The sequence below is a fragment of the Drosophila melanogaster genome, chromosome 2R (assembly GCF_000001215.4).
Source record: "Drosophila melanogaster chromosome 2R".
In the NCBI taxonomy this organism is placed as follows: Eukaryota; Metazoa; Arthropoda; class Insecta; order Diptera; family Drosophilidae; genus Drosophila; species Drosophila melanogaster.
In genome coordinates this window covers 8,533,776-8,585,002 of record NT_033778.4, presented here as the reverse complement: position 1 = coordinate 8,585,002, position 51,227 = coordinate 8,533,776, and the positions used below count along the sequence as shown (strand labels likewise).

At 42.5% G+C, this 51,227-nt stretch overlaps 4 protein-coding genes, 2 long non-coding RNA genes and 1 pseudogene across 8 annotated transcripts, besides 2 other annotated features; 5 read left to right on the top strand and 2 right to left on the bottom strand.

The window, feature by feature from the left end:
- The first annotated feature begins 223 nt into the window (after positions 1–223).
- On the top strand, positions 224–11,635 carry CG42326 (uncharacterized protein). 2 transcript variants are annotated; one of them, NM_001299271.1, is made up of 13 exons: positions 224–410; positions 693–837; positions 905–1,508; positions 2,684–2,819; positions 2,917–3,980; positions 4,093–4,167; positions 7,616–8,818; positions 9,187–9,528; positions 9,618–9,935; positions 9,999–10,146; positions 10,209–10,414; positions 10,743–10,926; positions 11,004–11,635. In NM_001299271.1, the coding sequence occupies exons 3-13, from the start codon at positions 1,379–1,381 to the stop codon at positions 11,326–11,328; spliced, it is 4,131 nt and encodes a 1,376-aa protein (NP_001286200.1). In that variant the 5' UTR covers positions 224–410; positions 693–837; positions 905–1,378; the 3' UTR covers positions 11,329–11,635. The 2 variants fall into 2 exon arrangements, with proteins under 2 accessions (NP_001286200.1, NP_610391.1); NM_136547.2 differs by lacking the exons at positions 224–410; positions 693–837; positions 905–1,508; ... (1 more) ...; positions 2,917–3,980; positions 4,093–4,167 and adding an exon at positions 6,512–6,878.
- Positions 11,636–12,855: 1,220 nt separating this feature from the next.
- Positions 12,856–14,504, bottom strand: Cyp6a13 (Cytochrome P450 6a13). Its single transcript, NM_136546.3, has one exon. It carries the CDS (start codon positions 14,470–14,472, stop codon positions 12,991–12,993), a length of 1,482 nt encoding a protein of 493 aa, NP_610390.1. The 5' UTR covers positions 14,473–14,504; the 3' UTR covers positions 12,856–12,990.
- A 192-nt stretch (positions 14,505–14,696) lies between these two features.
- On the bottom strand, positions 14,697–15,866 carry Cyp6a15Psi (annotated as a pseudogene).
- Positions 15,867–17,800: 1,934 nt separating this feature from the next.
- On the top strand, positions 17,801–20,816 carry Cyp6a14 (Cytochrome P450 6a14). Of its 2 annotated transcripts, none has more exon segments than NM_001299270.1 (2): positions 17,801–20,177; positions 20,235–20,816. In NM_001299270.1, coding segments are annotated over 2 exon segments (1,528 nt in total). In that variant the 5' UTR covers positions 17,801–19,065; the 3' UTR covers positions 20,651–20,816.
- Positions 18,023–18,914: a mobile genetic element.
- A 5,262-nt stretch (positions 20,817–26,078) lies between the features above and the next one.
- lncRNA:CR45308 (long non-coding RNA:CR45308) lies at positions 26,079–26,588 on the top strand. The gene has a single exon (NR_124472.1). It is a non-coding gene; the product is annotated as a long non-coding RNA:CR45308 (long non-coding RNA).
- A 6,124-nt stretch (positions 26,589–32,712) lies between these two features.
- On the top strand, positions 32,713–33,144 carry CG12780 (uncharacterized protein). Its single transcript, NM_136544.3, has one exon. It carries the CDS (start codon positions 32,750–32,752, stop codon positions 33,050–33,052), a length of 303 nt encoding a protein of 100 aa, NP_610388.1. The 5' UTR covers positions 32,713–32,749; the 3' UTR covers positions 33,053–33,144.
- Positions 33,145–40,943: 7,799 nt separating this feature from the next.
- Positions 40,944–40,972: a mobile genetic element.
- Positions 40,973–41,460: 488 nt separating this feature from the next.
- Positions 41,461–42,207, top strand: lncRNA:CR44279 (long non-coding RNA:CR44279). Its single transcript, NR_124471.1, has one exon. It is a non-coding gene; the product is annotated as a long non-coding RNA:CR44279 (long non-coding RNA).
- The last annotated feature ends 9,020 nt before the right edge of the window (positions 42,208–51,227 follow it).

Sequence of the window (51,227 nt, the reverse complement as noted above, 5' to 3'; positions counted from 1 at the left end):
TGTTAAGAACAATTTCATAATTCAAATTCTTATTTGCTTATTTTATTTTAGATATATTTGTTACTTGTTGTTGCACAATTAATCTGAGTGTGGCAACAACAATTCACCGATAGAGATGCTTACCCGCTGCCTCTGCCCGCGGCGCTGCCGCAGCACTGTCGCGTCTGCGCCGCTTTCTGCTCTTCCGATGAGTTTCGAACACAACTAAATCAGAATTTTATTCAGTTTCAATTGTTTAGCGAGTGCGGATCGGCGTCGAGTGCGCGAAGCAGCGAAAACAAGCCAAACCAAACGAGACGAGCCCCACAATAAAATAAAATAAAATAAAATAAAATAATACAAATAGTTGAATTAAATCAAAAAAAAAAAAAAAACGAGGGGCAAGGAACTAAGAAAGTAAATTAAATTAGGTGTGTACTGCTGAGGCTTTCTTGTCATTAGCGAAATTTTGAAATCTTCAAAGTGTCAAAGCGCGACGGAAATGCCGTTATATTCGCTACATTTCCCAACATAATTTACCGCGCCCCAAAAAAAGAAGAAAGTCGCCGGAACAATCTAACAATTTTCACCAACGAAATTGTTTTATTTTGGTTCTGGGAAGAATTCTTCGCTCTTAATTAATCATCAAGATTATTAGCGTAATGGTTTTTTGTTTCTGGCAACTATGAGCAAATAAGTTATTATTATTTTAGGTGATTTTGGCATTCAGATGGCCTATGCTGGATTTACGCATTGATGAGCACTTTGTCATTCGGGTTTTTAATTATCGGCCAACTTCCAAAACTTTTGGTCGAAAGGTCACAGGCACCTGTGCAGTGAACTCTGACGTCATCGCATGTAAGAAGGCTTCGCAACGCTTGGTTAGCCAGGTTATTGACTCTCGCCCTCCCTCTCCCACTTGAAGTTACAGGCCGGACCACCATCATAATTATGTGAGTCGGCTTCTTCCGCAACCGCAGAATCTTAAGCCGCCTCTTGCCCGCGAACCCATAAATAAAGCCGATCTTGGCTCATTTTAACGATCTGCATATTTTGGCAACATAATTAACGGTGAAAAGAATGTGAAAAGTAGCGAATCGTAACGCGAAAGCCCCAATCACAAAACGAGAAGAGAAAGAAATACGCGACTGCAAAGAAAGGCGGAAGAAAGAAGCAGAAGGCTTCCACGCGCCACCAGCGAGTCTCCATCTCTCAGTTCGAAATCTCGCGTCCATCCCAGCGGTGCCTCAAAGCAAATCTTCTGGCCAGAAGCCCAAGTGAAACCGTCGATGATGCAAAAAGGGAAGTGCCAAAAGAGGCGAGTTAAGTGAGAGCAAATCTAAAAGAAAGCATCGTAATATCGAAAAGCGCCGCTGGGGTTATAAACTAATCGGACCCCATGATCGCGATCAGCGATAATTCGCTTGGGCAGCGATTAAAACGCCTCCAGCTGGCATTTCTCCTCATCGCTCTTTGGGATTCTACGAGGGCACTGACGGTCGACAATCAATTGGTATCCGCAAGAAATGGTAAGTGAAATATTGCAAATTAGTGCTCACAGCTACCTATACAAAAACGTATATTTACAAACGGAATAACTGTCTTACAATTTATACAAATTGTATGCTTTATTTTGGTTTTTTGTAGAATACAATTCCTAATTTTAGAACCTTATTTTCATCGTCATTTGATACGTGACACGATTGACTGCTAGATTCATTTTTAAAGCTTAGTAAATCATCTATATACTTTGTATACCACAATTTTGGGGCTTTTTATATATGGCCTACTTAAAGCGTTTATGAACAGCACTTAAACGCTTACAATTGGTTGTTAAAACCGGCTTGATAATTTTTTAAGAACCTTTACGAGCATTATCTTTGGTTATAAAAGAGTGCTTCTATGAGCCTTTGCTCGGGCTATTGAATCATTCCCGTAGTAATGTAAATCATTGGGATATAAAATATACAATTTTTCCATCACTTTAAAGTGGGATTCTAGGATTCTATTTAGAACATACATTTCTCGGTGATTGGGTACACCGTATAATACGAATATGTATAAGGTTCCAATATCATGCAACTCCAGATTAAAATGAAATTTAATTACACCCTTAGTTAATTGGACAACTTAACAATTTTGTTTTTATTATTACAACTATTGTAATCACAAATTCCTGGACATAGTGTGCTCATGTTTAAGCTACTGACTAAAAATTAATTTGAATTTCACTACTTTGGAAACATTCAAATATTCTAAATGAGGTAATTTCTTGGAAAAGAGCATACCAATCTAATAACCATAGGCTGGGGGCCAATCCATCAAGCATGTCAGCCCACAAACACCGCAGAGCAATGTGTTTTGTTTATGGTTTGACCTTTTTGAATTATTCATGCACTGACAAAAATTCTATGGGTCACCACCCAAGTGCGCCCCACCGGCACGCAAAGTTAATAAAATTCAAATTCAAATCCAAATCCGAATGGAGAACAAAGCCAGCGAACAATCGAAAAGAGACAATTGCAGAGTCAATAAAACTAACCTACCGTAGAGTGGACGAAGTGGAGCACCAGCGGTGGCCTTGAAAGTGCAAGTGGGGTGACGCAATTGTTTAGGAGCCAAAAGGAGTAGGGGGTGGAGTTGCTTAACTGCCAGCTGAACCTTTTGTAATTGCGATCTCGCATTTGGCATCTTGCATCGACAGACTGCTTCGAGCGGATTGCACTGGAGGCGATGCTGCCATTTGAGAAGACCTTCCGCACCGAAGACACCAACTCGCTGAAGATGTGCAAGGAGAAGTGCCTGCAGGCGGGCGAGAAGTGTCAGGCCATCTCGTTCGGGTGAGTCGTCTTCCACCTGTCACCCCTTGATTGCCCAATTTCCATCTTATGTATATATGTGTTTTCCTTCTCCTTCTTTTTTTTTGGAATTTTGCAGTGTTCATCGACGCGGAAACGGCACTTGTCAGTTGTCATCGGAGCAGTACGGCTCGGGGGGCGGCGGGCGTCCGGGGGGCGTGATTTTCGATCCCGACTTTGATCTGTACACGCGCAAGACGAACTGCTTCGACTTGAGCGACAACTCGATTGCCGCTGGTCCGCAGCCCGTGCCCGGTCCCAGTCCCATTTCACCCGGACCGACGCCACTGGATCTGCCGAACAGGCCCTTGGATGTGGGCAATACGCCAGTGCTGGTGGTCAACCCCACGCCACACACTTCGGGGAGTCCACCGCCTCCGTTGGGACCGTCCCTACCGCCACCTGGCGTTGGCGATCGGCTGTACTTCTCGCACGATCTGTATCCGCTCTACAAGTATCCCACGCTTTACGAGAGCAACTATCCGTCGCCCAACGAGGAGGCCTACATTCCCGGCGGCTATGCAGCCAATGCCCCCGAGGTGGACGAGCGGTATCGTCCCCACTACGGACCCATAGAACCAGCGGAGGATGAAGGTATTCGGCCCACGCCACATAGCCCTCCAAGACCCATCTTTGGATTGGGCTACGGGAATGGTTATAGCTACGGATCCCCGGAGAGATATACACCGCCGACAGGGAGGCCATCGAGTGGTTCTTCGGAGGAGCGACCCAGCTATGCCGCAAGGCCACCTCGTCCGACAGCCGATCGTCCGGAATATCCGCCCGGACCTCCGCGTCCTACGGCCGATCGTCCGGAGTATCCACCGCGCCCCTACGAAGGCTCCACACCGCCCTCCTATGGACCACGGCCGAGTCCCAGCTACGATCCCGATCGCGAACCACGGCCGGACTACACCAATCGACCGGATCCGCCATCCCTATCGCCGCAAGTAGGTTACGGAATGAATGGCCCATCGGCACGTCCACCACCAACCTCTTACGACGGTCCACCTCCACCACGAGATGAGTACGTTCGGAGGAACGGCAGTGCCATGAGGCCTGGAGACGGATACGGTGGTTACGACGATGACAAAACGATTGCTACATACTTCAATCCGGATGACTATATGCAAGGGAATAACAGTAAGTTTTAGATATAAAAGCTTGTAAAGATTTTGTAGCTTCCTTGCTAAATAATGATCTTGCATTAAGCACTTGCACTTAAAATCAATTAATTATATATTTTTTGTTATAGACCGACCAATGCCCAGCGATAGAGATAGAGACCGGAATAGGGACAGACTTGGTTATCCCATGGATGAAATGAAAGGTGAGTAAACGCGTAGTGGTTAAACTCCTGGATTCCCTACATTCAACTAATTCATGGATTCGCGCTGTCCCCTTGGCTAACCCCTTCACCTTAGAGGCCTGTGCCTATAACCATATAAATAGACAATGACACGGGTCACTTGAGAGTTGCAACAACAATAAAACAACTAAAATTTAGAATTAGCATGGCGCACAACTAAAACCCATTAGCTTTTGGGGCCCACGGCGACCGACTGGTCAAGTGACAGATGACAGACGCCCGCTCGATTGACCCACATTCCCTTGCTTTTATTTGCGTAACAAAACTAAACCCATTAGCCTGGCATAATGCTCATCGGAACTGGGAATGGGGGGTGTGGGGCGGTTGCAGTAAGCATCGGCGGCATTATTCACAATCGCATAAAATACACAGTGGAGCCGAAAGCTCCACTAACTAACCCACCCACAAAAACGGTATAATAAATAACGCTGTGGCCAAAGTTTTGATAAATGGCAAGCGCAATAGAATGGAAATGCAGGAATTGGGGTCACCCAAATGGAATATTAGGCATTTCGATTCTCTTAGATCATTTTGCACAGAAATAAGGTGCAAATGTTTTTTATTTAAAGTTCTAACCAACATTTGTAGTCTGAGTATAAGTTCCAGAGAAAAAGCTTTTATCTCATGGAGTTTTAAATATTGAAAATTGATTATTTATTTAAAGCTTGATATTTTGTATAGAGTTAAAACTACCCCGTCATATTATCTAAAAGCATTTTTATTTATCTACCATTTCTAAAGGTCATCGCATTTAAATAGTATCAGGCTAATTACCACATTTTTGCCAGATGATCCAACGAAAATTAATTCAACCAACTATTTTCCGGTCTCTTCATTTAATATGATCTCATTACTTTACAGAAGAAATTGAGTTGTCAAATGCAGAAGATTTATGACATTTCTGAAACTACCAAGCCAGATCATCAAAGAACGATTTGTGTTTTGATTTCGACGCGACTTCCTTTCGGGTTTCTCAACTGTGACGAAGTGGAGTACATGAACCCAGCGGGTGGCGGTGACATAAGCCTATCGAATATACCATATGCTACATGCCAAGTGCCAAGTGCCAGGTGCCAAGAGAATCCAAGTTCAAATGCCAAACTTGATGACGTTGGCGCAATTAATTGTGTTTCTGAGGTGGCGTGTTCGCTAGTTAGTTAGCTTGCTTTTATTTGGCGTGGGACAGATCGTAATTTACACTTGGAGATTGGGCTACAGCTGGCTGGGAGGCGGAAGCGATCTTCGCCATGGGTATCTCTAGTTTTTGGCGGTTCTATGGTGTTATGCAAGATCGGAATAGAACAGAACGGAGTGGAACTGCACTCAGCATGCACACTCCTCCGGCACTCATTGTATGCAAATGCGAACACCAAGTCGGTGCACAAAAACCACCCACATTCGGGGTTCGAGTTGGCAGCACCACCACTATGCAGTGGTGCTCCGCCTGACAGCAATGACATTGATTCAGAAACGGAAATGCACTGAAGTCGGCTGCTTTGGGTGCTTGACGGGGTGGTATGATCGATGGACTCATATTTGTGGTCAGGCATGATTGGGAAATGCAGTAAAGCACTGATAAATTGGCCAAACACATCTTGACAAAAAACAAAAGACTTAGGAAAGAAACTTGGTGGTACAGGAATAAGTTATCCTTTTCAATATAATACACACTTTAACTATTTGAAGTTAAATATTTTTGATATTACACTATTATTGCAATACTTTTGAATTTTGTCAAGGCAGGCTTAATAACTCCGAGGCCTTATACATAATATATAGCTTTAAATATAGTCCATCCTTGAGCAGAAAATAATTAAATAGCCATAATAGACCCTTATAAGCCCGTAATTTATTGGACTATAATCTAGCGTCTAACTGTTCAGGTATCACTTTTCCTAGTGCCTCATTAAGACCGCTCTTATTGAAACGAAATAATAAGCATCATATCAAGTTGCGGCATCCTTGAGCTGGGTCTGTTAACGGTTGGCTGCCCCCCATCAGCATCGCATCTCGCAGCGATCTGTACCCTCGTATTTTCATCTGAATCATTGGCGAAGATAGGCATCTTCCACCGAAAAAAGCCCCACTGAAAATGCTCATTATACCGCAGAATCCAAGGCTTCTGGGCAATGCGAAGTGCTCTCCGCTGGGCGTTGGGAAAAAGAATCCACTGAAAGTGGGAGTAATTTTCTGAGATTTTCTCAGCGGCGGAGCGAAAAGCTCCCGGCTCAGAGGCGCAGAAGCGAAAAGCTCGGAAAACGCGCGCGATTTTCTAATGCCGTATAAAACCGCAAGCTTGACCACAGCCGCTGTTCATTCGCGATTAGAATCGCCAGCGCCGCGCATCCAAAATTTCAAATTCGTCTACGGAAATCGTGTTCGCGTCTGCGTGTCCTGTGTGCGAGCGGGATGGCCAGCTGGCCCATTGTTTCGAGCGCTTGACTTTGCACAGAAATTAATTAGCTCAGAACGTAAATTAAGCCATTACGTAATCACGCCCAAATCACCGCTTCTACACAATAAACTACAAAAATATAAAATGGGTAGTATCTATGGGCTTCTGCCGCTGCTTCTGCTTTTGTGTCGCCTCCACGACGGCGGATCAAAGTTCGTTAGTCCTACGCGACACACCGATCTCAGCAGCACCATTATCATTGTGGAGGACGCCAAAGGTAAGGTGCCATGCTTGTGGGTCATTCCACCTGGGTCCAAGCTCTAGGCCGAGTTTCGGAGTGCGTATTAAAGTAATTTGCATAATTTCCATCGTTCTGCGTGAAAAACACTCCGTCTTGGCTGGCAATTTTCCCGGAGATTATCTTCGGTGGAGTACACGGCATCCAACATGACTCGAACATAATTTACTCGAAACGGCAGCGGATGTGCCGCAAAAACATGGCAGAGAGAAGTAATTCGATCGCAACAGAAACAGAAAACGACTTGGACACCAATGCACTTGGGAAAAGAATTGTTCCTCTTCCTGCGAATCAATTTTAAAAATTACAATTCGTGTTAGAAAGTGAAATGGCTCTGACAATTATTCTGATGGTTTTATAAATGTGTATTTTTTTATGATACCAACAATTGAAAAGAAATCATAGCTTTCATTATCATTAAGTGTGCTTATTATTTATACATCGGTTGTTTTTTGTTTTACCAATTATTTAGACTCACTGCGAGGGTATTTAAAATGAAAGATAATATAAAGCTTCAAATCTATAAGTGGTTCAGATTTTTTCCAAGTGCAGACACCCATAAAGTAACCCAGCCCCGATCTTGAGTTCTGTCCTCGCTTCACTGCCTTCGAACGTTGAATGGTTGTTATATTTTCCGCCTTTTTTTGCTGTCCACAATTGCGTAAGACGCAGCATCTGCAACTGGCACTGCAACACCAATTTAATCTGCCTTTCAGCCTGTTTCCGACGAGTCCTGGCCGGAAAACGGATAGCACCACACTTCGTGCGCCGCTCCATATCCTGCGAGCGGGTGGAGGAGTGCATGCGGGAGTGTGGTCGGGAGCGGCGTTTCATGTGCGAAGGCTTCAACTATAGGCTGGATCCCTCGGGTCACGGGCAAGGCGACTGCGAGCTGGTCGAGATGCCACTGGCCCAGATGGACCTGTACTCCAGTCCGGATCGACGTGATGCCAATTTGCTGAGGCATCCCGACTACGATTACTACGAGAGGGACCGCAATGCGCCGAGCAGCTGTCGCCGCAGCGCTTGCCAGGATTGTTCCAAGGGTCCGGTTAGCAGTCAGCCTGTTTACTTCAAGCCGAGTGGGGGAGCAGGGGGATATGGCGACCGTGACCGGGATCGGGACAGAGACAGGGATCACTATCGTCCGCATAGCAACACGGCCGTGGACCATTATCGTGGTCCATCTGGTCCTCCGGGCTCCTCCTCTTACGAACACCGACCTCCCTACTCCTCCGAGTTCCATGGATCGCACAGCTCATCCTCCTCGGCATCCTCCTATGAATTCTCCTCGCATGGCTCGGGATCTAGCTCGGGTTCCAGTTCCGGATACTTTGGTCACACCCCACCCAGTAGCTATGGCGGCGACCATCCCTACGTGGATCGCCATGACTCTCCGCATTATCGCCCCGGAAGACCGGATCGTTGGGAAACTTTGCCGAGTAGCTCCGGTTACGATAGCTCCGCGTACAGGCCGCCACGTCCGGAAACGGATCGCATCGACAAGTACCGTCCACCGTATCGTCCTGGCTCGGATTACTCGCCCTATCGACCACCAAGTCGCCCGTCGCACAACTACCTCGATCGCGATGGAGCAGGACCTCCAGGTCCTCCGGGGTCCAACAAGAAGCCAAACAAATTTGTTCCCTATTTGATTGGCGGCGAGGACAACTGGGGACACTACGGTGGTAGTTATGGTGGCAGCAGCAAGCACTCCTCTTCATCATCCTCATCCTACTGGGGTCTCACCGAATCCCAGAGGCGCAAGGATCAGCACGACTTCAACTACTTCCAGCTGGGTGCACCACATCGCGAGTCCAACTCGGTGCTCAGCTATCCAGGCTCTGGCTACGAGGACGATTACCCGCGGCGGCGCAACGATTATCGTCAACAGTGGACTCGGCGAGCGGGACCAGATGGTAAGTGGCTTTTGGGGTATTTTAAAAATTACAATAGAAACTTTGTTACCTTTTTTCATTTTTTGAACTCGTCTTAATATAAATTAAATGTCTTAATATAAATTCTATTACTTATTAGATTCTATTAGATCAAAAAAGTTCAATTAGACGACAAACTTGTATGATGAATAATAATTGTTTATCCGACAGAATAAATATGTGGGATAAAGTGTAGTCATTTTTTTAAAATTTCTTCCATCTAACTATTGTCATAAAAATTGAAAATGGTTATATAGAACTCCTATTTTATTAAGCCTCGCTCAATCTCCTACATCTTATAGTCGTGGAAATCGTAAAAAATTATCAATTAAATTAATTCATACCCATAGAATGCTCGGCAAAAACCAGCGAGGGATTCCGGCTGCACAAGACGGCCGTGCGGCACGCCTACAACGTGCCAACCTTGACGGAGTGCGAACGCCTCTGTTCGGATCCGCGGCCCAGCTTCGTCTGCCACACTTTCAGCTATCGGTACAACCAGGCGGGCAGGGACAACTGCATGCTCTGCGACCGGCCCATCAACATGCTCGACTACTACGTGGACATCGAGCCGGACCGGGACTACGACATCTACTCCATGGCGGATGATATGGACGTGTGCCGGCAGCCTCCACCACGACGACATGATACCGCTGGTCCTAGCACAGCCATTTCTGATCCGAGAAACGCACGTAAGTTGGTTATCTTACCTATTATTATCCTAAATATATAATATATTTTATAAATTTTTATATTGTTACTATCTTAAACCTTTCTGCAGAATGCTTCTTCCGCGCAATCGATGCCACACGATTCTTCAAGTCGATTGTCCGCGATTCGCTGACCGTGCGATCTGTGGGCGAATGCGAGATGGAGTGCATCCGCTCGACCAAGTTCACCTGCCGGGCATTTGCCTTCCGATACGGCCAGCAGCGACATGCCGGAGTCATAGACAACTGCCAGCTGAGTGACTGGCCAGTGCGGGACATGGACAAGGAGCGGCATCTCATCCTGGACGCAGCATTTGATATCTTCGAGCGAGCCAGCTATGGGCATGGATGTGAAATCCAGCCAATAGTGGATGAGAAGCACAAGAAACGTGGGTTGATTTGGGGATTAGTAAGAAGTCCGTAGGAAGTAAAAGTATCATATTTTTTCTCAGTCTGCTATTTGGGTTACGGATCACCGGCGAGACTGCTTCCTCCGGCCATCAAGAAAGTGATTTCCGTGCCTTCCGAGATTGCCTGCAAGAAGGAGTGCATCCGCTTCCGCGAGACGACTCCCTTCAAGTGCTTTGCCTTCAGCTATGGGTGAGATAAACGAATTTCATAATTCAATGGAAGTGTAATGTCAATCTCCACCCACATTCCAGCTCCCATGCCAGCTCCTTCAACTGTGAACTCTCTGACCTGGACCAGACCGAGTTGAAACAGGACGTGCACTATGCGCACACCAAGGACCGTGACTTCTGGCTCTTCGCCTGGAATCCCTTCGACTGGACCTGCCGGGACAAGGTCAACACTATTGGGGGATCCCGGGTCAACAATGACAGGCGCATGGATATCTTCCGGGAACCGGGTAAACTTAACCTACTAACCTGTTGCACCTCGATCCAAGTGTAAATAACGGGTTCCGGGTGCCGTTCCCGTGCAGCGGATTGGCATTAGTTGTGTATTATTAGCATTAGAACTTACTTGTGTAACTTAGTTTGTAGCGGCGATCGTTGTGTAAATAACGTTTACTAGCATGTACAGAGGCCCCAGTCCCAGCATAACCGAAAGACGAATCCCCCCAAAAAGCTACTAACCGACCGATTGCATGTCACCGTTTCCCAATTTGATTCCGATTACCATCCCCTAAATCCCGTGTTCTCGACCTCACTAAACTCGCTTCTTGTCCGCTAAAGGCGATGTGGCCTGGCGTCACTACACCGTGTCCGGAAAGCCCTGCCGCCGGAGCAGTCCCTGCGCCAAGAATCTGATCACGGGCTTCTACTCCTGCGAGACGGATGCCTCCGAGGTCGGCTCCTGGGACTACTGCTGCAAGGCGGACCACCCGTGCGGCTACAGCAAGGGATTCGATTATCCATGGTAAGTGGACAGAGCTTTAATGAGCTTACCAATCTGCATGAGAAAGTGATACCTACATAATCCTCGACATTTTCCAGGTGCTTTGTGGGCGATGAGTCGGACCAGTGGCGCAAGTGCAGCGATCGGTACTTCCCCGGAAAGAACGGCACCCAGCCGACCCACTCGCATCTGGGACTGCCCAGTGCCAAGGAGAAACAGAAACATCCACATCCACATCACTCCCAGCCGGCGACGGCGGCCAGCAGCGAATACAGCCAGCACCCACCTCGACCCGGCGGACTGCAGAGCCTCAGTGACTTCGCCGCCGCGCGTCTGTGGCCCGTGACCTACCTGTACAGTGAGGGCCCGCCCAATGCCACCGAGTTCAGCAACTTCGTCGACTGCAACAAGGAGTCGTGCTAGTGGGGAGCGCTGATTTAGATTACGATTAGCAGATTAAGACATGCTTGTGTACTATAGATACCCCAATCCCCCATTCCTCCAATCCCGAACCCTAATCCCAGCCAGATGTACTTGGACCGCGCGGACGTTGTCGTTGTGATCATCATTGAGATTGGATACCATTGTCGTCAGAATCAAATGAAAGCAATTAACTTATTAACTTAACTCCCCTGAATGTTGAATGCAACCCAAATGACAGCTTGCGTGCAGGCATTCTTAGTACCACTAAGCTGAATTGTATGTATTATTAATAAAATTAGTTTTTACGAAAAACGCCTGGCACATGTTTTTCTTGGGTCGATTATTATTTTTTATTTAGCATTTAATGTTAATGCGTTAATGCATTGCGCTTCGTCACTACGTTCACAGTGATTAAAAACTACAATGCAGTTATTTAGGATTATTTAGTACGAGGCATGTAAATTTCTTAAGGGAAAACCATACTTTCTTTTGAGGTTTTTGGTTAACTAAATTACTATATAAACACATATTTGCAATTGTCTTTTTGGTGTTATGTTGTAAGTAAAAAGTTTTAAATCCTATTTCCCAAAAGGTGAATTTGCACATTCGCGGTACCAATCTTTCCGCTCGGAGTAAAAAAGCTTTTTAAGGGCTTTGTAGGCAAAGCAAGTAATTTGTTATGATAGTTTTTAAGAAATTGGATGTTTCTGCACGAGTAGATGTCCAATGAATCAGTATTTTAAGAGCTACGCAACTACAGGCAGGAGCCTGTATCATCCGATTTCATTTTGATAATAACAGGTTTGAAAAGATGCGCATTTACTGAGTTGGTAAGAAACTGACTGATAACAAACTTTTCCAGACGCTATATTAGTCAGCTTTTAAGTGTGAGTAAAGCTGAGTCCATGGGTTTGTCCATGTCATCCACCAACTTGAGTGCTATAGCAATTAGCTTTATTGTCGCTTAAGAAATGCTATGGAACTGTAATAATGTAATAATATGTCTGTAATAAATGCTTAACTTATGATTTGATAATAAAATTTTCATTTCACAATTTAAGTAAATGTGGAGTAAGTTTTTCCCATGTGAAAACTGAATTACTTTATTTATTTATTTTGAAACATAACATAAAGTTTTCCCTAAATATTTAGAAATATTTTTGTTCTGTAATGTATCTTATCTTATTATAATTTGGCTTGCCAAACGTTAGGACAACCTAAATTAGATTTTAAACTATCCTTGTTATTAAAGATTTCTAAATTAAATTTTATTATTATAAAGCTTTTGAGCACAGTATTCTGACAGAGAGTATATACAAGACTGGCTTTTAAAAGCTTTTATTTTATATGTATGTACATACATCTAAAATTCGGATTGGTTAATATTTAAATTCAAAGACACCTTCTTTTAAGAATTCAAATTTCCAGTCAAAACATATTTTTAAGTCGTTTCTCTCCCTCTCTAAAATTGAATTCTTTTTTATTTATTTATCTATCATTATTCAATTGTAAAAAAAGCTTTTTGATACTAGACAGTTTCTTTGTGTTTATTTGTATAATGTAGGGATTAATGCAATCTTGGAACGCAGTCTTTTGTAGATAAGAGTTTTCCTATACATATTTCGCGCTGTCAGGATTATACACATTTTCAGATAACAACTATTATGGTCTTTCAAGTCCTTCCATCCTCAAATGAACTCCCTCCTGGGTGGATATCAGGAAATTACGACTGGAAAACTTCAGCGGGATCTGTGTTTTCTCCGACCTGCTGAACTTAAAATCCCTTAGAAGGTATACAAGACCCACCTTCACTTGCAGTTTACCAAAACGCTCGCCTATGCAATTTCGAGGACCCTCGCCAAAAGGCAAATAGGCGAAAGGATGCCTAGCCTTAATCTCTTCTGGCTCAAAGCGACTGGGATCAAACTTTTCTGGATCGGGATAAAGCTCTGGGTCGTGATGAATACTATGCACAGGTATTATTATCTTAGATCCCGGCTCCAGGATTAGGTTGCTATTCGGTATCTGGTACTCCTTGGTGGAACGCCTCAGTAAGTGAGGCAGTATAGGATACTTGCGAAGCGTCTCGGCAACCACTTGGTCCAGGTAGGGCATCTCCTGAACGGAGTCGTACGTGAGCTTTTGGTTGTTGCGTTTCAAAACGGCGAGTACCTCAACCCGTAGCCTTTCTTGGACATCGGGGTTGAGGGCCAGCTCATACAGGCAGAAGGACATGGTGGTGGAGGAGGTGTCGAACCCGGCCAAAAAGAAAACCAATGCCTGGGCCGCAATCTGCTCGAAGGAGAGGGCGTCTTTTACTCCCTCCTCACCCAATTCCATTAGTAGTTGGATCAGGTCGTTGCGATGAATATTCTCCCGTCGCCTGTAGTCCAATGTCTGGCGTACCGTGTCCAAGAAGAACTCACTGACCTCCGGGCGAAAAAGCCTGAAGCGCAGCTTCCTAGCCAACTCCGGCTGGGCAAACATAAAGGCCTGGACGAGCACCGAATGCAGGGGCTCCTGGGTCACTGATCGGCCCATTCGCCGGAACTGCGACTCCGGATCCTGGAGACTATTACACTCGAGGCCGAAGGCACAGCTGCCGATCACATCCGTGGTGAACCTGGCACACAGATCCTTTGCCTCTATCTCGCCGACCTGGAGGCGACACGCCTGCGTTAGCTTCTCGCCCACCTCCACCATGTTGGGGAACATGAATTTCATCTTGCCGGAGGTGAACACCTGCGTCAAATTCTGGCGCAACCAGCGCCACTCCGGTCCGTCCAGGAAGAGAAGGTTCCCGGTCAGTGGATCGTCCCGCACATTATGGAAGAGTCCTCGATCGGCGAAGCTGGAAAAGTCCCTGATCATTATATCGCGGATCAGTTCCAGATCCATGATAAACAGCGACTTGGTCATAAAAGTGAAGTAGCCGCAGTAGCGCTCCACTCCCCGAAACTTCCGGTAGATCCGCAGGTTGATATCCGTCCAGTGAAGGTCCCTTCCCAGCCCACTCATATTGCCGCGGAAGTACACGGGTCTTTCTCCGGCGACGCCCCTTCTGCTCCAGTAGCTGTAATGCCAGCGTAGCTTGACATATAGCAGAAGTCCGACGGTGAACACGAGTACCAGGAGCGTCAGCATGGTACCTACTGCTCGATAGAATAACAACTGAGTGGAAAAGTGGGGTACATTTGATTTGCCGTCTGAAAAGCTTTCGCTTCGCTCTCTTTTCGGGGACTCTCTTTCTCTATCGGTCTTATATGCAAAGAACTGCAGTTATCTAAACATACATAAACATATCTTGCGTCATTTTAAATGAGAATCAAATGATTTGTAAACAAAATATATAGAGCGTTGCTAATGTTCAGTTTTCAGATCAATTATTATTTGAAAATTTAAAAAACTTCACTGGCTAAGCGTTATTAGATTATTTACAAGTTTTACAAGTACATTCTAAACTTTCCAAAGTTAGTAAAATTCCGAGTCTATATGCGTTCCACTATGGCGCTGCGAGTGTCCGAAGCTAAGGGGATGTCTGTTAGGTCTGAATCACCGAACTTGAAGCGCTGACACAATGCCAATCTTGGCCTGCATTTTGCCAAAACGCAGACCTATGCAACTGCGGGGTCCAAATGTTCCGAAGGGCAGATATGCAAATGGATGGCGGGAGTTGGACTTATAAGCCTTGAGGCGGCTGGAATCGAAGAGTTTTGGATGTGGATATAAGTGCGGATCGTAGTGAACACTGTGCACAGGTATCAGTAATGAAGTTCCCTTCTCAACGATGAGCTCAGTATTGCGGACCCTAAAGCTTTCTTGTGTTTCGAGCAAAAATTTAATTAATTGGATGTTTTCGAAGAGTTTCTAAAAGTTAAGTTGCGCTATCAAATTTTCCATGCTTACCAGACAAGACCTGTTCTGGATAGTTAATTTTAGCTAAGGCGTCGTAAGTAATCGCATTTCCTTCCAGAACCCTTTCTATTTCATCCCTTATTTGATTCTAGATCTCCGGCTGGAGGGCTAGTTCGTACTTACAAGAGCTCATCGTACTGGAGGAGGTCTCGAATCCAGCCAAGAAGAACACGATGGCCTGGGCAGCCATTTGCTCCAGGGTCCAGTTGTGGGAGAGATCAAACTTTGACCCTCCTTGCCTGCTACTTCGTCCTCCGCTCGGAGGACTGGTCCATAAAGTCATTCCGCTTAATGCCGGTTTAACCACCGACAAGAAGAAGTCGGTCAAATCATCGCGAAGAATCTTCATTTTTAACTTTTTAGCCAACTTGGAGTTGGTAACTGTAAATGCGGCCCTTTCTTCTGAACTCGGCTTTGGGATTCGGGATCCACTATGTGCCGATTCCCTTGATGTTTGCAATCAGCGGTAGAGGACGCTCATGGGACACTCCCCGTTCTGGCCCAATATGTGTAGGTGTTGTAATAGAATCTATATAAGCCAACATTGGGACCAAACTGAATAATGCGAGAGTGAGCCGCATGGCGATCAAGATACTTCTTTGGATTAAGCTATCCAGCACACTGGTACGCGAAGTATTTTCTTGAAAGCTTATTGTTAGGTTCTAACGAATTTTCTTCATAGATCTCGGGAGCTTAATCGGCAATCAAGCAAACAATCAAACATATGTACAATATACATATAAACATTTGCTCAGCTTTTGAGTCGACAAAGCTTTTTCCCATGGTGAACTAGACGGTACTAGAAGATAAGGTTGTAAACAAATACTATATACATTGTTTAGTTTAAGTGTACTATTGTACATTGTGATGATATAACTTATTCTTTAAGAGGTAAAGTGAAGAGCATACTAGATTCGTTGAAAAGTTTAAAAGTAAAAGTTTGAAAGTAAAATATAGAAGGAAACCCTTTGAGACTCATATATGTTAGATCAGAATCACAGGAGTTTATATGTACGCCGGACTAAATATGTATGTACATATTTTATGAAATTAGGGCTTGCATATCGCAATCTGATAGTATCTGATAGCCTCCTGTCTTTTTCTATTATTAACCTCGGAAATAACAATAGATAGAAGATAGAATAGATAGAACATTTTTATTATTCCGGTGACTCAAGTTGCCCAATCGTATTCGTTATCAAGAAATTCTGTCAACATGACCACCGTAACAGAAATCGGTGATAAAGAGTCGACGAAATGTTTGGTCTAATGCCTAATGCCGCAAAAATTTGTTGGTAATGCTGAAAAGAGGGGACAATATCAGTTGGGGCTCTATAAATGTACCCGTTATCGCTATAACAATTAATGCAAATGAATTCTTTGTTTCGAGCTTATTTTCCAAGGGGCAAAGAGCTGGCAAGCAATTTCATGAAAAATACACATGTTCAGACATTTAGCTTGCAGCTCAAAGTTTTCTTCTGAATGCGCAGTTGTAGCCTCCTTCCAGGACACTTTTTTATTCGACTCCTAGAGTGTTTGTCCTCTTAATTGAAATGTGAGCCTGGGCGTAAACAGGAAAAGAAAACATCAGTTTATTGACAAGTTGTTGATGATTTGCTAGACGATTTGCTTGCTGCCTTTTGGCCTTTGCATCTCACCTTTAATTAAACTGAATCCTGTGACTAGGCCCAGAAATCAATTCAAGCGTAAACTCAATAAAACTGACACAAAATCAAGACGCTGGTGTCACTGAATTCCCAAGGCGTGTTACAAAGTTGCGGGAATATTTACGCGAATGCGATTAAAGGCCCATTAAACGCTTTTCTTGGGGCAGCACGCTGCTCCCAAGGAGGCGACACTGAAGTGGGTGGATCCCCAGCTTCCCCCTCCCTGCAGGACTTCTGTCTGCTTCCTAGTAAATAATAAAACGAAGTCGCGCCTAAAAGCATTTTGTGACCTTGTGCGGGCGTGTGTGTGCTGTTCTGGGTGCTTAAAGGATTTGGGCCTAATGCTCACGGCCCGTTTTATGCCGCTAATGCGCCATCTTCCAATCGACATAAAAATCGTAATGCCGCAGTTAAAGGCAGCTCGAGCCATAAAACAAAAGCTGGAATTAAATAATAATGCAGGGCCAACGGATATTATGCTTATTAAAACTAAATTGCTTTTTGCTGATTCTCATAGGTTTGCGGCATTTCGGGAGCATAGTTAAAAGCAAACCAATTATTAATAAAATACGGAGTAATGTCACTGTATTTGCAGTACCTTTTAAAAAGGCAAACTTGTTTGTTGATTCGTAGTGCAAACCAATTTAGGTATTATTCTCGTGATAGTCAATATTCAAAACGTGTTTGGAAACTACCTTTCAGTGTGACTAACGTCTTATTGACGCTGGCTAGTTTAAGAAAGTTGCTGTCAATGCATCCTCTTACAATTGTGCTTTTAAATTCTAAACCTGTATTCCATAGATACAAAATAATTGTTTATTTTGTTTGCGGGAAGTCAAGCTCTCTAAAGCGTGGCAAAGCTCAACAGAAATCCAAAATCATCGTGCCTCAGTTGTCCCTAAACGCTGATTCAGTGAAGTCGTTTACGCGATAAGTTTACTGTGTGAAAAAGAAATAAAAGTTTCGTCAGCCTTTAGGTGGAATTCCCTCTATTGGTTGTCCGAAATCGGCAACATACATTTGTTTAACACCAACATTTGTCTTTGCTTTACCAAATAAATGATGTTTGAGGTGCCGTTACTCATTGACAGCAATATAGAACTTGGTACTACCAAAGACACTAGAATAACAAGATGCGTAACGGCCATACATTGGTTTGGCACTATGCAGCCACTTTTTTGGTGACGGCCAAAATTGCTCTCTTTCCGCTCGCTCACGCGCCCTTCTTATTATAATTTTAAAGCTGTTTAAATTTGTTTGTTAAAATCGCCGCTCGAATTATCTACCGTTTACACATTTATATTTATGTTTAATTCTAATTTGTCTCTCATCTGACAATTTTTTAAAAGCGAAATAATTTTTTTGAAACACTTTTAATGTTAATGTTACATCATATTAGGTCAAATGATTTAATAAATATACTAAATAATTAAATATGATAACTGTTTATTGCAAAAGTAATATCAAAGACACTAGAATTATTCTAGTGTCTTTGCTTTGTTCATATCTTGAGGCACGAAATGCGGACACAAGCACTCAACAATCATTGCCTTATTAATTTTTCACACGCCGCAAGATGAATACTCTAATGACAAATATTCTTATATAAAGTCATTTTTGAAATTGATTTTTGTGATAATATGTACATAGATTTGGCTTTTTCTAATCTATTTTCAAATAATAATAACGTTAAGGCAATGTAAAACAAGAATTTTTCGCATGGTGCCAATTGATCAAAAATAATATAGATTTAAAGTCTAAGAACTTCTACGGTGAAGGGCATATTTTGTCAAATTTACAATGCATGAGCATACGTGTGCACACATAAAGTTGTCTGCTATCACTGTATGCGTAGAAAAGAGCGGTTCGCTGTAGCGCTCTTCGCTCTCTCGCTCTCTAACAAAAATTCGAGAGAGCCTGGAGCCACCTCTAGAGCCACGGCCAAAAAATTGTGTGCCAAAAAAATTGTATGGCGTTACGCATCTTGTTATTCTAGTGTCTTTGGTACTACCAACAATTCACCTTTAGTGCAATCGCAAATGTTTTTGGCGAGATAAGGAGTTGTTGAAAAGCTTTGTTTGGTATATAAAGAGAAACTAAGCGGCAAAACGATCAGTGTTAATACAAACCTAATCAAGAACAGTGCACAGTCGCAATGTTGTTTACAATCGCCCTTGTGGGCGTGGTTTTGGGCTTGGCCTACAGTTTGCATATAAAAATCTTCTCATATTGGAAGAGGAAAGGTGTTCCACACGAGACACCTCTGCCTATAGTTGGCAACATGAGGGGAATCGTGAAGAAGTACCACTTCCGCGATATCAACCAAAGAATTTATAAGAAGTTTAAGGGGCAGGGTCCCATCGCCGGAATGTACATTCTTTAAGCGAACCGCCTTGATCACCGATCTAGATTTCATCAAGCAGGTGATGATCAAGGACTTCAGCTACTTCCAGGATCGTGGCGCTTTCACCAATCCCCGAGACGATCCCCTCACGGGCCACCTGTTCGCCCTCGAGGGCGAGGAGTGGCGAGCGATGCGGCACAAGCTGACGCCCGTTTTCACCTCCGGAAAGATTAAGCAGATGTCGAAGGTGATCGTGGACGTGGGTCTTCGCCTGGGCGATGCCATGGACAAGGCGGTGAAGGAGGCCAAAGTGGAGGAGGGTAATGTGGAGATTAAGGATCTCTGTGCCCGGTTTACCACGGATGTCATCGGATCGTGCGCCTTCGGGTTGGAGTGCAACAGTCTCCAGGATCCAAGCGCCGAGTTCCGACAGAAGGGTCGCGAAATATTCACAAGACGTCGTCATTCCACGCTAGTGCAATCCTTTATCTTTACCAACGCCAGGCTGGCTAGGAAGTTGCGAATAAAAGTGCTCCCCGATGATTTGACCCAGTTCTTCATGTCGACGGTTAAGAACACCGTTGACTACCGCCTCAAGAACGGCATTAAGCGCAATGACTTCATCGAACAAATGATAGAGCTTCGAGCGGAGGACCAAGAAGCTGCCAAAAAGGGTCAGGGTATCGATCTCTCCCACGGCCTGACCCTGGAGCAAATGGCTGCCCAGGCCTTCGTGTTCTTTGTGGCCGGCTTCGAGACATCCTCCAGCACCATGTCCTTGTGCCTGTATGAGCTGGCCTTGCAACCGGATATTCAGCAGCGGTTGAGGGAGGAGATTGAAAGTGTGCTAGCCAATGTGGACGGCGGGGAGCTTAATTACGACGTTCTCGCTCAAATGACGTATTTGGATCAAGTGCTGTCGGGTAAGTACCGATCCGCCTTAGCTAAACAAACTGATTTTAAGCCAAAACCTCTTTCAGAAACTCTTCGAAAGCACCCACTGCTTCCCCATCTCATTCGAGAGACTACTAAAGACTACCAAATTCCCAACTCAGATATTGTGCTAGACAAGGGCATTCTTGCCCTGATTCCGGTGCATAATATCCACCACGATCCGGAGATATATCCCGAGCCGGAGAAGTTCGATCCCAGTCGCTTCGACCCGGAGGAAGTCAAGAACCGCCATCCGATGGCCTATTTGCCCTTTGGCGATGGACCAAGGAACTGCATTGGTCTGCGGTTCGGTAAGATTCAGGCTAAGATTGGGCTTGTGTCGCTGCTTCGACGATTCAAATTTTCTGTATCAAATCGCACTGACGTTCCTTTGATTTTTTCGAAAAAATCTTTTCTGTTGACTACCAATGACGGCATTTACCTAAAAGTCGAACGCGTTTAAATGTGTAAATTATCTGAAATTAAAAAAATAAAAGATAAGAAGCGTAAAGTACACCTGAAATATTTGGAAAGTTATTTATTGAAATATTTTGTTAATGTCCAAACTGTGACCGAAACTTTGTTAATTAAATACAAAAAATGCCCGCGGCTAAATCAGATACCAAATCAAATTAAAGTTGTGTTTGACTAAATTTATTAGTTCGTTCAGCAGCCAGCTAACTGATCGAAACTTTTTCGGCTAAAATGTAATTTTGGCCACTTTATTCACTTTACATTTGTGCACGGAGCTGGCCACCAGGCAGTAAGTGTAATGAATTTTAAAAGGAAAGTATCTAATGATACTTACTTCTCAGTTGAATATATGTGTACTTGGCATTTAAAAGCAATTTTGTCTAGAATGTTTTAGCATTGCTCCCGAACCCGAATAGAAACCTCAAAAAGAATAACAAAGTATTCTCCCGCTAATCTGGAGCCAAAATCCGGCTAAAACTTTTCCGTGACTCGCCCACTAATTTGCTCATTTCTCATGCGTTACTTGCCAGCTGCTAACCGAGTACGACTGTTTTGACAGAATTGCATGTGCTGTGCAATATGTTCGCCCAGGATTCGCCAGGATTCGTGGGTGGGAGGACAGAGGATGGAGTCATTCAGCCAGGAGGAAGTTTTTGCCACGGCACTTTTTGATAGTGCAGTCACGCCACAGAATCCTTGGGGCAACGAAACAAAGCAAGGCAAGGCAAGGCAAGGCAAAAAAAACTTGGAGCTGCAAAACAAATGGAATAATTAGCCGGAATAAGATGAACTTGCTCACGGCACCAGGAGAACTCATAGACCAGGTGCAGTGGATTGGTATTGGTATTCGTATTCGCAGTCCCCCGTAGATAACCAGGCATTTGTATCTCTTCCAGCTCTCTGTTTTTCCAGCCCTGGCAAAAAAGTGAAAAATAAGACCATGAATGCCTCCAGTATCCTGCACCGCCTGCTTGGGCTGGGTGGTTGTATCTGGGGCGTCTGTGTTTTTGTATCTTTGTGTTTTCAAGACTGACTGGATGGCCATTGATTCGCTCAATTGGTGGCGTTGTCCATTCGGAAAACAGCTGCCGTGATGGGGCGGAAAAATACAATATCGCATGCCTCCGTGGGCGCTTTCGCACTTCCTTTTTTGTTTATGCGGGCCATAACTCATTTAGGCCAAATTCCTATTTTTCCCACAGACAATTTGAGCCAATGCCCTGATGCCTCATCATCTTCGGGGGAGTGGGTCCATCGGCTGTGTTCTCATTATTATGTTATTTACTTTTATTATTGATTGATAACAAATTGCTAAACATTGACTAACGAGCGCATATTGTGGCCGAAAGGTCAAAGTGTCGGGATCCACCTTCGCACCCATTTTCCCATCCCAAAAGTCCGGCTGGTGCACGTAATTATGGGAAATTTTCCGGAAGGAGAGGTGTATCTGCAGACTCAGCCATTTCAGGTCGCTGGGTTACGTCACGTTTTGGGGTGGCAGGTGAAAAGGTGATTGAGACGCGATGAAATGAAAGAAATAATACCTGAACTAACAAAGCCCAACCAACCGCATGTGTCTGCTTAAATATCTTAAATATGTTAAACAAACAAGGTATAGTTAAATACATATTAAATTCAATCCCTTCATACTAAAAATGAACTTATTGGCTTTCAATGGAAAAGTAAGATTTATTTTTGATGATGCCAACTTAGAGTATTTGTGGTTGGTCTTCGATCACAGCTTCTTTCCATTTCCTGGCTGACCCAGAGATTTATGAGCTCCGTACTACCATAAATCATGCTTAGGTTACATTCATTATGCTTAGGAGAGGAGCCGGTTAGAGGACCTGCAGAGTAGCCCACTTTAGCGGCCAGAGCTGAGGTGTTCCAACGGTGTTGAACTTTTATGGCCAAGTTGGATGGCTTGTAAGCGCTTTGCGAAATAAATGGCTCCGGCCGAAAGCCATACAAATTGCTAATTACTTGAGCTGCTAGGTGTTTGAGTCACTTGAGTGGGCTCTGGCCAGTGGTGTTCTGGATATCCTGGAGCGGCGGTGACAGGACACTTTACAATTTCATTGGTCGCTTTATTTATGTTGTTTGCTGGATGTTTTCCCCGGGCGGCCATATAAATTATAGGGAAATATTAGCTGGCCGATGCGGAAAGCATTGAGGGTAAAGGCATTTTTAGATTGCCTTGGCAACCAGGAGCACTCGACTGGAATATAGTGGTTTTGTGGCTTTGCTTTTCCATCGGCATTATCAGCCGGTTGCTGCAAGTAAAATCCACTTTTGTGGTTTGGCATTTGTTCTTGCCAAAATAAAAAGAAAGGTTAAATTATTTTGCCATGTTTGGTTGTCTGTTGTTTTGTGAACGGCATCGCATCGCATCGCATCCCGAACCCAAGCCCAAACCAGACACTTTTAGCTGTGGAATTGTTTATTGCTTGACCATTCGGCTGCCGAGTTTCCTTCTGGCAATTGATTGTGAGTGTGGACACAATCAATTTTTCCAAATCGTTTGGCAGACGACACGCATTAAGCCGTCAGAGGACATCAGCAGCTGGCCAATTCAGCCAGGCAATAATTTATCATTCCGTTCGGGGTCTAATCAAATCAAGTCCTGATTTGATAAAAAGCCAACGCGAAACGAGATGTCAAAGGGCGCTTGTCTGCTTTACAATTTTTTGGCAAGTCCCCAAAACAAATCCGCTGACATAGTTTTCGTCGAGCAGCTTGATTAATGGCATTACTAGCTGCCACACACGTAGCACGGCACACACGGCGTATGCTCATTTTGCGGAGCATCTGTTGCGACGAAGTCCACGTCAACGGTTTGTCAACGGCAAAGGTGCTGCGCTTGTGCTCATCCTCCTCGTTTCTGCGGCTCGACAATTTTCTGGCTCGACAGGTGCTATTAGTCTACTAACACCTTGATGCGTTGCCTTTGGCTGGGACAGCTCAATTGGTCATCGATTTCTCGATCGAATGCACTTCATTGAAGGCGCCTTGCTCTTTTGGCTTCAGACTGCAAACCGAAACTGATGTGGCATTGGGTTGTCCTCTCATTATGTCATTAGCAAGTTGTGTTCCTCTTTGGCCAGGTGCCTACAAACTGGGTAATAGAGTTGGAAAAGTAGAAGGGGAACAGCAGGAATACAAACTACAAGACAGAACAACACATTTTTGTGGCAATTAATGGCTCATCACTTTAGTGATAGTACTAAAACTTTTGTATTGTCAAATTCCGTTTAATTCAATCTTAAGATCGGAGTTTTCGATTGATTTTACCACCTGTTTTGTTAGCTTCCCACGTAAAAGTCGTTGAGAAAGCCAAATGGACAAACTGCAGTTCAATAAATTTGTTGCAAAAGAAATTTACGAGTTGGGCATTTTAATGCAATTCGCAACATTTTTCAGAATAGCAATTACCAGCTTACAGCAAACCGTGCGTAAAATTGTAGTACGAAACATTCTCCTTGCATTTTTATTCACTGACATTGTGCTCACATATCCATGGCTTGCTGAATGTTGATTAACTTTGCGAAACCCTTAAAAAAAAATCATGTTACCAATCTGGAATTGCAACAATCTTTCAACAAGCAGCCAAAACTATGCAATAAATCGACAGAGGAAAAGCACAATATATCAAAGTTACAAGGAAGCTAGTTTGCAGGCTTAAATATTTCTTTGCATTCATACTACATGTTCATTAATATGTATAAGTCTCACAAGGGCAAATGGCATTGTTATATTTAAGAAGTAAAAAGACTAGTATAATTGATTTTATTTATTAAAATAATTTCATGTTCATGCATTATAAACTCATTTGAAAAGGTCATGACGCTTAAAAAAATGCATTTTATTCTTCGGAAATGAACCGTAGAGTGCCGTTTTTTATAGGTGTCCTAAACATGTACTAGAGTTATTCAATTAAATTTAAATTACATTTACCAGTTGGAAGTTAAGGGGAAATCTGATAATGTATAATAATTGAAATCAAAATGGCACTACAGTAATATTAATTTATTACTAACCATATTAAATGATAATTAAAAAACGTGTTGCTGACAGATGCCATTCATAGCTGAAAATTTGTAATTCTACACGTAGTTGCGAAGTAAGGGGGCATACTAGATTAGTTGAAAAGTATGCAACAATATCAATGTTATACATATATATATTAATGCAAAGAAATTTCTTAAATTTGGATTATTTAACAAATCTTGAGAGTAATTATGTTTGTATGAAATATCTCCCTTACTCTTCTTTTGGCTGATTAACTGGTATCTTATATTCGAGACACTCGACTTTCTCGCTAATTTAATTAATTTATTTTTAATTGCTATAGTCACCTGTGGAATTTTCACTGAGGGAATTCAGAGGTCAACTGCCGTGTGCGGGTATTCTAAGCATCCATTGCAAGGCGGTAACCTTTCGCCGATTAACCTGATCCCAACTTGGCCCTTGGCCCTTGGCACTTGGCACTTGAGGACTCAAATTGAGTTGACGTTTTATTCGGTCGCTTGCAATGTCTGTGGACAATTATCGTATATTTGCGCTGTCCATCTGTGTCACAGAAAAAGTTATCTGGCATTGACGCCGAAATTGTGTTCGACTTTTGGGTCATATATGGCTAACACGTTCGTTGGCCCGTCATAACCGAATTATCTCGAGTTATGTTCGAACGCTGAACTGTTGGCCAAGTCGTTGACACTTTCGTGCGTCTAGAATGCCGCAATTTGAGCGGATTAAGACAATGGTCAACGTTTTCTTCCCAATTCGGAGAGGCAGCTGCTTGGCCGGGTAATTTATGCGAGTTTCTTGTTTTGGCTCGTGTTACTTTTTATTTTCTGGTGGCTGCCAAGCTCATTTGCCGCAATGACAAACGGAGTTGGCAACAATTGTAAAATACATGACAAGGGTCGTACACATTATATTTTGTGTGGGGAAACTTTCCCAAGAAGGCGGGCTGCCGCATACGTAGAAGACATCTAGTCGGGGCAATTTCCTTGAAGGCATCGTCTTGGGGTTGTGAGTTATATGTGCAACTTAATTTGTTGCTGTCACACCTGTGGCTTCCGCCTATGGAAAGTGCGAAATGGAAAGTGGCAACCTTGGCCCTGTTTGACATGAATTTATGAGCGAATCCTGCATAAGGTGCCTGCCTGCTTGGGTGGGTCATAAAAACGGTTAGCAGATTTAATAAAATATATTCGGTTAAATAAATAGATTCGCATGACAACATGTTCCACGAACTTAAGAGAGTCCCTCCTATCGCTTAAGAGATGTAACCGTAGGTGGAAAGTAGCACGTGTTGCACGGCTTTCGCTTTCATCTGCGCAGCATCTCTGTTAAAATTTCCCTCTGGTTTGGTCAGAATGTTAAGACGGCTTCGGAACTTCGGGCCTCATATCAGTGTGCGAATCCCGCCCGCTTCCCAAGGACGTATCCTCGTCAGAACGCCGGAAGAACTTAGGCGGCCAAAAGGACGAGTTCATTTTGTGAAAAATAAATATTTAAGGATTTGTTTGCTCTTCTGTGGCCGGTTGTCATCAATAAAACGAATTATGTACGCATGGAAAAATACGATTTAAATTTAAACTGCCCACATGGACTGTTGATCCAAATATTAAAGACAAATATCAATAACTGACCGAGCAAATACTGGATGGCTTACAAAATATTGATATTTATACAGTTGAGTGGTAGTTAATGCTTATTTGGATATCCCAAAAAAGCAATCAATTTCCAAAAACAACCTATTAATTGGAAAATCATACATAAAGTTCCTGGAAAAATTACAAACTAAAGAGCTTTGATATCAAAGAAATTGAATTCTTAAGTTACATAAATCATCAAACAGCAATTTTTAAATTCCCCATCCGAAAGTCAACGAGGCTCACATAAAAATGTAAGTAACTGGTAAACAAGTGCTCATCCCCAACAACTATGTATTCGAACTTTTTGCCATGTTCTAAATCCTTTCAGCCTTTTATTTCTTGCGTTGTGCAACTTCCGTTTAAAAACTAAACGGGGCTTGATGTCTGCCTTTGGGCCAAACAATTAGGCCAACGCGAAAAAGTGCAACAAAAAGAATTCGAGATAGAAATCAATTTTTCCCGCCCGTCCTGCCAACCAAAGAACACATGTCCCTCCAATAGACCACTTAATAAAGCGTCAAAAAAAGCGGCCGCAGCTAGATTTATGGCCAACACGTGTGTGAGTATGCGGTCTGATAATGTGGCCGAGAAAAGGAATATCAAATTGTGTATATGTTTTGTGGCCAGCAATTTATGGGCGCTAGCCAAAATTATTGCTATTGATTTAGAAGCGAAGAAGAAGAGAATTGCCAAATCCCCTGGCGTTATTGGCTGCCCATAAAAGTTGACCAATAAAGCATTTTGGTCACAAGTAACTGCCCCAATAGTGTAACGTGGACCTCTAGCATTGTAGGCTAATTAAAATTCTATTGTCGATACTGGAAATGGAATAGAATTTTCCAATTATTCGAGGCTTAGTTGCATTTCAGCCCATTTGTCATTATTGAAATGCACATTTCCCGGCTAAGCGCCCATTTAGAGAATTCCAGGATAATGGGCGCACTGGCATCCATCAATTCATTAGTACCGTCATTAGGTGGTAAATAATATCTAAGCGAATGTTTCGGACAGCAAACAATGAGCCATAATTTCGTTCGCGGGCAAGCAATTATTCGAATTATTTCGAAATTCGGTGGTCGTTATGTGGGAAAAATCGTGTTGCAGCGCAGCTCAAAGGAGGGGAAAATTGTTTGTTTGAACGTGCGTTATTAAATTGCATTTTGCGAACCAAACGGCAAATGACACAGCAGAAGCAGCATCGTATTAAAAGGATTCCCTTTGTTCCTTAATTGTCATGTAAGCCGAGCTGGGTTATCTTGCAACCGGGCTGGCCTTATGTCCTTATGCGCCTGGCGAAAATTGGGTTAAAAATGCATGCACCAGAAATGACAGAAGCGCATGTATGGGAAAATTAAAATTTAAAATTGTATTCTACTCGCAGGGGGTGCTCTTTGTCCATTGCGTGCACTTGCCGCTACAAGGTTTCCTCTTTTCCACTGACTGCTTGCCGAATGAAATTCACACAAAAGCTAGCTCATTACAAATTTTGTATGAAACTTTTCGCACTCGAGGTGCAGCTGGTCGCCATTTTTCCATTCATTCAATGCTGTCCAAACAAAACAGAGCCATCGCCACTCTGCACAATTCCTGGCCATTTTCCCAGCGCAGCTTTTCCGCCCTCCAATAGCCACCCCTAGTCAGCACCTCACACCCCCCCCCCCTCACATTAGAGCGCTGCTTTCAGCGCCAACGCATTTGCATCGAGTGGTGAAACAATCTTGCATCTGCTGCTCGTGAAACTTACAGGAGCAGCCGACAGGAACTTTCGCAGACTCGTCGTTATCCTCAGCCAGCTCGCCTCACAAGTTTCACGTTTATTCCCTTTACGTGCGAAGTGGCGACCGGCAGGACTGCACATCATTGTCAGCCAATGATTCCGTATGCAGGAGCCAAGCCATTTCCGGACTACGCCACGTGTGGCGATGCCTAGCGGGAAACTTTTAGAGCATTACTTTCATTTGCATAAGCAGTTCGATAGCGCCAACTATCCGGAGCAGCTCCCGCCAGACTTTGAAATTCCAATTAAATCCTTGGAGAGAAAGTATTTAAATTATATTTTTATATTTCCCAACTTCAGTATATGCAAACAAAACAAGATATATTCATGACTACAGCTGCGCTGAGAAGTTGATGTTACCAGCGTTGCAGGGTATTCCACTACGACGTATATTATACAACTTGGTCGTATCCCCTCATATTTTAATAAATTCGCGATAATGTGCAAACTTTTTGTCTGCGAAATTATGTGAGTTTTTCACAGAGCCGCTAATTTTGCGATCCTGCCTCGCGATGAGCACTTCTGCTGAGTGTCGCTGCCATTACGGTTTATTAGATGCAGGCGTGGTGCTTCTTGGAGCCGGCGGAGTGGTGCGTCGCATGCTCCCGGCATTCTGGTAGAATTTTATAAGCTGTGGATGTGCAGGCGGCGCCAACGACCATGACAACGACGTGCACACGTCACCAATTATGCCCCCTACGCCAGGGGGGCGTGGTCCGGGCCAGAAGTGACTGTTGGCCTTGCAAACAACGGCTTCGTCTTCGCCTTGTTTCGCTCTGCTCGGCTCGGCGGCTCCCCTTGCACTTTTTTTTTTTATAAACATGTCATTGTCGGTCCCGGGATCTTCATTTAAAATTCAATGGCGTATGCGAACTGCGTGATTTTAGCCCTCCGTCGCATTCCGTGCCTCCATGCCGCGAATTCCAATCACGGGAGATCTGGAGATGGAGCAGCTGGAGGAGCTGCCGGAGGAGTGCCCCGCCCAACGTGTCGGCGAAACATCGCAAATATTTGCATTTGCCGTGGTTGGAGAAAATTTGTCGCGCTAAACTCAAAAGAGATCTCCTGTCGAATTCACAACAGCAAATCTCGCAATTAGTGACATCGTGGGTGGCAGATACGCGCTGGAAGAAGGATATTGCTTTTCTCGCCTCGCTCGTGGAATTTTCAATCCTGGCAGCAGCACGTTCAAATGGGTTCTAAGTACAGGTATACAGGTGCAGATATGTATGTACAATGCATTTTCCGGGAATTTTACCAGCTTTCTGTTCACATATTTTTGCACTGAACTGTATGCTATTTATTTGTGCTGTTCCATGAAAAGTGTGTATTGTTTGCCGTGAAGTATTTCTTGATTGCTCTCTTTATCGCAAACGATTTTTAAGAAATGTCATTCCGGAAACCAACTGAAATAAGTTCCTTCGCTTTGAGAATCGCAAGAAACTAAGTGTTTTTCTCTTTTCCTTGGAATGAAATTCATATACACAATTAGGAAGAAATTTACTCCACATGGAGCAGTTTAAAAATATCCATTAATAAATTATATATACTTGATTATAGACATAGTCATTCCTATGAGCCAAGTAATAATACCATTGTGAGGGAATATTTATGCAACCCACATATGTACGTGTGTGCATCAATTCGTCCAAGTTTTCATCATTTCGTTTAGGATTCGAGGGTCTCTCGTTCGTCAGTCGAGTGTGGAGTAGCACTTCTATAAATATCCATCTCCTGAATAAACGTTTATTTCCTGCTCGGCAGAACCTGGGTAAACTTTCGCTCTGATGTGGAAGGAAAAACTCTTGAGCTTCTCCTGCGCACACTTTTTATGCCTCGATTGACTTAAAGTCCAGTGTCGAGTGCCAGCTGTTCTTAAGGTTGCCCCCACTAACCGCCCATTCGCATCCCCGTTGGGATGCTGATGTTGCAGTTTTCCGGACTGCGCCCAGTAGGCCATTTGGCCGGACTTCAAGTGCCCGCTTCTGGCCATTGTTGTGTGCCGTTTTAACTGTTGCATTCTGGCCAGGCCATTTAATTTGACGATGTCTGCCTGGCAGTTGCAATATTGTGAGTTTATTTGGGCGAAGGGGGGCTGCTTTTATTGCCGCGACTGATTCAATGACTGCGAGATTATTATGCAATGTAGTTTAATTGTTTCGATTTGCATTCGGTGCAAATTGAATATTTTGTTTTAATTTACAAAATTAATTAAATGTGCCGTCTGTTTATGCTCGATGAAGATAATGGAATATTTACAGTCCAAGTTGTTTGCCTAGTAAATTACTAAATTTCACGTTTTCCACGGAACTAAATCACGCAGGCACACACACACACACACATTGCGTTAAACGATTTAATGATTTCGCCCATAAAATTTACGCCTTTTGTTATTAAACTTTAAGCTGCCCAAAAGCCAATCAAAAGTGTGTAAAACTTCTAAGGCACACACACACACACTCGAGCACTCCGCACGCAATTCGCACGCACAAAAGTATGCAATAAATTTGGCAGCGTTTTACGACTGCTCATCGATTTGCTCACTAAAGGGGCTACAGGGTTTGAAAGTGTGCGAAAACCGGGGGCTAAAACACCAACCGCAGGTACACATTCCGCTAAAGAAAATGGAAAAGGCAAGGCTTAGGGCAGCGCACAGAAAAACTTTAATTTTATTGCATTGCCATGGGTGCTTTTGGGGTTTGGGTTTGGGTTTGGGTTTGGGTTTGGGTTTGTGCTTGGGTTTGATTGCGAATTGAAGATGGAAACGGCAAACAAAAGTGACACAATGCGCAGCTTTGCTTGCTCAGCTTTCGGCTGTTGTCTTGTCAAGTAGAAGTTGGCCGAAACAGTGTTTCCCTTTTTCGGAAGTCAAAAAATGGGTAAGCTCCATATCAATCAATGTATCATTTCCAGAGGTTTCTCCTTAACTTATTCATATCCGAAAAAGGAAAAAAAACTATAGTCTAAGATAATTTTATTTAATGTATTTAATTCGAACTAACTTTTTTAAGTTAAAAGATTTCAGGAAGAGTGTCCGTCCCATGGTGCCCAATGGCCACCAAATCCAGATCACATTGAGCTGTAGGACGATGCGTTTTAATGCGGGAAAATTGCATTTATCCGCGTTGTTTTAGCCGCTTTGATTAATCTTTAGTTTGCACCACTGTCGGCTAAAGCGGCAAAAGCATTCGGCTATCGGAGGGCGTTAAATGTAGCACATAACATGGTTCTGGCAGCAGGGGAGAGGCGAGGAGCCAGGATGTGCGGATACGGAGTCCTGGGGAGTGGTGGGGATTGCTTCAATTCCGGGCTTGCCTTTTAGCGCAGCGCAATAAAAAGGCATAAAAATGTTGAGCATGTGGCGCTTATTTATAGTGTATGACCGGCAAATGTAGTTTGTCCCTGGCGGGGGAATCCCCTGCTAAATCTGCGGCTGGAACCTCGGCCACGCCCCCTGAAAGGCTGGCTGTTCAAACATTTTTTTATGTGTTTTATACAAATGCCTTGTCTTTGCGGGCCATACTGAGCATAAGTGGCACATACGCAACATTGAGTGGCGCCACACAACAAGAGATTCCAATAAGAACAACAGCAGGAATGGCCGTAATGAAGACTATCAGATGGTCATAAGGATCGGGGGAGGCCATTGTGGCTTTTGTTCAGCCTACAATGGGAGTTGGTGGCTGTTTGCTTTCCGCGTCCATTCTTTTCTTTCTATTTCCTTTCATGTGGAGCGCTTTCTGCTTTAAAGCCAAATAAAGTCAGCCGCCATTAGCCAAGTCAGGGTGGACACATGCACTAAGCAAAATTAATTAACAGATCCTGTTTCTTGACCCAGATCTCTGTTGCTCGCTTGATTTGCTTTACTTAATTAATCAGCAGTCAAGTGTGGCTGCCGGATGAAGTGAGTCGGGATGCGGAATGCGATGATTCCAGAAGGATGCTGTCAGGAGCAACCGAATGGCCTGACAATATTTTCCAATTAAGCGTGAGGCGTATTTAGCCGTCTCTTCGGGTGCATTTGGGTGTGAAACTATCGCGTGAAAATAAACAATCTGTGGCAAACAATGAAATTCCAGAGAAAAATTGCGACGAACTGTCTTAAGCCCCTTAATGTGTCAATAATGCTATCTGAAACTATTAGTCATCCGAGTTGCACAACAAAGAATTTCAATGGGTACAATAAACACCACGTTCCTAGTAGGTTGGGTATATATAATCACTGATTATAGTTTTAGTGAATTTATGTATTTGGTAAAAAATAGGTTTCAGCGATTCCTAGTAACAACTTTAGGGATTCTGTTTGTAAAAAATTTGTGGAAAAAATGAATTTATTGAATTTTTTAATTAATTGTTTTAAATATTAAAAGGCATTACGCATTGAGTGATTAGATATTACGAGGAACGAAAAGGTATCTATGTGCTCTTTTTGGGCTATGTAATCGGTCATATTTTTGCGATCGACCTTCGATTATTTCGATCAAAATTGCAAGGAACCATAGCTGCATGGAGTTAAAGACTTCGTCAAGCCTACCGTTATCTTTGCGTACTGATTGGCCTTATCTCTTGTCGTGTACATTTATTTATACTGATATTATTGTTCATATATGCAAGTGAACTGCGTGAAAACAGATTAGTTTGCAATATAATGTCCGGTTATCAAGTCCCACTAGCCCGAGTAACTTCTTCAGAACGACGGGGTTTCGAAGTATCTATAGATGATGAGCCGGGAATTTCACTGTTCGGATTCCACGGCAGACTAAACGAACCAATTGTTGATCTTGGGAATCAGACATGGGCGGCTGATATCATTGGGAAGGATAAAGATGGCCGATGGACGTACACCAATCGGGATGTGGAGCTAAAGGACGGAGACGTACTTTACTACTGGACAACAGTGCGGTATAATGGCCGAGACTATCACCGGATGAACCAGAGTGCCGGCTTCTAAAAAAGATGGATTCAAAAGAATATTGTTGTGGATATACAGTTTTTAGTTTTTTTTTTTTTTATAATAAACTAAGCGGCTTGCAAAAACACCGGAGATACTCTTTTTATATACTGAGATTAGATTTTCGCGGCAGTTGCATGATATGTAACTGTGCACTGCTGACAGTTTCTTTGCAGTTGTGAGTCTGCTGTATTTACATAAAAATCACAGAACGCGAGCGAAAGATTTATGTCCCATCTGAAATAAAAAGGAAGTGAAAAAAGAGACAAATGAAAATTCCATAAACAAACAACCACTTGAGAAAAAGGACAAAGGAAAAGAAAAATAGCTGCAAGAAAAAGTTATATTTTTACGGTAAATAACTTTGCCCAGAGCTGGAAATAAAACATTTTCGCCGCGCGAAGAGAACAAAGAAATTGCGCATTCGCCATGTGGGATTGCAGGGTGCACGGTTCAAAAAATATGGGCGTGACAGGCGGAGGCAGGTTTTTCCGAATGGAACCGGATGAAAAGAGTAAAAAGCAGTTGTTCGCACAATATTTTCTAGAGCAAATGCTATGCAAATTGATGTAAATTAACTTAAGGTGCTTTTCTCCCTAATTATGTATCTGTTGACCTGATGTCGGAATTAACGTGCAACGCTTTGACCGCCTTTGGTAAGCCCAAGGAAATAAAATTGATAAAATAAACATGCGTAAATAAGCTGATTACACGCATATTTGCATTTATACAGCTCCATTTCGGCCACGTATAATCGCACAGAAATGTATTCAAATTATATTTTAGTTCAACTTTCTCTCCGCACTTTCGCTCTTATGATTGCTTTTTTATTTCCCCCCTACACCTCTGAAAATTATGTTTGATACCAGCTCGAAGGCGCAGCAAAAATGAAATTTTCGCCGCAGGTGTAATATTTCTTCATTGTATGATTTAAATTCGTTTCGTGGAAGTTGGAAGTCGGAGGCGGAAATAAGTTGTGTGGGGGGGGGGGGGGGTGATGGAGAGGGGAGATGGGTGGCCTATAACAAGATTTCATTGTCGGTTGCCAGACTTTCGTTATTTGCATATACCCGTGCTCGTACATTTCACATTTGAATAACGAAGTGGACTTTTAAACATCTGCAATCGCTGAAAATGAAATAGTTTGATCCGATAAATGAGAGAGTTTGACATTTTTGTCAATATCTATAGTTTTCCATTGGCCAAGTTTAGAAATCGATTGCGAAAGTACTTCGGTGACTTTTCCGTGCATATTTATGTGAAAACTTCTGTCGATATGGCATTAACATTAATTTTTTTTTTGTTTGAGTGTTCGTAGAGAATAGCTTTAACCACTTTAAAAAACCAAATCCTGGCCAAGTTCATAGCCGCGTCTTATGTATTTGCATAATATGTTTTTGCACTGGAAAATCACGGTCAAAGACTTGAGCTTATTACCATTTGTTTGGACTAGCGGCAGGACGAAAACCAATTCGATTTGGGGAAAAGCTCGGCTGAAGGACGAGGTTAAAGAAACTATGTCGGCAGACAAACTTGGCTCAAAAGTTAAACGAGTCAACCCAGTCACAGACGTCTAAGGAGAAGGGAAAAAATAAAGAAAATGCCGAAAGTCGTGTATGGCATGCAAAAAAACTTTCACTATGAACTCTGCGGCAGACAAAGAAGACATTTTCCGAACCTCTGGGGGTTCGGTGGGTAAAATATCTGGGTGCCCTGCGGAGCATGTAAATTTCCTTTAAGCTGGATTTTATTAAATTGTTTGTGTCGCTTTTAGCATTACGAGAATTTTATTTGCGTGACGATTTGCATGATCTATGAGCCGGTTGATGCTAAAAAGTGTTTAAGCATCTTACTCCCGGCCTAATCCTCCAGCTCCTCCTCCTCCTTCTGAAATCCTCGTCAATTGCTCTGCGCAGGGTAGTAGAGTCATGCTTAATTTCGGCTGAATATAGTGCGTCAGATGGGGCCACGTACTGAACTAACTGAACTCGAACTGAATGTAGACGGCATCAACATGTCATCTGGGCCGAGTCGCACGTTTGAGCCAAGTGCGTGATGAGCTTTTCCTCATTTTTGTTTCCAGCCTGAAAAAGGCTTCTGATTCCACTTCTGCTTCACCCATTTTCCCATTTTGTAGCACACAGCCAGCGGGTGCCATAAATCTCGGCAGGAATTGCATTTGTGAGTGGGCCGCCTCTTTTGTGGTCAGCGAGCTGGATCCGGGTGCTCTGACTCAAAGGCCACCTTTGTCATGTGTCAACCCGAGTTGGTTTTGGTTTCCACGAGTTGGTCTCAGATCTACGACCACTACGAGTATGTGCCGTACGCCTTGGGGCTTCTGTTAGAGCCCCTCAGCGCCAAATGTCAAAAGGGTTAAGTCTTGAAAGGCTGCAAAGCATTTTCTTTGTTGGTTCTTGGCATTTAACAGCTTAAGACGATTAGAACTGCCAGCTCTGCACAATGAAAAATGTCAATTTATTTGTGTAACACAACATCTTGGAATTTGTAAAGTTGCCACATGTGTTCTATGTTCTATCTATTCACTTAACAAATCAATTCAATAATGTAGTACTATTTCATAGCTTGAAGGCATGTAAATAATCTAATAGCTGCATATGTAACGAGAGCAAAGTATTTCCAAGTGTAGTATTTGACTTGGATAGCAGTTCCCGCATTCAGATGCAAATCATTTGGCTGCCAGGCTCACTCATAAATTAAATGCATACGCGACGAGTAAGGCAGGCATGAGAAAACAAATTAGATGATTATTTGCCAAAAATTACATTAGCCACAAAATAAACATAAATAAACTTATGGGCGAAGCAAAGGAAAATCGCCCACATAGTCGGGAACGAAATGCTTGTGCGTAAATTACGTAGATTTCCTGCAACTTAATTTATGTTTGCATGGCGACAAGCAGACAAATATTTCCCAATCGCATTTACTTGGAAACCAGTCCAGTAGCTGCGGTAAACATCAAGCCAGGCATACAAATCGGGCGCATAAATTGTGGCACGCTGACAGGTTAAGGGTCATGATTGCATTTCAGGTAAATAAAAAGCCCACTTAGGATAACAAAAATATTTTATTTATTCCCAGGCTTCGAAATAATTTAAATTACCTCAACAAATGAAATTACCTTACACTTGCAGCTATAGCTACTTGGGGCCTCAAGCTACGACAATATAAACATATATTTATATTTCGGTTAACATCAATCTTGGAATTTACATTTGATTTCCACATAAATGTTATCTTATTTGCATATTTCAGGCTTTACATATTTACATTTTATTTACTTAGCTTTTTTTATTTTTAAGATTTAGTTTGATTTAGAAAATGTAAGGAAGGGAGTATATTATTAATGGTATTGCGGGTAGGAAGTTCAGTTGGGCTTAAGGAATCGATGCCCTTTCTGTTACAAAGTGATGTGCCGAAAATTTTGTTAAGCCCCAGTTAAAAAGCTTGGCCCACTATCTGTGGACTGGGTATCTGATAGTCGAGGAACTGGACTCTTTGTATCTAAAATAAAATTTTGTTTTCTTAAGAAAAGAATAATACTCTCGACTATTTTGCAATTTTCAACAATGTTAGCAAGTTGGAATCCTTAATTTTTTGCTAGAACTGTTTTTGCAATCGAGCAATTTTGTTGAAAGCTGTTTAGAATTTTAGCTTATAGGATCCTTGATTTAGAATTCCGATGTACCAACAACTAATAACACATTGTGGCCGTGGGAGAGTAAACTGCAAAATGTTGCACGTATTCATCAGATATGAAAACAGGAAATGCTCACCTTCTCTTGATGCTGAAAAAAAGTGCATAATTATCGCTCTGCATTGTTTTGCACTTGCCGGGAAAAGGCATAATAATAAAGAAGAACAAATGTAATCGCAGCAACTAAGCAAAGACTTTGCAACTTTTACCCCTTGGCACTGCATAAAATGCGCACAAAGTTGTTCCTTGATTTGAACAAGTCACAATTGACTGCCGTTGAGAGGATTACAGTCGCATAAAACGCACAAATGGCATTTGCAATGGCAACAAAATGTCAGTCAAACGTCAAGAGAGCTGTGAAAATAGCAGAACAAATAAATGAGCTTGCTGCACAAATGCATACAAATATATTGCATTTTTCAATGGGGAAACACACCAATCATAGTCGCCTGAAATGAAATATACCCCTCATAGCCTGCCTTCATTTTCTCTATAAAACAGGCCAAGTCGTAAATTCTGTGCAGTTCAGAGTTGAAATCTCCCCACAATGTTGAGTTTAATTCGCCGGCAAGTGAGCTGTTAATTGGGTGACATTATGGGATTCTAGGGCTGGCCATTGTAGTGACTCCCCAACGATTTGCAGCCTTAATTCATTCATTTTATTGCCGCTTTCCTCTTCACCTGGAATGTAATGGACCTGAAATGCTTAAGGTCGTCAGGCGTCGTATTTTTACAATTTTACGCCGCACAATTAAAATACAATTCATTTGCAGGCTTTCTCGTGGCTCTTTTCCGCTTACTTATGTCATTTGGCTGGCTGCCACCCCAAAAATTCTGGCTATTCTCGATGAAGTTGTGTCCTTTGCTGTTTGTCCTTCGGTTTATTGCTATGACAGCGCGGCGGCTACTTGATCTCCATGAATTGCCCCGCCCCACGACTTTAATTAGTTTCTCAGGGTTAGGGCTCTGATTTAAAAGCAATTAAATTGTTGGGACCATTAACCGCATGGCCACTTTTGAAGTTGCCTCAGTTCTATTATTACCGCTTGCCCTTCGGCTATAAATTCTTATTAAAGAATACTATCTCAACAGTTTAAAATTGGAATGTAGTCTATAAATTCTATAGAGCTAACGTTACCATAACCCTATGCTTCATGTGATTTACACATTTGTTACCCTTCGGTATACAGACATTGTTTACTATGATTTCCTTATTTCGCCAGCTGAGCTGAATTGTTATTCTGAATTCTGTGTCGGTCAAAAGAATTTGTACCATATTCAAATTTGACAAACTCAGAGGAGCAAAACCAAAGTCAATAAAGGATATTAAAAATTGTTCATCCTACCAAAAGAAACAATAGTAAGTTACTTTCACACTACAGTTACTAAAAAATAACAATAAACAAAATAGAAATGATTTACTACGTATGGTCTACTGTTATGCCATACAAAAACAATATTGTGTACATCTTTAACCTTGTATACCTTACCTTTACTTGACTTTAATGCTTTTCCTTGCAGGTTATATATGAATATATAAAGATAATGTCCAGTCTTGTGTTACTGTGTTTTAGTGCCTTGTGTTGGCTCATATCCTTGTGTTGCCATTTACTGTTTGTGTAGGAATACAGGAGTGTCTCCGTGTTGTTTTCTTGTAATTAAACCCCGTTTTTGCAGGCCATTCGTCATTGTTTTTTTTTAAATTGCCAAAGAGAAACGCATAGACCAAATGCCTTCTCTTTGCCGTAAACATTTTGTCCCGACATCAGGAAAAAACATCAGCTTTCGACAATATGTTGACACATATTTTTGTAGCAGCCTGCCGTCGGCAGAAAGTTTCCGGGATCCAAGCCGATGTGGCTCAGTGTGTTGGGGGCAAACAAAAACTGGGGCGCCTATGCTCAGAGGTCCGGGGTCAGGGGTTAGGTACAGCATTCCCTTCAGAGCATCTCGGCACTTGTTAGTGGCCATGCAGTGCGGTTTATGCAGTCAACCATTGCGAGCTTGCTCCCGAATTGCATGCCATATTTGCCATCCACTTTGACATATGCAAATATTTCCCTTGCCTTCGGTTTGCTATGGCTTTGGCTTTGCTTTCGCTCCGTTGGCTCTTTGGACGAGTATGAATTGTCTGCTGTTTTCTCCGATTTGCAGCTTGTCTCATTTCCATCAGGCTGCCACATCGTCCCCATATCTCAAGTCCGCACTATCATATCTCGCGCTTTAAGACGGCACTTAAAGCCGGGATGCGCTGGCTCCCACTGAGAACTCTGTTTATGGGACGCAATAAATCCCCGGCTCATTGCCATCGCTTTGCTTCGCTTTGAGCAACCAGTCAGTTCTAGTACAGTGAAACCTCTTGGTCTCGAAAATTGCATTTAAATTTATGCGAAACTAAAATTAAACTGTGCTTTAAAGTGGCTTTAGTACTGGGTCCTTTTACTTGCACACATATTCAGCCTTTATATGTGTAACCAGCTTATTGATTGCTCCGTTTAAGTTAATGCATTAGGAATACTTAACTAAAACAGAACAAAAAGCAATAAATTAAAATTTTATATCTCTCCGGAACTCAAAGTACTAAAGAATGGGTTATTATACTTCGTTGAAGCTGAATCTATTCTATATCTAAACTCTTTTACACAAAGATAAACATTAGCAGACTTTAGTTTCGAAAGAAATGTGAGACAATTAAAAAAAAGCAATGGAAAGGATACAATGGTGAGGCGATCGAAGAACTTGCATTATCCTATAAAAGTTTGCGAAAGTTTCTTTTGAATTTTTGGCCAGGTATGCACATGCAGCTAACCACTCAAAGTCCTTGTAAATTGAACTTTAAATGTGCAGCAACTGTTTTTAAACTGTTTTAAAACGGCTCGGCAAGTTTTTGTGGTTTCAATTTGTTGAAGTTGGCCACAAGCCACAGGAAAACCCCGTCAGTGTGAAGTGGAGAGAATGATTTACTCGGTGTTGCAAGGAACTTAAGTGAATACTTCGGCCAGCAGGATTCATCTGAGATTACGTTGCATTGGGGAGGTAACTTAAATGCCGTCAATTGGTAGAAGTTCGATTATTAGTTTTCTTTCTACGAGTTGTTGTTGTTCAGAAAAGTAGCCCAGAAAAGCATTGAGGCCAATAAAAGTTGAAGTATGAACCATAAATTTTTCATTTCTCTATCGGATATTTTGCGATACTCTCGTGGAAAATATGTCGGTCACATAAGCATGTTTTTGTGGCTATCGCTGTCTTAATGGCTATTGGTCCGACGTTTGGCTCATTTATCATGATTTGGTTTAAAGAAGTGCTGCCAGCTGCAAGCCGAAATCAATTGATGCTTGTTTGCAATTTCTTGTGGTATCTTTTTCTACTTTTGTTGATGGATTTTCGCCGCGGGACCAATAAAATATGGTCAATTGCAAAGTGAAAAAAAAAAAAAACTGCGCCTAACTGATAAATGACAAAGTGCCGAGCCATCCCCCAAATGACAAATGGAGACATAGGATTTAAGGAACACAAGTGATGCAGCTTCATTTGAGCACACTTTACGACTGGCAAGGCAACCAATTAACGAAAGTAGAACATTTTTTTGCGCATTTGTGCAACTTTACATCGTCTCGCTTTGTTAACCCTGCAAACTACGTTGCCATCCGCAAAGCCTTTTCATGTTAGCACAGTGCAACACGATTGCCCCCAGCGGAGAAAGTCAAGCAGTCGCAAAACGAAAATGACTGCATTTTCCCCTTTCGTTTTTCCTGCCAGCCATACAATATGGTCCAATACTTGGCACAATGAACAAATGTAGGAAAGCTATTGGTGTTGCTGCATTTGATATTAACGGACCGAAAACACAGCTAGACGGTTGCCAGCTCCGTTGCTTTTAAAAATGCTAGGAACAAAGCACTGCCCTGAAACTGACCAGGTTTCTGGTTCAAGGGGTGAACTTTTGAAACGTCCTTGACGTTTCGCGATGGCCGACATTTCATAGAGCCTATTTGAGTGATTTATAATACATCTCGTTTGTTTATTTCTATGGCCGTTGCTTACAGAGCGAAGCTTAAAAATAATGCCACGCCCACAATCGCCAAACATGTCTCGTTCACATTGTTGAAAAATCTTTGAACTTATTCTCATTTTTTCTGTTGCCTTGTCAACTGCTATCGATATGGCAAGAACATTGTAGCCATGACCACTCTAACGTCCACAAATTTCCAACCCCTTATTAAACATCTAGCGAAGTCCCAAAGAAATTAGATTTAAACATTTTCTTACAAGTTTATTAAATAAAGACTGAAGAGAAATGTGAGAAGTGAATGTAACGAGCGCTAGGTGGCGCTTGTGCGCAATCTTAGTTGCATTGTTGCTAGCATAGCTTCATTTCCTTTTCCGCTTTTGTTTTAATTGATAGTGTTATTATAAAATATAAAACACATGGAATTTAATGGCTTTTCAACGTTCTCTTCAAAGAGATAACAAAAAAGGTAAATATTTGAATTCACAATTTTCCATGTTGCGACTGGGTTCATAAACTCATCATATATGCACACATCGGAAAGATTTAATTTCCTCTCCTTTGGACGTTTCCAATGAGAGTATAAAACATGTGCTGTCACCCGCTAACCGAAATGTGTATAGGCCAAATCTTTTTTACGGCGAGAAAAAAAATAGTTTGATCGCTTGAAGCTTCCCCTGAAATGACAGTTTGTTCATTTTTTAACGAAAACAAACATCCAGCCGGCATCCCGAATCGTCGAACTCTGTGGCCTGGGGCCCGGTTTTCGGGATGGTGTTCACATACCCGTTCAAAGCCTGACAAAGCATTCGGCCAGCAGTTCAAAAGTCAGCCATTATTTTCGCTTTTTACAGCTCGCAACAGCTCAGCAATTTGTCAGGCTAACGCGTCGCCAATTGACGCCATTTTTTTATGATGCCCCGTTTTTATGCTGCCCTTTTGGGTGGGGCATACTCGCCTGGATATGGGCATGGATACGGCTGAGGATGGTGGCGATGGTGGAGGTACGTGTATGGATGGGGGCGGGAATGAGGAGCAGCTGGTGCCGGAATGGAATGCCAGCTTGGCAGAATGTAATCGGACAATGGCAACTTGCCAGCAGCGGAAAAAAGGAGAATATGGATCAAGGGTTCGCTTCAGTCAATCAGCAGAGCCGACAAAAGCGGAAGCTTATCTCGAAAACACTAAGCAGTAAGGAGCAGCAGTAAGCAGCACGCAGCACTAAGCAGTCCGCATTCAGCAAGCAGTGGAATGGCATCCGGAGCCCATTTGCATGCCAACGTATTGGGGGGCAGGCTAGCATGAAAATAATTTTGCCGGCATGTCGGAGGACGTGCCGATAAATGTCAAAACACGCCAATATGCGAATATATATTTCCATATTATACATCGCTATCTTATCCTATTTTTTCCGCCTCCTTCCCTTTATATTTGTCCTTTTTGTCTGGAAGGGCGAGGGCGCTGCACACAAAAGTGTCACACATGAGCGCCCGAGCGACTGCATTCGACATTTGGAAGCTGAATGGCACCATTCATGCTCGTTATATATGCCAGTTTATGTCTGGCTTCTTGAAAATCCGGCTAACAAGCACCTAGCTCATGAAGGCCATTCAACAGACACTTCTCGAAACTACGCGCTTGCAGAGCTTGGGGCCAAAAACGCGATTTACATTTCTTAAATCGGCTTAATGGCAGTCGGAAATGTGCCCGCTAAAGGCTTTTAATTTAATTTGTTTTCCCCGCACCGATGCAATTAATTTTTATCTTTATCGCTGCAAAGCCTTGCCGCTGCTTGAGTCGGCTTTCTAATTGAAATGGGAAGCCAGAATGTGCAGGAGGTTACAACCTTTTACCCGCCATAAATTATAAATCAATGGGAAAAAAGCCATTCGAAAGCCCACACAAGCCGTCTATGCTGCATATTTGATGGGAGTACATTTTGTCAATTGTTCACTTTTTACGACTGCACGAGGTGAAGTGGGGCACTTCTGGCCGACTGGAGTTCTTTTTATGCTAATGCATTTCCCACAACGGGGACTTCGTTAATATTTATGAAATGGATTTTCCTATTTGGACGCAAAGCCGATTAACGGACAAGCAACTAAGGATGATTTGGCAAAGGAAAATCTAATTATTTTGGCTGGCAACCATTTGTTTGCCCATTTTCCCACTGGCCCCGATGACATTTACAGAGTTAATTAAACTTGATTTCGTTCTTTGTCTTGCCTTGCGGCTTTTGTGAAATTTAATTGGCATTCTAATAAAAACCAATTCGAAGCGACAGCAAAGAGTACAAAGTATTGGTTCTTCAATTGCCAAACCGAGGTAAAATATATCAAAGCAAATCAAGTGTAAAATGCGATTTAATCACTCAGCACAAGCAACGCAATACATCTTTTAAACAAAACAATGTTATTTTTGACAAAAAAAAAAAAAATTGAGTGCCATTTACTAAATTGATAAATGAATTTCTATACTGGCCGTCGCATTCTTCCTGAACCAATGGCTTGTCTGCTCCAAAAAGGATTTTATTTGGATTTCTTGGCATGTTTTACATGCCAGTCAACGTGCAGCAAAACCAATCCAAACACAGAACCAATAGGCAATCCATTCATGTCTATCCATCCGTAGAACCGGCGATTTGCGGACTGTCAGCAAATTCCCGGAACAAATGCATTTCGCCGCGAAGCTCCATAAATTTCAATCTCAAACTGAGCTCAATATTTAAAATCAATCTTCCAGCTCGGTTATATGATGTTCATCACTCGATTACTATTGTTTCCCAATCACTAATCAATTTCCCTAGCAAACATTTCATTTATCAATTACAACTGCAAACGAAAGTCCGGCATTTGAATGCAAATCGACAAAAAACAAGGCCTCACAAAAACACGACACAACATGGTTTCTATAATTAAATAATAAATTGCAAAGATGGTCGTTTTATGTTTTGCCGATACCTTGCAATTATGCATGCAAATTCAAATGGATCCTTCCGGTTGTTTTTGTTCCAAAACAAAAGTGGGACTGGTAAAAATAATTTGTTCAAATTAAACATAATTTTCGCCGATAATTGGAAATTTTATAAAACCCAACTTAAGTTATGGTATGGGCAAATATGCGACCCTGCCTGCATATGCAAAATTAATTAAGGGTGTAGAAACAAGAAATTGTGCACTTATCGAAATTCATAAATAAGATATTTTTGTTGGTGCTGCCTTAAAATTGGTTAAAATATTTTTAAAGAAGTCTGCGATCATCACCTTTTAAATTTATTTTTTTAGTTCACTATAAAATCTCTGTCTTCTGATACCTAACACACAGAAGTCAATTTTAGTGAGCAACAAAGTTAAATAAATTAATAAATCGACATCTAGTTGAGTGGGGCGACAACATATAAATTCTTGTACAAAACGTGTAATGAAATTTAAATATGATGCTGTAAAACTAAGGCAGCATATTTAAACAGAATTAGAGTCAGCTAAAATTACAAGCTTTCCTATAGTCAATAAGTCATAAGTCTAAGGCATAATGATGTTCTGTCTTGAAAATTTTAATTACTATTGGATTTGACAGCAAGGACAACTTACCTTTAATTTTGGCCGAATTTATTAAAGAATTGAACACTTACAGCAACGCCAATCGCATTTAGTTCGAGAAGTGTGACTCTTGCAACGCATAACTTTCATTTCAGTCAAGTGCCTCGCTCATCGAAGTTCAAAGGTTCAAAGGCGTCCTTATATGTAGAGCGGGGTGGGTTTGTGACTTTCCCGGGGTTCTGTGCCACATGTGATGGGGTTCAGCCGTGAAAGTGTGGCATTACTCATGCGATTCTGCATCGGGTGTAAGCTAAATATATGTTGGTACATACATGACTTCGATGCCAAACGCGGCCGAGATGGGCGTGGCCCCAACCATTTGATTAATGTTAGTACACGAACTTGACCGGATCTGAACGTGGGAGATAGTCTGGGCAACAAGTGTTTCTATTCGGCGGCAGTGCTGTCCGTATCTACAGAGGCAAAAACAAATTGATTGCGATAAGCAGAAACTCTAACCAGTCTCCTAAAACGTTTGTGAGAACTTTAAACCATTTAGCTGATTTCTCTCTTTGAGACATTTTTTAAAAAAAAATTCTTAACGACATCGTCTATAGAAATTATATTCCTTCTTCTTCCTCAAACTTTTTTATGAAAATAACCAATGATGGAAATTCAAAAGAACTACAGTTTTATTGTAAAATTGCATAAATTGCCAGCTAAAATAGTAAGATTTGTGGCTTAAATCAGTAATAAAAAGGTTAACAACATTTTAGGCGACGCTATTCCTAGCCAATAAATCGCTAAAGTGGCAGCACTGTTCGGCGAGGTTGGCAAACCAAAAACTAAATGGAATTTATGATGTTTTGCTCTTCGAAATGATCGCAAAAAGGCAATCTAATGGAAAATTCTATTTTCCCCGCATGTAGTGGGTGTAAAGGGTTTCTATTTTCTCGCATGCAACCAAACACTTTCGAGGGCTATTAAAACATATGGCCGAGTTTTGGGCAGACGTTTTCTACAAGCCAAAAGTGGTGCTGTGCTGGCTGTGGTGTCCCTGAAAATTTCTTTAGCTAAAACTGGGTCAGGACAAGTTTATTCCCACTTTAAATCTATTAAATATTTTAGCAGCCGCATGTGCAGCCATAAGTTATGCAGTTATATCGAGCATGGCCACTTGTAACTGCCACATTATGTTATTTACTTAGGCGATGCATGCTCCGTTAAGTTATTTAATGTTAATCCATAAGTTAAACAAATTATTCAAACAAATAAGCCTCATAAAAAATCTTATTTATATTGATTGAAATCGCGCACTTCTCAATACGGCTGTGTTTTATATTTATTAATAATGGCATTGAATTGCGTTCTTATTTATGAATACGCAATTCATTCCTTGAGCATTAAATTAAGCCAGAGAACAAGCAGACTTCATATTAATTCAGGCACATACAAATTAAGTGCATTGACCATGAGCCATGCATTAATTTTCATTGCGGCCACTTTAACTGATTTTCATGATCCATGTATCAGAAAATACGTCAAGTATATCGAAGGCCGCACTCAATTCGAATTGTATACGAATATTGTCGAGGACGATAAAGGTGACGAAATCGACATTCTTCATATTTTAAATGTATTGATTTGGTTGCCTAAACAGGCATAAAATAGTTTTACAATTTATCCCGTAGCACTATTTACATAATATTTAATCACACGCCCGTGCAGCTTTGAGATGCCGACTTAGGGACATTCAGCCACTTTTTTTTGATGTGGATTGTTTACATTTCTTAATCATGGTCCAAGCTCTTGTCGTACAAGTGCAGACAAGAGCGCCATGTCCCGCAAACGAAGCGTGCATATTAAATGACCGGCAACGTGGCGTATACGCAACACAAAGGACACTGCGATCTGCGGCTGAGTGTGAAGCCTGTAGAAGTGTTCGCCCGCTGATTTTTTACCACCCACCTCGTCTGCGCTGTCATTCAAAACCATCCACCCAATCCGCCCGCCTGTCGCTCAAGTTTATGCAAACAAACACTGCGGAATGCGAAATGAGCGAATGCAGCGCGGTTGCATCTGACAATCAAGTGGTGACGGGGGACGTAACACGCCCCGTGAATGCCTGAGTGGGTGCCGACAACAAGTTGCAGAGCTGCTCATTAAAGGCTTTTTCAGATCCACCGACAGGCGCTTAATAGATTTTTCGAACGGCCTCAGTTTGCGCTTAAATCCTTTCCGTCTGACGGATTTCGCAGAGATCAACTAGCACAGAACAAAAGTTGTATTTGCGAGATTTTCTCATATCCGTGCGGAAATTATAAACCTACACGTGGCTGCTTGCCGATGAAAAACTTGAAGTTTGCTGTGTGCTAATTCCGTCGAACTTCACTCCGCTACTTTTTCAAAATACAATCTGAAAAGCTCCAACTGAATGATGGCTAAATTGTAATTAATTACAATGCCAAAGAAACTTAAAGACAATGATTTACGACTGAATGTTGGAGCTCGAATGTATCTGACAATGGCGTTGGTGAGTGGTATGTGAAAGTGGTGTAATTATTTTTCGAAATAATGTTAATTCTTTTTCGACAACTGTTGGCTTCACTGCAAGACTGATATGTGTATTTAAACTCCAACCTGATTTGTTATTTGTATTAGTAATCAATAATGGAACATTTCAATTGTAGCAACCATTTTCACATTGCAAACATTTTATGTAGGATTTTTCAATGGTGATTTCAACGTTCTTCAACGAAATAATAATTTTGACCGCTGCTGTAAATCAAATCTTAATATTTACGTTTACAATTTTGTCATTCCCTGACTTGCATTTCCGCGGGAGTCCTCTCGCTAATTAGATTCATGACAAACCGCTCGCACTGTCAGGCTGATGACAGCGTACAAAAAGGGTTTGCAAACTCAAACATTTTCATAACTTTATTAGCGAGTTAAGAGTACCGACATTCAGTCATTGGCAGAAAGGATAAAGGTCCTGCATCTGAAGCACTCGAGGGTTTTTTTTTAATGACTTTCTGGCTGCGCAACTAGAAGTTGGGGCAGACTAAAGTTGAGCTGAGCGGAGCGACCAGGGAAAAGTGACTATGTCCGAGGCGATCATCAATCATTTTTGATGTGCGTTTTCATGGCCTTCGATTACCGCACTAAAAACCCGAGCTGCCAGTGGGTGGATAGGTCGATGGATTGAATATTTAAAGGAACGTTTTTATGGTGGCCCGTGAGCCTCGGACTTGAACTGGCCAATAAATAGGGGGTCGGTTCAGTGATGCAAGAGTCAACTTAAAGTTGATTAAATTAGAAATTTTATGGCCTCAAAACAAAATGTCAAAGTTTTTACAACTGCTGGTCTGGGGCGGCAGCCTTGAAAGTTGATAAATTGTGGCAGAAAGTAGCGTCCACGGCCATAAAAAATCTTTAATCATTCCAGTGACACGGACACGGACTCGGACAAACGACGAACTCTAGCCGGACAGCTCGAGCTCGAGCTCCAGCCGAGCCAGAAGCCGGGGAATGAGACCGAAACTTTCAGGCGAACGTGTCGTGCCGACCATAAACAGGAGTCGGGTGAAAACGAAAGTCAAGGCCAAGCCGCTCGGGAAACCATTAAGCTTCTGCCAAGCAGCCGCAACTGGATTCTCCAAGTGGCAACTGCTAGTCGAAAATGCCCGTATTGTGCGGGAAAATGTAAACCAAAACTTTTGCGGCGCGCGAGTAAAATAATTAACTCAAATTAATTCACATCTAAGTTTCGGAGTTTGAAATCTCCGTTTGGTAATGCACTTGGTAAATAAGACAAATTAATTTGTTTCCTTTCCGCTATTGACGCTATGGTTTTCAAAGTTTTTATCAAGTTAAAGGGGCTTAGATGGAAGCGGATTAAAATGAAAATAACAAGGCTGGTTTTAAAAGGATTTATATATGAAATTTATGTGCTACGATTGCATTCAAATTACTGAGTTCGAAGATTATGTTATACTTGAAAAACAAGTGGATTTTTGGACCATCAAGAGGCAATTTAATTTATTTAAACAGAGATTAGATTTACTGACGATTCGGAAAACATTTTACATGTGGACAAACAAATGTCCGACCATATCCAATATAGAAGCCATTTCAGTAATCTCCGGACCCATCGCAGATCTGCTGTCCGGGTGACCTTTGTGACATTTTTATGGCAAACGTACTGCAAACCCGTGTGGAGGATTGCTCCTTTGGCCGGGCATCCTGGTCTGGTCCCTTTGCCCGAAGGTTCGTTCCCTTTGTGATTGCGATGGGCGCCATATGTTTTATGATTTGGGTTGTTGGTCAGCGGCGCTTTTTATGCAAATAACAAGCTGCCAGACAATCGGGCTTGACGTGAGGACTTTAAGCCGCATACCGCCGCGATTTGCCGTTTAAATCGCTTCCTACTATTTCGAAATGGATGAAATGAATTTTTTACGTTTTGCGAATTCCGCGCACGTTTGCCACGGGGAAAATAGCAGGAAGCACGCCAAATCCGCGCAAAACAACGGATAGAGCAACTTAACTCGCTGTCGTACTGTTTTATTTCATTTGAAGGAATTGCATATTTAGCAGAACATTGAAAATCAGGAACCGGCAAGTGCGGAAACCTGCGCTGTTGGTCTTCATTTGCATATTGCTGATTGAGTATGAATTTTGGCCAGCAGTTGCATAGATTTCCATATTTCATTAAGACAAATGTCGGCGAAAGATCAGGGGTAGTGCGGTTGAAAGTCTTCGGTGTAAGAGACCAAAATGTCATATTAAATGCAGTATTACTCCGAAACAGTGATCGATATAGAATGTATGTTTAAAGGTAGTAAGTCTTTAGGAGAAACTATATTTATATTCACTTTATTATTCATGTTCATTCAAGATTGCACAAATTTTTAACTTCCTTCATTTTTGAGTGCAACGCCTTTAAACTCTGGTTTATCTTAAAGAACTTTTATTCACTTTCAGCTTAATGTTGCACTGACATGTCGGTCTCTTTGACAAGTTATCTCAAATTAATCGGTGGCATGTTTCGGGGAATCCTTTGTCCCCTTTCTCACGTGCACTAATTGGCCTGATTTTATAACCAGGCTGTTTGAGTGGGCGCTTCCGAAGGGCTCACCGGTTTGCAGGCGTCAATGAAGGCGAAAGTTTGTGTACGTGTACACTGCATTTCTCTCCAGAAGCTCCGGTTGTTGTGGCACAATTAAAAAGTTTTCGCTTTAAGGCGTTTGATAATGGGAAAAGTGCACACTCAGTTATGTGCTGCTTTCCCCGCCTTCGGCAGCCGGATTCGCAGAGGAAATTGAAACTCTAATTTCGCCATTGCTCCGGAGGCAGTTATAATTCGCTGGGCGTGTCGGGTCCAGACCCGCACCCAGAGGCATCATTAGCATTATTATGAGACAGCCCATTACCACGATTATTGTCATGGCAGCAGGACAAAGTTTCCCACTTGCCAAAAGAAAACTTTCCCGTTGGTTTACGAGTGTGAGAGTGCTGTGCGGTTTTCCAAAACCATAGCTATTTTGTCCGGAGACATTCGTAGTTTGTCGCCATTTATTGCCTGCGAGGATTAGGAATAGAATTTATACGGCCTATATAGCCATACATGCTAACAATTCGGCAGCAGCCCTATAATTTAAATACTGTTAAATTTAAACCAAGTATCGTAATGTTATATATTTCCTCTGGTATCAATACAAAATATTTTCGTTTTTAAAATTTATTTATTATATCCAATTCGCCGGCAACAGCAAGCTGAGGCCTCAGCAATTAGTTTCATCTAACCAACAAGAAACAAAAATAAATAATAAATTTAAACGCACCACCGTTTTCACACTAATGTGTGGGCTTTTCAATTTATCCAATGCCAAAACCGCAGACAAATATCACCTGCTATTATTAGGTGTTAAGTTTTGATTGGAGTGTGTTTCGGTACCAAACCGATTTAAGTGAGTGATGACCAAACTTTATCAACCACTTTTACCAGCAACTCGTGTTGCATTTTAAACTTACCTTCCATTGTTCTTGATGAAGTATCAGTCGGTTTGAAGTTAATAATCGTCATAGACATCATGTCCTTCTGGGAAACAATCAAAACAGATCTCGGAGAATGTAAATGCTCAACATCATGTAGTTGGGCGAAGCCAGAACACAATGGTGTTTCCAATTTGGAAGGCAAATGCGACTGCGTTCGCCGGGCTTTAAACTAATGCCGTGCACTTTATCATTCGGCACAGTGGGGCGTTGAGGTCAGCCGGCTGCAGCTCGGTGCACAGTGGGCGAACCGATAATCTGGGCAGACCTCCAGAGCTCCTTCGGTCGGGCACTTTATTTATAGCACGGCATTCCATTGTGCGCAGCACTCCATTTTGGCTGACCACCGGAGCCACCTGCCATTTGCCATTGCCCACCAGCGGCCAGCCACATGCCACCTTCCACCTGATCCGCCGCCCATCCACTGGCACATGTGCGGAATGTGGTATGTCCGGGTCTCTGGGGTCACTTAATGGCGCCACGTCCACAGCCACGACCATGTCCATGTCCATGTCCGCTGCAGTGTCTGTGTTTGCTTAGTGTCTAGGACTCCCACTGCCACGTCGAAGGGCTGTCATCAGCGTAATTATGCTGTCAACAAAAAACGAGAAAAAGCTCAACGTGAAGGAGAACGGAACGGATGGGCATAGTCATGGACCTAAGGGGTCAGTCCCAGGAACCGAGTGCCGAGAACGGAGAGCCGAGAAGCAACCAGGTCATCGTCATCATTATCAGCTGCTTGTCGTCCTGCCGGCGAAAATGGCAAGCAATGGTATTAAATGTTTAGCACGTCTTACCCGGATTGTCCTTGTTCTTGGACTCGGGCTGTTTTTTCAAGCTCTCGTGCAAATATTT

Excerpts from the sequence above, each read along its gene's own strand:
- CG42326 (NM_001299271.1), top strand. The coding sequence starts at position 1,379 with ATGATCGCGATCAGCGATAATTCGCTTGGGCAGCGATTAAAACGCCTC. Across the intron at positions 2,820-2,916 it reads TGTCAGGCCATCTCGTTCGG|TGTTCATCGACGCGGAAACG; the intron begins GTGAGTCGTCTT and ends GGAATTTTGCAG. Across the intron at positions 8,819-9,186 it reads TCGGCGAGCGGGACCAGATG|AATGCTCGGCAAAAACCAGC; the intron begins GTAAGTGGCTTT and ends TCATACCCATAG.
- Cyp6a13 (NM_136546.3), bottom strand. The coding sequence starts at position 14,472 with ATGCTGACGCTCCTGGTACTCGTGTTCACCGTCGGACTTCTGCTATAT.
- CG12780 (NM_136544.3), top strand. The coding sequence starts at position 32,750 with ATGTCCGGTTATCAAGTCCCACTAGCCCGAGTAACTTCTTCAGAACGA.